The sequence below is a fragment of the Tachypleus tridentatus genome, chromosome 12, assembly GCF_004210375.1.
Source record: "Tachypleus tridentatus isolate NWPU-2018 chromosome 12, ASM421037v1, whole genome shotgun sequence".
Classification (NCBI taxonomy): Eukaryota; Metazoa; Arthropoda; class Merostomata; order Xiphosura; family Limulidae; genus Tachypleus; species Tachypleus tridentatus.
Genome location: NC_134836.1, coordinates 54,144,872 through 54,208,504, shown reverse-complemented (window position 1 = coordinate 54,208,504; position 63,633 = coordinate 54,144,872). Strand labels below are relative to the sequence as shown.

Genomic DNA, 63,633 nt, shown 5'->3' with positions numbered 1-63,633 from the left:
AAATGACTGTATGTATTTTTAAACCGAGACTTAAGGTTAAAACTGGGGTTCAAACAATGTGTTTTACACGGCCTACAGTTTTATTGTTATTGTGAATTATATTAATCCAAGAAGACCTAATCATTACTAAAACTAATTTCTGAAAGATAAAGAAAACACATTATAATCTGAGTTTAATCTTAGACACTCTAGAATATGATCTTTGTTTCTTTTGTCCATTTGTGTTTTTTTAATTTCGCGCAAAGCTACACAAAGGCTGTTAGCGCTAGCCGTCCCTAATTTAGCGGTGTAAGACTAGAGGGAAGGCAGCTACTCATCACCACCCACCGCCAACTCTTGGGCTACTCTTTTACCAACGAATAATGGGATTGACCGTCACGTTATAACGCCCCCACGGCTGAAAGGGCGATCATGTTTGGTGTGACGGGGGATTCGAATCCGCGACCCTCAGATTACGAGTCGAACGCCTTAACCCACCTGGCCATTATTTGATAGTAATAACGAATCTCAGATAAGCCAGTACGGATTTCTTTTTTATAGATACGGTTTGTTATCTTCCTTAGATATTTCTAATCATAACTAAATATATTTTTGTGATACAGTCAGGCTCATTAATAAGTAGACACATAATTTCCATTAAACAACTTTTAATGATAATTTAACAGGATACAAATTAATTATAATATTCGTAAGACTTGTTATTTGGCCTTTTATGTTTTTAACGCTACGTTCAATTTTCAAGAGGCGAAGAACATAGATCACTATGTAATAATAATTTTTTACTTTTTCTTGTTCCTGGACAGAAAGTGTTATTTCATAATTACTTATGCCTAAAGTAAATAGAAAAGACTTATTTTTGTCTTCAGACTTTGATTTTCTGACCTGGGAGCGTATAACGAAAACATGATGGGAGACTATATTTGAGGGCTGATACGTGAAAGTGATTTACATTACAGTCGCAAATCTCGAAAAACTACTCAGTTCTACACATTTCTGTATAACTTTAGTATAAATACATGTAAATATTGATTCATATGTTTTTTATTCAGACCTTGTGTAAATGAAAATGTGCAAATTTGCCCGTTTTTACATAGAAAATAGGTTAATTTCTAAATTTCATTATCCAGGTCACAAACGCAAAGTTTGAATGGAATAATGGTTATTTTCTGTACTTTTATAACTTAAGTAATTAAGAAATAACACATACTATCCGGGAACACAATTTGTGTTATATAGTGTTATAAATAGTATTTCAACCACGTTATCCAAGATATCCAACAATGGAGGATACTGTGGTTGAAATACCATTACACTTTCGTCTTCTTGAAAACAGTCAAGAACGTAACGTTAAAACTGTATTAGTCATAACATTATTGTTATTAGTCCTAACACTATTGTTATTAGTCATAATGCTATTGTCTTATGATAAGTTTAATCAATCGTAACCACGCTTCGCCAGTTTAGAAAAGGTACTCACACCGGAACGTTAACTTAAACCAGATATGATTAGTATTATAATCCCCCTTTGCTGCCAATAGATTCGCAGAGGAACAACGTTTATTCATGATGAAGTTCTAACAACACATTCATCGTCCACCACATAACATTACATAATTTTTTAAATAAAAGTGTGTTTTTTCGTCAGTTCCACTGTGCAGCTTTAACAAAACACTTACAGTCCACAACGTATTTTTTTTATGAAAATAATCTTTTTGTCAGTTCCACTATGCAGATTTAACAACACATTTACATTCCACAACATGGCATAATTTTTAAATAAAACAATGTGTTTTCATCAGTTCCACTGTGGAGGTTTAACAACACACTTGCAGTCTACAACATGACATCTTTTTTTATGAAAACAATATGCTTTTCGTCATTTCTACTCAGATGACAATACATGGTCCACAACACACTATTTTTAGAAAAACAATGTGATTTTCTTCAGTTCCGCTTTTCAGCTTTAACAACACGCCTATACTAATTGATAACCTAACATCTAACTGAAAATCCACCTACAATTCCGTTCCTCTTTATACTCTCGTCCCAAAAGTTCAACGTTATGTACCAAACTCTCCATTTGATGACGACCTAAGAAGTTCGAAACACTGTTCTCTGCTTTATTTTGGCAAAAGTATTAATACCGACACCAGCCGTCTGGATTATAAGTGTTAGATGTATGCGTATCTTCCTTTGATGTTTAGATATGTTGTAAGATGGATAATTGTAGTACAAGTGTTAGATGTATGCGTATCTTCCTTTGATGTTTAGATATGTTGTAAGATGGATAACTGTAGTACAAGTGTTAGATGTATGTGTATATTTATATGTTGTTAGATTTGTAGTAAGTTGGGTAACTTATGTACAAGTGTGAGATGTATGTGTATATTCTATGATGTTAGATCTATAGTAAGTTGGATAACTGATGAACAAGTGTTAGATGTATGTGTATATTCCTATTTTGTTAGATCTATAGTAAGTTGGGTAACTTATGTACAAGTGTTAGAAGTATGTGTATATTCTATGATGTTAGATCTATAGTAAGTTGGATAACTGATGAACAAGTGTTAGATGTATGTGTATATTCCTATTTTGTTAGATCTATAGTAAGTTGGGTAACTGATGTACAAGTGTTAGATGTATGTGTATATTCTATGATGTTCTATCTGTACTAAAGGTATACAAACTATTCTACTTCACTATTAATGTACAATATTTTGAAAATACAAAAAGTGAACAAAGAAAATCTACGAGAAGTTTTCCTCTAGTGACCTCTGGAAGAGTTTCTTGATTCTCTAGTTCACGTAGCTCATCAACAAAATGTTATGTACTCTAGTTCACGTAGCTCATCACCAGCAGAATGTTATGTACTCTAGTTCACGTAGCTCATCAACAAAATGTTATGTACTCTAGTTCACGTAGCTCATCACCAGCAGAATGTTATGTACTCTAGTTCACGTAGCTCATCAACAAAATGTTATGTACTCTAGTTCACGTAGCTCATCACCAGCAGAATGTTATGTACTCTAGTTCACGTAGCTCATCAACAAAATGTTATGTACTCTAGTTCACGTAGCTCATCACCAGCAGAATGTTATGTACTCTAGTTCACGTAGCTCATCAACAAAATGTTATGTACTCTAGTTCACGTAGCTCATCACCAGCAGAATGTTATGTACTCTAGTTCACGTAGCTCATCAACAAAATGTTATGTACTCTAGTTCACGTAGCTCATCAACAAAATGTTATGTACTCTAGTTCACGTAGCTCATCAACAAAATGTTATGTACTCTAGTTCACGTAGCTCATCACCAGCAGAATGTTATGTACTCTAGTTCACGTAGCTCATCAACAAAATGTTATGTACTCTAGTTCACGTAGCTCATCACCAGCAGAATGTTATGTACTCTAGTTCACGTAGCTCATCAACAAAATGTTATGTACTCTAGTTCACGTAGCTCATCAACAAAATGTTATGTACTCTAGTTCACGTAGCTCATCAACAAAATGTTATGTACTATAGTGCACCTTGCTCATACCAGCAGAATGTTATGTACTATAGTGCACCTTGCTCATACCAGCAGAATGTTATTTACTCTAGTGTACGTTTCTCATGACCAGAATGTTATTTACTCTAGTGTACGTTTCTCAGGACCAGAATATTTATACCCTCGTGTGCATTTCTCATGACCAGAATGTCATTTACTCTAGTGTACGTTTCTCAGGACCAGAATATTTATACCCTCGTGTGCGTTTCTCATGATCAAAACGTTATTTTATCTACTTTAAGTTGGTCATCACTAGAATGTTATTTACTCTACTTTAAGTTGCTCATCACTAGAATGTTATATACTCTACTTTAAGTTGCTCATCACTAGAATGTTATTTACTCTACTTTAAGTTGCTCATCACTAGAATGTTATTTACTCTACTTTAAGTTGCTCATCATTAGAATGTTATTTACTCTACTTTACGTTGCTCATCACTAGAATGTTATTTACTCTACTTTAAGTTGCTCATCACTAGAATGTTATATACTCTACTTTAAGTTGCTCATCACTAGAATGTTATTTACTCTACTTTAAGTTGGTCATCACTAGAATGTTATTTACTCTACTTTAAGTTGCTCATCACTAGAATGTTATTTACTCTACTTTAAGTTGCTCATCATTAGAATGTTATTTACTCTACTTTAAGTTGCTCATCACTAGAATGTCATTTACTATACTTTAAGTTGCTCATCACTAGAATGTCATTTACTATACTTTAAGTTGCTCATCACTAGAATGTTATTTACTCTACTTTAAGTTGCTCATCACTAGAATGTTATATACTCTACTTTAAGTTGCTCATCACTAGAATGTTATATACTCTACTTTAAGTTGCTCATCACTAGAATGTTATTTACTCTACTTTAAGTTGCTCATCACTAGAATGTTATATACTCTACTTTAAGTTGCTCATCACTAGAATGTTATTTACTCTACTTTAAGTTGCTCATCATTAGAATGTGATTTACTCTACTTTACGTTGCTCATCAGCAGAATGTTATTTACTCTACTTTAAGTTGCTCATCACTAGAATGTCATTTACTCTACTTTAAGTTGCTCATCATTAGAATGTTATTTCCTCTACTTTACGATGCTCATCACTAGAATGTTATATACTCTACTTTAAGTTGCTCATCAGTAGAATGTTATTTACTCTACTTTAAGTTGCTCATCACTAGAATGTTATTTACTCTACTTTAAGTTGCTCATCACTAGAATGTTATTTACTCTGCTTTAAGTTGCTCATCAGTAGAATGTTATTTACTCTACTTTAAGTTGCTCATCACTAGAATGTTATTTACTCTACTTTAAGTTGCTCATCACTAGAATGTTATTTACTCTGCTTTAAGTTGCTGATCACTAGAATGTCATTTACTCTACTTAAAGTTGCTCATCATTAGAATGTTATTTACTCTGCTTTAAGTTGCTCATCATTAGAATGTTATTTACTCCACTTTAAGTTGCTCATCAGCAGAATGTTATTTACTCCACTTTAAGTTGCTCATCACTAGAATGTCATTTACTCTACTTTAAGTTGCTCATCATTAGAATGTTATTTACTCTACTTTAAGTTGCTCATCACTAGAATGTTATTTACTCTACTTTAAGTTGCTCATCATTAGAATGTTATTTACTCCACTTTAAGTTGCTCATCAGCAGAATGTTATTTACTCCACTTTAAGTTGCTCATCACTAGAATGTCATTTACTCTACTTTAAGTTGCTCATCATTAGAATGTTATTTACTCTACTTTAAGTTGCTCATCACTAGAATGTTATTTACTCTACTTTAAGTTGCTCATCATTAGAATGTTATTTACTCTGCTTTAAGTTGCTCATCATTAGAATGTTATTTACTCCACTTTAAGTTGCTCATCACTAGAATGTCATTTACTCTACTTTAAGTTGCTCATCACTAGAATGTTATTTACTCTACTTTAAGTTGCTCATCATTAGAATGTTATTTACTCTACTTTAAGTTGCTCATCACTAGAATGTTATTTACTCTACTTTAAGTTGCTCATCAGCAGAATGTTATTTCCTCTACTTTACGATGCTCATCACTAGAATGTTATATACTCTACTTTAAGTTGCTCATCAGTAGAATGTTATTTACTCTACTTTAAGTTGCTCATCACTAGAATGTTATTTACTCTACTTTAAGTTGCTCATCACTAGAATGTTATTTACTCTGCTTTAAGTTGCTCATCAGTAGAATGTTATTTACTCTACTTTAAGTTGCTCATCACTAGAATGTTATTTACTCTACTTTAAGTTGCTCATCATTAGAATGTTATATACTCTACTTTAAGTTGCTCATCATTAGAATGTTATTTACTCTACTTTAAGTTGCTCATCACTAGAATGTTATTTACTCTACTTTAAGTTGCTCATCACTAGAATGTTATTTACTCTACTTTAAGTTGCTCATCATTAGAATGTGATTTACTCTACTTTACGTTGCTCATCAGCAGAATGTTATTTACTATACTTTAAGTTGCTCATCACTAGAATGTCATTTACTCTACTTTAAGTTGCTCATCACTAGAATGTCATTTACTATATTTTAAGTTGCTCATCACTAGAATGTTATTTACTCTGCTTTAAGTTGCTCATCATTAGAATGTTATTTACTCTGCTTTAAGTTGCTCATCATTAGAATGTTATTTAGTCTTCAGTGATGTCAAGAAAACTCACTTTTTGTGAAAAATATATGTAAAAACGGCTCGTTTGGGTTGAGAAAATTGTTTTTTCTACAGGAGTGAACAACGTTTCGACCTTCTTCGGTCATCGTCAGGTTCACAAAGAAAGGAAGAGGTAAAACCGTTTGAAAGTGGGTTGTATAACTGATGTCGGAATGTAGAGGGCGTGCTTAGATGTTTGAATATATAATTTTATATTATTTATTTTATTATTGTTATTATTTATATTATTTTCAATATAAATAATAAATTTTTTATATAATATGGTTTATTTTGGGCTTGAGTTGTTGTATAAGTAAGGCTACTTTAATTTTGTATTTGTTTGTATTTGTTTCTTTATTTAGTATTTGAGTGTTTTCTATGGTTATGTTGTGTTTATTTTACTTGCAGTGTTCGAAAACGTGTGAAGGTGACTTTTTTATGTTTTTTTAATCTGGTTTCCGTTTTCTACTTGTTTCTTCAATATAGAAGTCGTGGCAGTTGTCACATTGTATTTTATAAATAATGTTGGTGTGGTGTTTGTCAGTGTAGTTTTTGCATAGTATAGACCTCAGTTTTGTGCCTGTTTTTTGAATAAATTTGGTATTAACTGGAATGTCATATTTTGTTACTAGTTTTTGCCAAATGTTGGTTATTGGTTTGCTGATGTCAGGAATATATGGTATGCAGCAGCATATGATTTCGTGATTTTTTTATTCGTGAGATATATTTACTTTTGTTAGTTGAGTTTGCTTTCTGTCTAGGTGTGTGTGTATAATGTTTCCCACGGTTTGTGGAGGAAACTTATTGATGTTGATGAAGTATTGTTTTATTTTGTCTAATTCATCGTTAATTATATCTGGTGAGCATAGTTTTATGGCTGTGTTTATTTGGTTTCTTAGTATGTTGAGTTTTTGTTTTGTTTCATGTGCTGAGTCCCAAGGAATGTATAATCCAGTAAGGGTGATTTTTCGGTGGATTTCTGTTTTAAATTGTGTGTCAGTTCTTGTAATTTTGAGTTAAGAAATGATATTTGATTGCTTTCTTCCTGTTCACATGTGAAATTAATGTTGGGATGTATAGAGTTAATGTGATTGAAAAAATTAAGTGTGTGTTCTGTAGATGTGAATCCCTCAATCATGTCGTCTACACATCTGTACCAGTATAGTGGTGGATGTAATGCTGTGTTAATTGCTTGTGTTTCAACTTGTGCCATAAAAATATAGGCTAGAAGTGGTGATACTGGGTTGCCCATGTTTAGGTCACTTGTTTGTATATAGTTGTGGTTGTTGAACATGAAATTTGTCTTCATCGTGGTGAATTCTATGAGGGTTGCTAATTGGTCAGTTACCTCTTCCTTTCTTTGTGAACCTAACGATGGCCGAAGAAGGTCGAAACGTTGTTCGCTCCTCCACGTAAAAAATGTTCTCAACCCAAACGAGCCGTTTTTACATATACGTTATTTACTCTAGTGTACGTTTCTCATGACAAGAATGTTATTTACTCTACGTTTCTCATGACAAGAATGATATTTACTGTAGTGTACGTTTCTCACGACCAGAATGATATTTACTCTAAGGTACGTTGCTCATGACCAGAATGTTACTTATTAGATTGAGGAATAATTCGTGAGCGTTTTTAAATAATTTCATTCAAGCATTACATGCAAGACTATACAATACTTCAATGCATGAACACATTACACCCAAAACATTTATTATGATACTTTATTTCATGTAATACCTAGGTATATAGTATGCATTGTTTGAAACGAAATTGCAAGAAATTAAATGCGAAAAGCAGATGGTGTCGAAAATGCTCGATTTTGTCCACTTGACATTCCATTTAATGAGCTGAAAATGAAAGTAAAAACTAAAGACATATGAAAATCAAACACACCATCTATTAGAGCAAAAAATTATCTACCAAATGACATGAAATATTTTGCGAAAGCGTTTCATTTATGAATATATTTTTTTAACTTGAAGAAACGCTCACGAATTATTCCTCAACCCAATACTCTAGTGTACGTTTCTCACGACCAGAATGTTATTTACTCTAGTGTACGTTTCTCACGACCAGAATGTTATTTACTCTAGTGTACGTTTCTCACGACCAGAATGTTATTTACTCTAGTGTACGTTTTTCACGACCAAAATGTTATTTACTCTAGTGTACGTTTCTCATGACCAAAATGTTATTTACTCTAGTGTACGTTTCTCATGACCAAAATGTTATTTACTCTAGTGTACGTTTCTCATGACCAAAATGTTATTTACTCTAGTGTACGTTTCTCATGACCAAAATGTTATTTACTCTAGTGTACGTTTCTCATGACCAAAATGTTATTTACTCTAGTGTACGTTTCTCGTGACCAAAATGTTATTTACTCTAGTGTACGTTTCTCATGACCAAAATGTTATTTACTCTAGTGTACGTTTCTCATGACCAAAATGTTATTTACTCTAGTGTACGTTTCTCATGACCAAAATGTTATTTACTCTCGTGTACGTTTCTCATGACCAAAATGTTATTTACTCTAGTGTACGTTTCTCATGACCAAAATGTTATTTACTCTAGTGTACGTTGCTTATTACCAGAATATTATTTTCTCTATTGTACGTTGCTCACCATGAGAATGTTATTTACTGTAGTGTACGTTGCTCACCATGAGAATGTTATTTACTCTAGTGTACGTTGCTCACCATGAGAATGTTATTTTCTCTATTGTACGTTGCTCATCTGAAACATGTTATTTAATCTAGTGTGTGTTTCTCATACTAGAATGTTATTCACTCTTTATTTATACAGTTACAGGATAATAAAAAGTGAAAAATGTCTTGAAAAGCTATCATAAAGAGAATGTAAGTATAATGGAACTTGTTATAAGCGGTTCTTGTATTAGGGGCAGTAGATGGTGTCACCCATTGTCCCAAAACTATCCCCCTATTTGTTCCGTGTTTTATCCCCCTACAAGTCTATACACAGTGTACTAAAAAAGTTATACCGTGATGCCAATTTTAAGGGGCCGGGGGGCGGCATTACTGTCAGTGAATAAAAATGCTCCCCGACTCGCGCATCACAACCAGCACCATAACCCATAGCGCCAGCCACTGCTTTGCATGCTGTTCGCGTGGACTGGTGATTAGATGTGTGGAGGAATACGTGTTTGACGCGTGCGGCCTCGTGTTACGTATAGACGTGTTGGCAAATAATGCGGCGTTCTCTTCTCTAATGTGACGCCGTAACTGCTTTCAGTTGATCATCGCTACCTCATTGTTCATTGCCTTACGTTTTAAAGTTCCTAAAGACCTCATCTAGGTAGTAAAAACTATAAATTTGAATCTCAAATTTCTACCTGACTTTTTTGCTCAGCTGATCGGATAAACAGAAGAGTAGAATGGAATTGAAGTGAATTTTTTTCTTGTCTAAAAGTAAATAATTCAAGCTTATTCTAAAACTACATAACTTTATGAAGTTCACGTTAGCTCTGTCGCCCTCGTCCAGTCTAACGAATATTGTTAACGTCCAACACTCCTCACGAAGTCGTCAACAGCATACAGCTGACGCCAAAGACTGTCAAACGTAGTAGGCTTAACTAGTTGTTCACCTAACTCGTTTTTTCCTCTTGGTAGCTTCTGTCAACGAAGAACCAGATTGATAATCGGCGGACAGAAGAGCCGTTCCGGCAGTCCATATTCAACATCACCGCTGTCTTTCACTCTGATCTCCGTCATTCCATTCAAAAGGCAGCCATCTCGAACATCCACAACGCCCGACGGTCAGCCAGTAGTCACGAGGGACTACTTCGCCAATCAACGTCTACTCACTGACCTTTATCATATTTCATGAAAACCTTTTCTTCGTGACATTTCATTGTAGTATCTAGTGACCAGTTGAACTGCGGTCAACGATGGACAGTGTAAACGTGCACTCTTTCCTCCCGTTACTTTGGGCCAGTAAGTTCGGACCTGGTCAACCTTGCCCGCCTCCTGTCACTTTCAACTTGTCAAAGATGCCTCCAGGTAAAGTCTCATTATTAATTTGTACTGGGTGATATCTAACTAGCTATCTTAAATAATTATGTGGTGCAGTTTAGTAAGTGTTATTACGAACTGTGTTTAAAAAAGTTGCTCTTACGTTAAAGTCTTACACAAACACACACAGACATCTGCTAGTTTGTAAAGTCAGACGCTTATTTTATCGATTTCTCACCACTACGATATCCCCGCTGATTTGCGATCGGTTCTTTTCTATATGCACCCAAAACAATTTAAGAACTAGCCGGAGGGTGACCCATCTTCTCGTGGGATTTGGAGGCTAAGCCGATCGATGAAACTGCGATTAGTCTTCAAATGCCATTAGAAAGGAAGGTATTTAAGATGACCATTGTCCAGCAGGTTTCTTAGCAATTAAAGGAAGTACGGGGCTTTGATATAGTTCGGGTGAAACATAAATGAACAACAATATTGGAAGATGGAAAGCCGAGAATAAACTCGGATATTTTATGGTTTTAACAAGGAGAAATGTGGTTATCAAAAAACGTATTTTGTATCCCAGGTTAATGAAGGAAGATAACAATTCTCTTGATTACTTTAGGTTTGTGAATGTAGACATCGTGATGCAATGTGAGCTATGAAATTTCGTACTTAAAATTGCATTTCTTGACGTCATGATACAGGAAAGCATCTTCTCTCTCCGTTTTGATAATAAGAAACAGTGGGGAAAGATAACACCAGCCTGCATCTGGAAACCTTTTTCCCGCTGATTTTGTTTTAAGACCTGGTTACAGTTAATTCGATGGCCCTGAATTCGGAAATGACATCCTTTTAACTCTATCAGGTCTGAATATTTCACAAATTACATTTAAAAAATTTACTAGTGTAATAAATTTCCATCGTAGCATGATGACTGATTACCTCTGCCACAAACCGGTTAGAATATATGAATTAAATATGATGAAATAGAGGTGCATATTCCTAAATGAAACTATGTACAAGGAAACATATTGACAGTATATAGAATTCTATATGATTATACCTGTACTTTCTACGATACAGTATACTTATTACAATTAAATTTCAAAATTCAATCTGAAAAACAGAACAAAACAAACTAGTTATTACTAAAAGTATAATTAATATGAAAGTATAACAGTTATTAAAATATAATTAATTTATTGAAAATATGAATATAGTATAATTAATTATAAAAAAAATAAATGAAATTTGTAATTCCGTCTTCCTGCTTTTGTGGGAAAAACCTGACCTAATACTAAAAAACTAGTAATTTTTGGATTCAGCGTACTTTTTTCCTTCCCCGTCACACCAAACATGCTCGTCCTTTCAGCCGTGGGGGGCGTTATAATGTGACTATCAATCCCACTATTCGTTGGTAAAAGAGTAGCCCAAGTGTTGGCGGTGGGTGGTGATGACTAGATGTCTTCTCTCTAGTCTTACACTGCTAAATTATGGACGGTTAGCGCAGATAGCCCTCGAGTAGCTTTGTGCGAAATTCAACCCAAATCAAACTTTTTTCCTATGTAAACAACTGTTACTTTCAAGTTAACAAAAACTATGCAGGCGGTGTAATAGTTTATTATTGTTGTTTCGTTGAATGCAAGGAAGACACCAGTGATTTGTGTTTACTTGAAATTTGAGTGAGAAGATAGAATATACGTTTCTTTGAAGTTCGGGCTGGGAAAAGATAATATATATATTTATATATATTTGTAGTGGACGTTGGGAATGGAAGAAAAACCAGTTATTTCTTATTTTGTGCATCTGTAAGAGTAGCTTTGAGCGAAATGTGGTTTCCGTTTATAATTTATGTATGCGACATATTTACTGAGCAATATTGCCACAGACTTTGCAGTTTTGGTATAGCTCTTCCTGATTTTGAACTAGCAATCAAAATGAAGGAAACTTATTATAAGCACGCATAATTTAGTAATCTTAATCGAATACCCGGATTGAATGTCCCCTTTATAAAATGTTCCCACATGGAGCAGCGGTGAATTTACAGACTTATAACCGTAAAATCCAAGGTTTGTATCCCGGCAGTGACTGTGCATTTGCTCTAAAACAAACAAACCTTTTATAACACCTACGTCTGCTTATATTGATGTCTCGAACCGTGGACCTTACATCCACAACTTCTGTCTCGTAAGATAATGATACTAGAAAAGCACGCCACACTAAGTTTAATTTTTGTTTCACGGTGCTTACGTGTATATCTGAAAGTTTACAATAGAGAAACCATATAAGGAAATATTTATAAAAGAACCACCTATTACACTCGAAACTAACTTCACACTCGCGAAGTTACAAACAGTATCTATTCGCTCTCTTCAGTATATTAATTTTATAACCAATTTAATAATATATGGTGTACACATTCAACGTATAGAAAAGAAAAAGTGCCCCTTTGAGGGATATAGAGGTCAGATCTAATCGCAGACCCCTCTAGGTCACTCCAAGAGGGGTCTAATGGTATGTGCAAGGTTTAGGATAACAATCGGTAGAGTTGTTCGCTATTTGTAAACCGACAGACAGCCAATTTTCTCAAACAATGATTCGTAAATTGATGTGTGGCACATTTTACTATTTTGTTTAACTTGAAATATTAATAGTTGAAATGGCTTGATGAAATATAACAATTTTGTTCGATGTTGAGATTAAATACAAGTAACTACGACGAACATATCAATTCCATACACGTTTTTTGAATAGTTGTTCAAGGTTAGAATTTCTTCCGAATAATTTTTCAAAGTGTACTTGAATTTTTTTTTAACTTTCGTAAGACTTTGGAATATTTATTATTCTTGTTTTGATTCCAAAAGTATGTATTACTTATAAAGAAAAAAAATACGGTAAAAAACAACTAAGCATTTAGCTTTTGTTTTGGTTTGAATTTCGCGCAAAGCTACACGAAGGCTATCCGCATTTGTCGTCCCTAATTTAGCAGTGTAAGAGTAGATGGAAGGCAAATAAACCTCACCACCAACTCTTGAGCTACTATGTTACCAACGAATTGTGGGACTGACCGTCACATAAAACGCCCCCACGGCTGAAAGGGCGAGCATGTTTGGTGCGACTGGGATTCGAACCCGCGACTCTCAGATTACGAATCGAACGCCTTAACCCACCTGGCCATGCCGGGCCACCACTGGTATCAAAACCTGCTTTCTAGCATCGTTAGCCCACAGGCATAGAGCTGTGCCACTGGGGTAATTGATGATATAAAAACTACAATTTCGAATTGATTATGTATCAATTCTCAGTGACATGGCTTGAGGCCTGGCATGGCCGAGCGCGTAAGGCGTGCGACTCGTAATCCGAGGGTTGCGGGTACGCGCCCACGTCGCGCTAAACATGCTCGCCCTCCCAGCCGTGGGGGGCGTTATAATGTGACGGTCAATCCCACTATTTGTCGAGTGGCCCAAGAGTTGGTGGTGGGTGGTGATGACTAGCTGCCTTCCCTCTAGTCTTACACTGCTAAATTAGGAACGGCTAGCTCAGATAGCCCTCGAGTAGCTTTGTGTGAAATTCCAAAAACAAAAAAAAACAAACAGACATAGCTTGCGTCTGGGTTAATACAGGTTTGTTATACCTAATGCAAGTAAACGTTTTATAGTACAAGGTAGAATAATGAACAATGAAAATGACGAGGTCAGAGGAAAGATATCTTTAATCACTCTTTTTTACAATATAAACACGCAAGAGTGGATATTGAAACAAACATTTTGTATAAGCTGACAAGTTTGGCATATATTTCAAATCAATAATTTGTGATAAGAAAGAGAATTAATTTTTAAACTTGTAACTTAGTCCATATTTAACTAAAAGGGAATTCTTAATAGCCGCGTATACCCGATTCGATTATATTATTCATCAGAATCTCTTATAACCTAAGCTCAGATTGAAATTATTTTAGGCAGGATTAGAGTAACATAATCTGAGGCTTTAGACGTGGTCAAATGCATTAATCGAAAGTGTTTGAAACTTTAATTAGATCCCAAATCAGTCAAGAGATGGCGGAGTTACGCGTTAAAAGTATGTCGTGGTTTGGTTTCGTTTGAATTTCGCGCAAAGCTACATGAGGGCTACCTGCTCTAGCCGTCCTTAATTTAGTAGTTTAAGACTAAAGGGAAAGCAGCTAGTCATCACTACCCACCGCCAACTCTTGAGCTACTCTTTTACCAACGAATAGTGGGATTAACCGTAACGTTATAACACCTGAAAGGGTGAGCATATTTGGTGTGACTGGGATTCGAACCCGCGACCCTCGGATTAGGAGTCGAGTGCCTTGACCACCTGGCCATGCCGGACTTAAAGTATGTACTTGACAAAAAAAGACAGTTCCGTTTATGAGACACTATGCCGCGACTAAAATCTTCAAAGTGTAATTTACTATTAATCCTGACATGAGAAAATATGGATTTAGAAAAAAATAATAATGATAAAAAAGTTGAAATCCTTTGTTATATGAATATTATCAGATTATTCATACAGATACATTAAAAGTAAATCTTGTACTTACTAATACACACTTTTACTGTCGTTTTTAAAAAGTCAGTTTCTTTGTTTTGAATATCACGCAAAGCTACTCGAGTGCTGTCTGCGCTAGCCGTTCCTAATTTAGCAGTGTAAGACCAGAGGGAAGGCAGCTAGTCATCACCACCCACCGCCAACTCTTGGGCTACTCTTTTAGCAACGAATAGTGGGACTGAAGATCACATTATGACACCCCCACGCCTGAAAGGGCGAGCATGTTTGGTGCGACCCTCAGATTACGAGTCGAACGCCTTAACCCACCTGGCCATGCCAGGCCTTATAAAGACAGTTCAGTGTTTAATTCTCTCATACTTGTAAAAGACATACTTTTATAGCGTATTTGCATCTTTACTTCGATGTTCCGTGAAGAATCAGTGATGCTGAAATAACAGCACATTTTTAGCTGCTTCCGATGGATCAGCGGTAAGTCTGATGGTTTATAATGCTAAAATTTGAGTTTCGATATTGGTGGTGGGGATAGCACAGATATTTCACTGTGTAAGTTTATGTTTAACAAGAAATACAAGAAGAAAATAATATTTTTAGCTGTAGAATTGAACCATTTTGTCTGTTAAACGAGTATTTTTGTACATATTTCATTATGATAAATGCTTATTATAAGTTATATTATATTAAGTTAAATATTTCATTATTTAACTTAAATGCTTCAAATTGAGTAAACCTACGAGAATGCGCAGTTTTTGTAAAACAAAAATGCACATTAGTGTAAATGATATGGATAAACACCGTACTTAGTGCAAAATTAGTGTGCACCCATTAAGAGTTTCTAACTGTTGGAATATATATAAAACAATTAGAATACTGATACATTGTGAAAATATATGTGGTTATTATAATATGATTTTACATCTTTTAATTGTTTGTTTTCCTAAACTATACTGCATGCATTTTTATGTCAATGTATATGCATGTGAATGTTTACTGGGGACACCTTGTCACCTAAAAAGATCGGTTTTCTCTACAAGGAGTTTTTTTTTATATATATATATATATATTTCCTTCCCCCAAAGAGTTTTTGCTCATCCAGCAGAAATGCCAAACCATCACATTTATTTCCCGGATTAGGTTCACATTTTGCAATTCATACAGGTTGGTGTGGAAAATAGAAGCAGTGAGGGCTTCATTGCTGTTCAGTCGCTTCTAGTTTGCAGCCTTTAAATCTGCAATGCATTAAGTATATACCAGCGGATGCGTTGAATGAGGCAGCCAGCTTGGATACTACCATGTTCAACAGTATTATTGAGGCGTCTCAGACAAGCTTTGGACACTAACGAGGTGTTTGGTTGAGTCTCTTTGCATTTTTCCTGCAGCTGTTTTGTTCTTCCTGATATTTTGGTGGCATATATACATCTTAATGCCTGTCATGTACAGGAGAGAGCTCAACTTTATACAATTTATAAAGGTTTCATCTGAAACTCGTCAATCAGGTCATTTATCTATTTGTCTGCCTAACCAAAAGTCGGTCTTCTAGTTTATTTATTTATTCGCCTATCATACATTTTACTTTTATCACTTCACTGGATAGATACTCGTAGTTTGGTTAAAAAGAAATTCCGAATGCTTTAGCTTGTTTACGAAATTTGCACTCGAGGGTGGGGAATATATTTTTTTTAAACCAGAATTTGAAAAGTAGACAGGTGATTGCGCATGCGTGTGCAATATTAATGTTGATTTTTAAGTAGTTAAAAATGTTATACTGTGTAAAAGTATTAAATGTTTAAATATACAATAATATTATATGAAGGTTATTTGCCAACCAGGGGAGTTTTCACGTGGAAAAGTATTTTTACGCTGATTTTTGTTTCGGTTTAAAGTGTTTTTAGCTGTTGACGTCACATGCTTTAGTTTTCCTTATATAGAACTGTAATATTATTTTTGAATTAATCAAAACTTTTACTTTTGACCAAAACTAGATAACATCAGTTTATTATATAATGTAACTGAAATGTTTCGTCTAATTGAACGTACAGCCAAAGATACGGTAACCACGCAGTTTCTCTCTGTCAACTAGTCAAATGCACGCGACAGCATTATAAGTCTCCAACATAAGTATATATATCTACATTAATGCTGAAGATCGCGATGACCACATAACCAACCTGCTGCGAAAGGTCAAAGCGGTGGTAGAACTAATATGAAAGTAAAATTATTAGAAGTAAAATTATTACAGTGTGATGTACGCACAATGCGATTACCGTACACTTCCTTATACGTTCAAAATTATATTCAGTACGATCGTAAAAAATGACGATTTCCTGTATTGGAATTGGTAGAAAAATGACTATTTCCTGTGCTGGGATCATAAAAAGTGATAATTTCCTGTATTGGAATCGTTAAAAAATGACTGTTTTCTGTGTGGGATCGTAAAAAAAATGACGATTTCCTGTATTGGAATTGGTAGAAAAATGACTATTTCCTGTGCTGGGATCATAAAAAATGATAATTTCCTGTATTGGAATCGTTAAAAAATGACTGTTTTCTGTGTGAGATCGTAAAAAAAATGACGATTTCCTGTATTGGAATTGGTAGAAAAATGACTATTTCCTGTGCTGGGATCATAAAAAGTGATACTTTCCTGTATTGGAATCGTTAAAAAATGACTGTTTTCTATGTGAGATCGTAAAAAAAATGACGATTTCCTGTATTGGAATTGGTAGAAAAATGACTATTTCCCATGCTGGGATCGTGAAAAAAATAACTATTTTCTGTGTTGGGATTGTAAGAAAAAAAAAAGACCGTATTTTATTTTGCAAGTATAACAATTCCTTTGAATACCTGATATAATCTATTTATAATCTCAATACGATAAGTAGAAGAAAATACTGAGAAACTTCTGAAAATACAGTGGAACTGTATGTGAAACTTGTTTGTCTGTGAACTCGCTAATTGGAATCAGGTTTTTATTTTTATTTTAAGACGTTATAAGTAAGGAAAATGAGGCATCACAACTTGCCCAGATGATCATAACACGTCTTGGTTAATACATTTTGAAATTGGTGGTTGTTGATGGTGATGTAAATAGCGCGTCATAGCACGTGAAGTTTTGTATACACCTATAACACCGTATAATGACTGCGAAAAAAACAAACAAATTCTAATACTATTCAATTGAATTCGCTTGTTTTCTGTTAATTGGAATAAATGTATGATTGAAAAATAATTTGAAAATCTATCACCCAATTAAATTATGAAAATTATCATAAATTCTAAGAAGGCCCAGCATGGCCAGGTGGTTTAGGCACTCGGCTCGTAATCTGAGGTTCAAGGGTTTGAATCTCTGTCACACCAAACATGCACGCCCTTTCAACCGCGAGGGTGTTATAATGTTACGCTCAATCCCACTATTCGTTGGTAAAAGAGTAGCTCAAGAGTTGGCGGTGGGTGGTGATGACTAGCTGCCTTCCCTCTAGCCTTACACTGCTAAATTAGGGACGACTAGCGCAGATAGCTCTCGTGTAGCTTTTCGCAAAATTCAAAAGCAAAACAAACACAATTTTAAGAAAATGAACTAAATACTACTTTTGTCGTATTGTTCAATGTGGTTCAGCATAGCTAATTAAGGCTGATGTTCGATAAATGGTATTCTGATCTAAGGCCCTTCAGTGGAGTCAGCAGATAGCTCGATGTAACTTTGCTATAAGAACACACACACACACTGATCTAATGTGAATTGCCAATACAATTATCAATATATTTAATATATATAAGCAAAGATTTCGAATATTAACGTATAGTAACAAGCACAACGGTATGGCTATGGAATTACAACGCTAGAAACCGGGTTTCGATACCCGTGGTAGACAGCGCAAGTTAGCGTTTTGTATAGCATTGTCTTTAACTTCAAGAAAAGTAAAGAAATTTTATAGTAACACAATATATAATATTTATTTAATACTTCCTTACCATTATTTAAAGTTCAAACTTTTTGACAAATTTTAATCTAAGATATAAAAGTTATATCAAATTTTAATGTATTCTAAATTTAAATAACAAACAGCGTTAACGATTAAATATTTGTACGCTGAAATTCAGATAGCAAACACTTAAAATAATCAAAAGTTTAGCAAACCTTGAACCACTCTAAGAAAAATTTCATGTTAAATAACGTATCGTCGAAACAGAGTATCTCCTAAACAATATCCCCAAAATAGAGAATTTCCTTCAATTATTCTCGAACTAGAACCGCACAACTATTAATACAGTTGAAGAGATTAGTGTTCCTTTCAATCCAGTTAATCGTATTCTGGGTCACCCAACTGTAGCTGTCTGTTGTTGCCCTATAAATAACAACTAATTAGAATAATCCTACTTAAAAGTTCTTGATTGCAGTTACTGTATAAGATTGGTTTATCAAAGCCCAGTCAATATATAGTCCTTATTAAGAGGCTGTTGTAAACTAGTCACTTGTAACCGGAAGAGACTCCTTCAGTCATACAGTTCTTTGCTCGTGTTTTTTGTCTTAGTGTTTGAGTTACATATTTTTATGCATTGTGTGCGTGACGAAAAAATTAACTTAGAACGAAATAAGTACCTTCAAGCACATACTGTTTTGTCATAACTTCGATGCCTGCAAGTTTTACTCTCAATGTTATCGTATAGCTGTTACACTCAATTTCAGATTAAGACAACATTTGTGTACGTTTAAACAACGCTTTGATGATGACGCAGTTACACGTCACAACACGTAAACTGTCCCCAGTCTCCCGGTACTTCATATTTATACATTGATAAAACTTGTTTTTTGTATTTGTAGCCTGGGAACAGTCTCGTTTTGAATATTTATTGTGTATCGTTAAACGTTTTCTAAACGTCTGTGTTACCAGACTCGAGTCCTAACAATCAAGTACCCGTTAGATATATACGTGTATTTAATCTGAATTTAAGTATGGGCGAGTTATGTTCGAGTTTTCACTGATGGAGGGGAGGGGAGGGTAGTATTAAGTGTACAAGACTGTGCTAATAAGAAGAAACCAAATATATTACAGAAAAAAAAAGTGTGTTGAATATATGGCTGGAAATGTTTGATCAACTGCTGCACGCTCAATTTTTTTAATATAAAATATTTTGTGACCATCTACATTAAAAATCGTGTTTGTTTTTCTCGTAATATGTATAGTATTTAGTTAATTGCTTGAACAGTTTATAATTGCCACGTATAACGTACAATGCCTATTAGAAATCCAAGTCTTAAGAGCGATAACTAATGCAATATTTTAAATAGATCGAGCGCCTATTGCTAAGTTTTTCCTTTCGCCGTAACTGTACATGTGAATATCTATCTCTCCATATGTATGGTATCAAAAACTACACTATTTTCAAGCACTACAATCTGTGGAACTGACAATCAAGTCCACTCACTATTAATCGTTTCCTTAATTTCCTCTTACCTGATGTATGACGACATTCCTAGGCATTTGAAATTTCTTTCTCTAATTAACTTAGCGACTGGACAGTCGCTTTTCGTTCTCTTCCCAAATTTATTTTGACTTTGGAGAAACACAAAGCGTAAGGTAGATAAAAACCCAACTACGTATAACTTCTAGAGATATTCCTCGTTCTGTCAAACAACCCAATGTACTCTTTAAACAAGTTTTTTTTATGTATTTATCTTACTCTTCATGAGTTTGTTCGTTAGTTAACTTTCATTAAACGTTGTGTTAGGGCTAAGCAACAATGGTATTTTTAGCTGTAACATCTACCCCCTCTCTCCTCATTTATTTAAAAAAAACAAATTTGGCTTTTATAGTTCTGACTCTTTTGTATAATTCAGATGTTTCATAATTTATTATTTCAAATCTCTCATAATAATTTATTATATAATTCTTACTGCTGTAAGGCATTTTAACAAATGAAACATGCTATTTCACATACATAAACGTTCCTGTCGGCCATCCCTTGCGTTAAACCTGCAACAAAATTATTTGTGGTTTTAACCATTAAGCTGTGTCATTTAGTGTTAACAGTATTTAATTTTCTGAATACGTGGAGTTTCACACTTTTTTTATAATTCTTGTTTTGTTTTTGTAATTCTTGTATTTTTTATTAGCTACTGTTATAGAACAAGAGGAAATTGAAGAGACTTGTATAACAGAAGTTTGTAGGTCTAACCATCTGATGACAGGCCTTCCAAAACTGTATAGTTATTTTGTGAGGTTTTGTGCTGAGAAACCTCGGAAATTATTGCCCCGATGTATAATTTTTTACGCGTTTAAATCGTATTTCTTTTTTACTGCGAAACTAAAAAAATTAAGAATTTGTTAGAGACAGTCTAGTGTACTAAACTTAAAATAGCTTAATAAAATTAATTAATAATATATATATTTACTTAATAAATCTAATAACTATCGATAGTCGGAGATTTTCCAAGAAAAGCCCAATTCTTAATTATTTGCAATAAACTTTGAAATAAGTTAGATTTTCTGAAACAATACGAACATTAGAATGTTTAATATTTTAGGAGGTAATTAGAATTTGAAAGAGATCTTCCCCTAGAAAATTCTAATTCTGGAAATTTGTGTACCTTTAAAAACTCAATATGGACTTGCACGTGCATTCCACTGCTCTTCTTCTCAGAAATTTATCTATGTACGTGAAATAAAAGATTAGCATATTTATTTGTAGTTGACTACCATCATTTATAAGTTGTTATAAAGATAATGTCGTAGCTTACAGTACTTACATTTACAGATGTAAATGCTTGTTTTGATTGACAACTAAACATTAAATCATTGTCTTTGAACTCATAATAAGTTTTTCTTGTTTCATTGGCTACAGTTTTTTGTGCTATTGGTAATTTCGCTTTTGGACATGGCAGAGGGTAATTACTTTTTGCTTTAAGGTTTGGCAAGCATCCTTCAGAAATACATCTTTCCAAGTTTAATAATAAAAAAAATTCACTTTGAGATGTTGTTTTTCTTATACGTTTCAGAAAATTCTGAGAAATTGAACAATGTATTGCTCTGCTTTGAGCCAATATAACTTCAGTATTGATTGGTTATTGTATTGATTCAGTTTATGATGTTCCATTTTCTACTGTCTAGATTGATGGAGGTATTACGTAGTTCAATTTAATATTTTAGTTGTATTTCTCAGTCAAACAAACTTCTTGTCAATGCTGGTAAATATGATTTTTGTGTTATATGTTATAAGATTTTCCAATTTAATATGCCAAAATTACGTATTAATGCTTAAGTCCGCTAAAACAACAATTTTGAAAATCCAAATATCGTATCTTCCTAGGAATAGCGCGCCATCTATTGTTAGTAAAGCTAGTCATACTGCGCTGGTTTAAGTGTTAGAAATTTTAGGTTTAATTACATTGTTTATAGTTTCATAAACGATGAAAGTACATTTTATGGACAAAATGATCAAGAAGAAAGTATATTGCGCCTAGTTTCATAAAGGTAACAAACTTAAAGTATTTGAACTGTGGTCAGTAGGTTAGATACCGAGCGTAACGTATTTGGAACAAATTATACGATCTACCATAAGTAATGATTATTACATATTTTATGGAATAAGCAACCTATAGAAATATATGAATAACCGTCAGTCTTTCATTACATATTGACTAGCTTGTGCCCAGTTGTGTAATAATTTGTAGGTTTCATTATTCCATATTGCAATGTAGTTAACATACTCGTATTACTTTGGCGTTTCTGGTGCACCCAGCAAGTAAAGAATTATATATGTTAATAGGCCCGGCATGGTCAGGTGAATAACGCATTCGACTCGTAATCTGAAGGTCGCGGGATCGAATTCCCGTAACACCAAACTTGCTCGCCCTATCACTCGTGGGGGCGCTATAATGTGATGGTCAATTCTGCTATTTGTTGGTAAAAGAGTAGCCCAAGAGTTGGCGGTGGGTAGTGATGACTAGCTGCCTTTCATCTAGTCTTAAACTGCAAACCTAGAGACGGCTAGCGTCGATATCCCTCGTGTAGCTTTCCGCGAAATTCAAACAAATAAACTGTATGTACCAGTAACGGAAGGATAATAAGGTGTGTTCTAACAATACGAAAACAAACGTATTTATTAATATATCGATTTGGTTTGTTTTGAATTTCGCGCAAAGCTACACGAGTGATATCTGTGCTACCCGTCCCTAATTTAGCAGTGTAAGACTAGAGGGAAGGCAGCTAGTCATCACCACCCTCCGCCAACTCTTGGCTGCTCTTTTACCAACGAATAGTGGGATTGACTGTCACATTATAACGCCCCCACGGCTAAAATGGTGAGCATTTTTGGTGTGACGGGAATTCGAACACACGACCCTTACATTACAACTCGAACGCCTTAACCCTCATGGCCATGCTGGGCTTAGGACATACAGTACGTACAGAATTGTTATATATTATTAATAAATACTTTTGGTTTCGTATTGTTAGAACACACATATTGTTGTTGTTTTTTTACTTTACCTTTGCAACACAGAAATTTATTCAGTTTTTTTAATCTTCTAACAATTCGTAATTGTGGCAAGTGAGTAGATTTTATAAGACAGCAATATTCCTGCGTTAGAAGTTAATGGAGTTTTGTGCAAATAACGTTATGTAACATTAATTAAACAAATATGTTGAATCCACGTGTAACAGAAATATAAAAAATTCAAGCGAACAAAATACTTTAAAATATGCCACTTTTTTCACCACGTGCTATTCAGGATGTGACGCTGGTGTCTCAGTTTACCGTTTTTCGTTTGTTTTTTTTTTTTCGTGGTTAATTTTATCTTTGTAGATTCATCACATGTGTTGTACCAGATTTGAAGAGGAAATCATTTGGTGGAGACTAGCTAGTTCTCATAACAGGGCACGTCCTGATGAGCTTGTGCCACAAAGAATCGATACTTGTGCCGATTTCCTTCTTGCCAACTTGAACGGCGAGATTATCTCGACTTTTCAAGTAGTTCGAAAAGAATGGTTGTTGCTATCAGCGATACCCAGGTTGGTTGTGATCTTGAGACAGCGAAAGCTCTAGAGGCTGAAAGATGGAAAATGGTCAGTTTATGACCAGCAGTATTTTATGAAGCCTGCCAGTACAGTCATCCATATGTAGGGTATTAAGAAAAGAGTGGACGGGGGATTATGGCCAACTGTAATCTCTCTCCTCTTCTCATGCAGGAGTAAATTATTGATGATTCAGTACCTGGACGTGTCCAGACAAACAGTAAGTTTTGGCAGATCCTGGATTTAGCATTCCAGTAACAGCCAATTGTCTGTGAAGAAACTTTAGTGCAATTTCTTCTGGTCCTATCCACAGCGAATTTTATAACCTAAATCTGTAGAGTAACGGTAGAAATCTGGTTGGTAATTTGTTTTACTCAACACACACTATTCTATTAAACACATTGTTTCAGACCAATGAATACTAAACGTCTGTTGTTGAAAACCGCAAAGCTGCGGATCATGCAATCTGTACTGTGCCTATAAGGCATATCAAACACCGAGTTCTAACGTTATAAACCATCCAACGTAACGCCTAGTTCATGAGGAAGGTGTTTAGTAAATAACATTTGTAGATCTCAATGTAAAATAAAACAGAGATCACAATGTTACGATTAAAAACTATATTCAGTGAGCATCATATTAATGAACTTTGTTAAATGAGCCCCGGCCTGGCCACGTGGTTAAGGAACTCGACTCGTAATCCGAGGGTCGCGAGTTCTCAGCCGTGGGGGCGTTATAATGTGACGGTCAATCCCACTATTCGTTGGTAAAAGAGTAGCCCAAGAGTTGGCGATGGGTGGTGATAACTAGCTGCCTTCCCTCTAGTCTTACACTGCTAAATTAGGGACGGCTAGCGCAGATAGCCCTCGATTAGCTTTGTGTGAAATTCCAAAACAAACAAACAAACATTCTCTTATTTTTCAATTTGAGAGCAAGTTGCAATATATGGAAGTAATTATTTGAGCGGAAGTTTTCATGTTTCAATGTTCAAGCAGAAGGACTTCCTTTTCTTTCCTTAAGTAACTATTGCTTCTTAAAATTAGCCAATCTGAGATAAGTCTTGTCTACGTACTTGAAGGGCTATTCTCAGCTTTCCACGTACGTGATTGTTCTTTCTGTCTTCTACTACCATGTAAGGCTTGTCACGCAGCAAAACGACCTGTCTGAACCCTGGGATATTACAATATACGTTTCGTGGTACCTCCTTCCTTTAGAGCTTTCTGTCTTATCCAAAAATATATATATACTGCTGAAACTGTATTGTTCAAATTCTCCTTGGTAGGCTTATTTTTCCTTTAATTATGTCTCTAATAACTGTTAGATGACAGATTTTGTAAGATTGAGGCCAGTGTAGACGTAAAAAGCAGAAACACAAAGGCAAATAACATCCAAATTTAATATTCAGTTATACTATTTTTACGTCATTGCTAGCTACTAGTTAGTTATCAGTTATGTTTAAATTAACTTAAATATTTAACTTTGTTATGAAAGCACTAAACCATTCAGAAATTTCATAATTTCCATTACATAAGGCCCGGCATGGCCAGGTGGGTTAAGGCGTTCGACTCGTAATCTGAGGGTCGCGGGTTCGAATCCCCATCGCACCAAACATGCTCACCCTTTCAGCCGTGGGGCGTTATAATGTTACGGTGAATCCCACTATTCGATGGTAAAAGAGTAGGCGAAGAGTTGGCGGTGAGTGGTAATGACTAGCTGCCTTCCCTCTAGTCTTACACTGCTAAATTAAGGAAGGCTAGTGCAGATAGCCCTCGTGTAGCTTTGCGGGAAATTCAAAAACAACCAAACCATTACATATATTTCTAAAGAAGCGCACGTGTTCTTTTCAGCGTTGTTAAACACGACAACTAAACCAGCAGACATGTATAATGACAATTCCTTTAGTTATGATATAAATGTTCAAAAACCTGTCACCTAGGTTGTCCAATTAACTTATGAACTTAATAACCGTCTAAAAATCGTGAAAACAAATTTATAACCGTTTTAATCATTTTTATATGACATAGTGTTTGATGTTAGGTGCAAAGCTGCGTAATGGGCTCTCTGTACTGTATCCAGAACAGGTATCGAAACCCGATATTTATGCTTATAAGCCTACAGACTTCCTCCTGATCCACTGGGGGACACATAAAATGGAGACCTACCAAAGTAACATGTTCTAAAGTTTTCTTACAATATATGTTCAATATATTGCCTTTAGATCAGTTATAAATGTAAGCATGTTCATACCCACACACCAAATAACTCAGTTAACACAACATGTAACACCATTTTTTCAATATCTTTCAGTCAATGCATAGTTGAATATAAAAGTGTCATATCATAGAGATATGGCAGTATATTGTAGTAGTTTATGTTTAATATATATATATACCAGAAAATGGCAGGTTCTAAAAGGAAAATATGATTTTATTTCTTACAAGCCAGCTAAATTAAGTTATAGCCAAAAATATACACCAATGATATTTGGGATGTAGGCAACCAGACATGACTTCTCAGCAAAACACGAGTACAATGAACTTCATGGAACCAGCTTAGCCACATTAGCAATCAATATGACAAATCAAATTAATAGCCGTTGCTGTAGAAACATGAATTTCCAAAATATGTTGTCCACATATACTATTCCTGAGAAACAAACATTTGGAAATCACAGAATAGTTTCTCCAAATGTTGTCCACATAGACTGTTCCTGATAAACAAACATTTGGAAATCACAGAATAGTTCCTGCAAGATGTTGTCCACATATACTATTCCTGAGAAACAAACATTTGGAAATCACAGAATAGTTTCTGCAAAATGTTGTCCACATAGACTGTTCCTGATAAACAAACATTTGGAAATCACAGAATAATTCCTGCAAGATGTTGTCCACATAGACTGTTCCTGAGAAACAAACATTTGGAAATCACAGAATAGTTCCTGCAAGATGTTGTCCACATAGACTGTTCCTGAGAAACAAACATTTGGAAATTACAGAATAGTTCCTGCAAGATGTTATCTACATAGACTGTACCTGAGAAACAAACATTTGGAAATCACAGAATAGTTCCTGCAAGATGTTGTCCACATATACTATTCCTGAGAAACAAACATTTGGAAATCACAGAATAGTTTCTGCAAAATGTTGTCCACATAGACTGTTCCTGAGAAACAAACATTTGGAAATCACAGAATAGTTCCTGCAAGATGTTGTCCACATAGACTGTTCCTGAGAAACAAACATTTGGAAATCACAGAATAGTTCCTGCAAGATGTTGTCCACATAGACTGTTCCTGAGAAACAAACATTTGGAAATCACAGAATAGTTCCTGCAAGATGTTGTCCATATAGACTGTTCCTGAGAAACAAACATTTGGAAATCACAGAATAGTTCTTGCAAGATGTTGTCCACATAGACTGTTCCTGAGAAACAAGCATTTGGAAATCACAGAATAGTTCCTGCAAGATGTTGTCCATATAGACTGTTCCTGAGAAACAAGCATTTGGAAATCACAGAATAGTTCTTGCAAGATGTTGTCCACATAGACAGTTCCTGAGAAACAAACATTTGGAAATCACAGAATAGTTCCTGCAAGATGTTGTCCACATAGACTGTTCCTGAGAAACAAACATTTGGAAATCACAGAATAGTTCCTGCAAGATGTTGTCCATATAGACTGTTCCTGAGAAACAAGCATTTGGAAATCACAGAATAGTTCTTGCAAGATGTTGTCCACATAGACAGTTCCTGAGAAACAAGCATTTGGAAATCACAGAATAGTTCTTGCAAGATGTTGTCCACATAGACAGTTCCTGAGAAACAAACATTTGGAAATCACAGAATAGTTCCTGCAAGATGTTGTCCACATAGACTGTTCCTGAGAAACAAACATTTGGAAATCACAGAATAGTTCCTGCAAGATGTTGTCCATATAGACTGTTCCTGAGAAACAAGCATTTGGAAATCACAGAATAGTTCTTGCAAGATGTTGTCCACATAGACAGTTCCTGAGAAACAAACATTTGGAAATCACAGAATAGTTCCTGCAAGATGTTGTCCACATAGACTGTTCCTGAGAAACAAACATTTGGAAATCACAGAATAGTTCCTGCAAGATGTTGTCCACATAGACTGTTCCTGAGAAACAAACATTTGGAAATCACAGAATAGTTCCTGCAAGATGTTGTTCACTTAGACTGTTCCTGAGAGACAAACATTTGGAAATCACAGAATAGTTCTTGCAAGATGTTGTCCACATAGACTGTTCCTGAGAAACAAGCATTTGGAAATCACAGAATAGTTCCTGCAAGATGTTGTCTACATAGACTATTCCTGAGAAACAAACATTTGGAAATCACAGAATAGTTCCTGCAAGATGTTGTCCATATAGACTGTTCCTGAGAGACAAACATTTGGAAATCACAGAATAGTTCCTGCAAGATGTTGTCCACATAGACTGTTCCTGAGAAACAAACATTTGGAAATCACAGAATAGTTCCTGTAAGATGTTGTCCACATAGACTGTTCCTGAGAAACAAGCATTTGGAAATCACAGAATAGTTCCTGCAAGATGTTGTCTACATAGACTATTCCTGAGAAACAAACATTTGGAAATCACAGAATAGTTCCTGCAAGATGTTGTCCACATAGACAGTTCCTGAGAAACAAACATTTGGAAATCACAGAATAGTTCCTGCAAGATGTTGTCCACTTAGACTGTTCCTGAGAAACAAACATTTGGAAATCACAGAATAGTTCCTGCAAGATGTTGTCCACATAGACTGTTCCTGAGAAACAAACATTTGGAAATCACAGAATAGTTCTTGCAAGATGTTGTCCACATAGACAGTTCCTGAGAAACAAACATTTGGAAATCACAGAATAGTTCTTGCAAGATGTTGTCCACATAGACAGTTCCTGAGAAACAAACATTTGGAAATCACAGAATAGTTCCTGTAAGATGTTGTCCACATAGACTGTTCCTGAGAAACAAACATTTGGAAATCACAGAATAGTTCCTGCTAGAGATATGTTTGGAATGAAGAACTTAACTGTGATGTAGTCTTCTTTTCTATAAAATGTGTTTAACTAAAAGAAAGAATAAATGAATGATGTGAAAGATTAGTTAATCTATCCTTAGATTCGCTACTACATCTGCAGTAGACCAATTTCACCGAATTCACGACTCATCTCTTATTACTGCTCGAGAGAGCAAACAGAATACGTACATTAAGCCTCTTCTATGATGAAACGAAACAGTTTTCGAGGTTTAATTTAAAGACTTCTATTAATCACTAGTAACCTGAAATACTTTAGGTACTTGAATAACATGTTATTATGATGTCATAGTTCATAGTTATTTAATGGGCAAGATGATTACGTAATTGAAAATTAGCGGACCGGCATGGCCATATAGTTAGGGCCCTCGACTCGCAATTTGAGGGTCGCGGGTTCAAATCTCCCTCAGATTAAACATGCTCGCCCTTCCATTCGTAAGGACATTATAATATTACGGTCAATCCTATTGTTCGTTGGTAAAAGAGTAGCCCAAGAGGTGGCAGTGGGTGGTGATGACTAGCTACCTTCTCTGTCTTACACAACTAAATTAGGGACGGCTAACGCAGATAGCCCTCGTGTAGCTTTGCGCGAAATTAAAAACAAACAAACAGTTGGATATCATATTTCTCTTCATTGAGACGCGTAATTTCAGTGGACAAAAGAAAGGCCTCATCTATTGTTCGCTTCGTCTACACCTTCTGCAGTAGAATGGTTTCGCCAAATTCAGGGCTCAACAATTTTGATTACTGAGTATAAAATTCACGAGCGTAGGTACGAAATTAAATTAGGGTTAACTAACTTCTTAACACTTGAAACATCTCTTCTCATGATAAATTATACTTCAGATAACTATAAGCTCGGATAAGCCAAATATTCTTGAATAGATGTCCGATTTAATTGAATTTTAAAAAATAGCATGTATTAATATTTCTTTAAAATGTACTTATAAAACTACGGTTCGAATCCAGATTCCACACCCAAACGAAAACAGAAGATTGAGTCTGACAGATGCACTTTTTGCTCGTAGTAATGAATTAAAAAAAAAACATTAGTTGTTAATAGTTATAACGAAATTCTATTTCAAAGCAATGGAAACGAACACAAAGAAAAGAATTTCGTTATAACTATTAACAACTAATGTTGTTTTTTTTAATTCATTACTACGAGCAAAAAGTGCATCTGTCAGACTCAATGTTCTGTTTTCTAAATCTCATTTTAAGGCTTAGATGTTGTTGTTGAAAAGCTCTCTCTTACATTTTCATCAGCAGACAAAATGTACTCTCCCTCTCTTCATCCTACCGTCCCACTTACCTCAAGCTGTCTAGCCTATAGTGCACGTTATGGTTAACGTCAACAGACATACAGGAGTGTCTCGTGGCTAAACTCAATATAACATTGCCGGCAGTAGTTTTTTGGAACTCTTTGTAAGCAGATCATGAATTCGATTATACAGTAAGGAGCTGCTATAGCAACGCCGTTACCTGAGCTCTTAGCCAGTATTAGTCTTAAAGTCGGACCCTAATGGCCGCCGAATCCTCTGTCTTATGCCATGTATTTTTTACCTTCTCCTGCGTAGGAACAAAAGTTGCAGCTGGATTAAGGATTAACTTTATTAAAAAAGAAAGACGCACTATGTGTGTGTTCTCTGTTGTTTTTTTCGATTCGTTTGTTTGTTTCTTTTGTACTTTTTTTTTTTAGCAGAGTGCGCATTTTCTTACATTTCTGGACGTCATCTTAAGTTTAGGAAGGGATATGCTGTCATACCAATTACCTCAGATGTTGGACGGTAGTGAGTTAATTTGATGTTTTCAGAGTATTTCAACATTACGAACATTCTATTCACGTTTCTTTTGTTTGATATTGCTTCACTTCAGTTGTAGTTACCGCACCAGAGGCCCCGGCATGGCCAGGTGGGCTAAGGCGTTCGACTCGTAATCTAAGGGTCACGGCTTTGAATCCCCGTCGCATCAAACATGTTTACCCTTTCAACCGTGGGGGCGTTATAATATGGCGACCAACCTCACTATTAGTTGGTAAAAGAGTAGCCCAAGAGTTGGCGGTGGGTGGTGATGACTATCTGCCTTCCTTCTAGTCTTACACTGCTAAATTAGGGACAGCTAGCGCAGATAGCCCCATGAGTAGCTTTGCGCGAAATTCAAAACAAACAAGCAAACAAGCCGCACCAGACCTAACTGTCCACAACAATATAATGCTTCTATAAAACTGTCTAAAAATTAATATTTTGTTTATTTGGAAGATAAGTGTTGTATATTGTTTGCACACTTTTATATGAGCATTTGTACATGATGATAGGAAAAGCATTATTAGAGAAAAGTATACATGAGTGTAAGTGTTTATTTCTTAAAATATATTGTTATTTTGTAAAAATATTGTTGGAAATTGCTTTTGTTCATAAAATGATATAAAGCTCGAATATTCATTTCCTTTGACATATATATATGTATATATATTTGAATTTATATACTGTCGAAACTTTGTCTGTTTAGAGCACAGCACAGTTTAAGACACTAAAATAAATTATCGAAGTAAAGAGTGGTATTAGTTTACAGTACGAGGACTACAATGCTCAATTGTAAAATATATTGAAGAATAAATTTAAATTATGTGTATTACTTAGGATAGTTACGAATGTTTTTAAAAAATTAGTTGAATTTCCTGTTTTTGGGTATTTTGCCATGTTGAATTTCACTTTCTTAGATATATCATTCGCTTTTCTGTCTCTTGTAAAACATACAAATAATTGAATATTTTCCTTTAGAAGTTTCTGTTTTTTGTTTGTTCGATTTCTTGTATGTTTCTGACATTTCCGTGAAATATGTACATGGACACAAAAATACTCGTTGTTAACAGGCTGATGTAAGTGTAGGTGTCTTCTTCGTTGTATTTGTGACAGTTTTGTTGTTTGTTTTTTTTTGTGTCGACTGTACTTTAAACTAACAAAAAATTAAGTTATTTCTGTGGTGAATGTTTGTGCCGTTTTTCATTGGATGCCGATGAATAAATTCTCAAACTGGTGTGTCCCTGATTATCAGTAATCGATGGAAACATTAATTTTGTGATTACAAGTTTGTTTGTTTGTTTGTTTTGAATTACGCGCGAAGCTACTCGAGAGCTATCTGCGCTAGCCGTCCCTAATTTAACAGTATAAGACTAGAGGGAAGGCAGCTAGTCATCACCACCCACCGTCAACTCTTGGGCTACTTTTTTAGCAATGAATAGTGGGGTTGACCGCCACATTATAACGCCCTCACGGCTGGGAGGGCGAGCATGTTTGGTGCGACCGGGATTCGAACCCGCGACCCTCGGATTGTGAATCGAACGCCTTAACACGCTTGGACATGCTGGGCTCTTCATGAGTAGAAATCAAACGTTTTCGTTTGGTATACTTTCAACAATGAGATTCTTTGATGACAACCTGTACTCATGTGACCTAGCTATCACGTGGAAAACCCGATCACCGTTTTCAGCAGTACAAATGATAAATGTGTCTAGTTACTAGAATTTGAAGAGCATCGCTTTCTATGGCACTGTCCTGACCTCTGTCCTGACTTCATTCTCAACTTCATTCACATTTTTTATTGTATATTTGCGGTTTCAAACAAGATTAATGACCAGGGCACTTTTTGGACTTTGTGCATGAACGTGGCACATCTATCACAGTTTACTGTAGCACAGATTAAAAATTTGGTCACCTGACAAAATATTCAACAGTCTTTTTGGAAAGCACAAATTGCAATGATTGCGTCTGCTCAAATAATGGTCCTTAGCCATTTGAAGCTAGTTTTTAGTTAAAAAGATCCATTATTTAAATGTAATTGGACCTAATTTACCATTCTTCAGGATTTGGTCTAAAGCTCACCATCGATCTTTATGACATCAAAGATCATTGCCACAGCTTTTGTTATTGGAAAAGGTTTTTAACGTCTGGTAAATTTCAATGAAAATATACATGATAAGATTACACAGACGTTTAATTCGACAGTCTGAAAGATTGGTGACGTTCAGACACAAAATTCGTCGAACCATTAAATTTTCATTTTTGAAACTATCTTCAGATGGTCGCTGCCTTTCTGGTCTTGAATCACTTTTCAAAGTCAACACGACAGCTAGGCAATTCGTTGGTACATTACTTAATTGTTTCGTCTTTAGGTATTAATAAACTGGCACACAAAGTATGTATAATATTTTCTATTTATGAGCTGCTTATCCATCATCATCTGTCATAGTCCCCTTGCTAAGTGTTACTGGATGAGGCAGGCAGTGCGTGCCTCGAATGATCTAATACTAGTAACAGTACTAAGAATGTATAGTGTTCGTTTTACACAATATAATTTACTCTTAGATTCGCGAGTACTTTAGGGGAGCTTGTTCCAAGATATCGCTCCCTTTCAGTTCTAGGAATGGGTCAGACATTTTCCGAGGTAATAGGTTTAGTCAGTTCCTGGAGACATCTCAACTGTTCGAGAGATCACGGATTAAGACTTGTAGTATGTACTTTAACACAAAAACTAGGCTCGTCACCAGTTTGTTGTGAAATACACCATCTACATAAAAAACACGATTGTGTGCTCCATATAGGATTTAAACCGTAAGACATTGATATTATTATAAATTTTACAGGTTTTTAAAAAACGAGTTTAAATACTCATGGTATTATTTGGTTGCGCCATCTGTCAACTGCTTTGGTAAATAATGTATTTTATCTTTATTGAATCAGTAATTGTAAAAAAAATACCAAGAAAATAGTTCAATTTCACACACTTTCTCCACGAATTTAAAGATTTATAAGAACTGATTACATAATATTTCAAATATTTTTCTTCAAGTACCTAAACGTTTAATTATTTCTTACTCCCTACTTATTACTTTTAGTTCGTTCTCAGTTGCATGGCCAAGCGTGTTAAGGCGTTCAACTCGTAATTCGAGGGTCGCGGGTTCGAATCCCCGTCGCACCAAACATGCCCTCCCAGCCGTGGGGGCGTTATAATGTGATGGTCAATCCCACTATTCGTTGGTAAAAGAGTAGCCCAAGAGTTGGCGGTGGGTGGTGATGACTAGCTGCCTTCCCTCTAGTCTTACACTTCTCAATTAAAGAAGGCTAGCACAGATAGCCCTCGAGTAGCTTTGCGCGAAATTCAACAAAATAAAACAATCGTTTTCAGTTGCGTGTATTTATAAAATAACCATGTATGGTTATGCTTCAAGAACAATGAGGAGTTAGCTTGCGACATGAGAAGATTAGTTTGGTTTGTTTTGAATTTAGCAATGTAAGGCTGAAGGGAATAAGGCAGCTAGTCATCACCACCCACCGCCAACTTTTGGGCTACTCTTTTACCAACGAATAGTGGGATTGACCGTTACATTATAACGCCCCCACAACTGAAAGTGGCGAGCATGTTTGGTGTGACGGAGATAAACAATACTGAACAGAATACAAATGCTCATCTTTCTGTGTCTTAAACTTTTGACAATAAACGATGATGATACACGATACTGGTTAAATAAAAGCAGCTCTTATGATAAAATGTTTGGCATTTAATGTACTTAAAACAAAACCCTTGGTTATTAATTTTTTCTACGACATGATAACCTCGTTTATTTTCACCGCGTTGAGGTTCCACGAATGACGCTAAAAGTCTAAAATTTGGTTTGTTTTGAATTTCGCGAAAAGCTACACGAGGTCTATCTGTGCTAGCCGTCCCTAATTTAGCAGTGTAAGACTAGAGGGAAAGCAGCTAGTAATCACCACCCACCGCCAGCTGTTGAACTACTTTTTACTAATGAATAGTGGGATTGACCTTCACATTATAATGCCCTCACGGCTGAAAGAGCGAGCACATGTTTGGTGTGACAGGGATTCAAATCCGCGACCCTCGGATTACGAGTCCAACGTATAGGCACATGTAAGGGATTGGTGGTTGTCATTTTGTCACAGATGTTTATACTATAAATGTAAAATAAAAATCTGAAATCGGCTGAATCACAAAAATGTTAATTATGTTAAATATAATAAATTCCTGATATATAAAGGTACTTATGAAAGTGTCTATGTCTAGAGACCATGTTATCTTCATTTCACTTGGGAAAAACAATGATGTGAGTCGCGCCTGCGCATTGAGAAGGATAGTGGTAGTATTTTCATGCACACAATATGACATTCTTTCTTTCTGGAATAAAATATCTCCAGAATAAAATAGATATTGAAACCTCTCTTTCTGTCGACGTAATCTGAGGGTTGCGGGTTCGAATCCCCATCGCACCAAACATGCTCGCCATTTCAGCCATGGGGGTGTTATAATGTAACAGTCAATCCCACTATTCAATTGTAAAAGAGTAGCCCAAGAGTTAGAGATGGGTGGTGATGACTAGCTGTCTTCCATCTAGTCTTAAACTGCTAAATTAGGGACAGTTAGCGCAGATAGCTTTCATGTAGCTTTGCGCGAAATTCAAAAACAAACAAACAATACACAAAATAAAATAGTAAGAAGTGTTGGTGCCACGACTCCAGGATTTGTTATTTTTGTGTTTTTTTTCAAAGAGACGACGTCCTCTCTGACATAACACATTGTTCTTTCTCAACAAAGAATTGTTCAGGTTTTAGTGGAAAATTCCTTGTCTAATTAGATATTTCTTGTATTTATGTGTCTGAGACGCGAACACTGCCGCAATAATTCAGTTGCTGGTATTTGTGGATGTTTAGGACAGTGAGTATACTATACTTTGTAATATGATATTAAACCTGTGTTGATGTGTACTGTAGAAACAGCACGAATATTAATCCTGGCCGATTCAGTGTTAGCTGAAAAATATTAGCTTGCCTGAATTCATCCAGTGACGAAATTAGTTGAAAGGGCGAGTAGAATATATGGCTCCTAGATGGCAGCACATGACGGTAAGGCAGATATCAATACATAACTAGTAGTTACTGTGAGTGTGGTACACGAGCTTAAAGCATTGTACCACTACAAATGTGTATCATAATACGTGATGTTTATATGTATGCACAAGGATGATATACAAGTCTATATGAACGCATGTTTTAATACTAGCTTTACTTCCTGGTCAACTATTGACAAATACAAGTCTATATGAACGCATGTTTTAATACCAACTTTACTTCCTGGTGAACTACTGACAAATACAAGTCTATATGAACACATGTTTCAATACCAACTTTACTTCCTGGTGAACTACTGACAAATACAAGTCTATATGAACGCATGTTTTAATACTAACTTTACTTCCTGGTGAACTACTGACAAATACAAGTCTGTATGAACACATGTTTTAATACTAACTTTACTTCCTGGTGAACTACTGACAAATACAAGTCTATATGAACGCATGTTTTAATACTAACTTTACTTCCTGGTGAACTACTGACAAATACAAGTCTATATGAACACATGTTTTAATACTAACTTTACTTCCTGGTGAACTACTGACAAATACAAGTCTATATGAACACATGTTTTAATACCAACTTTACTTCCTGGTGAACTACTGACAAATACAAGTCTATATGAACACATGTTTTAATACTAACTTTACTTCCTGGTGAACTACTGACAAATACAAGTCTATATGAACACATGTTTTAATACTAACTTTACTTCCTGGTGAACTACTGACAAATACAAGTCTATATGAACGCATGTTTTAATACTAACTTTACTTCCTGGTGAACTACTGACAAATACAAGTCTATATGAACACATGTTTTAATACCAACTTTACTTCCTGGTGAACTACTGACAAATACAAGTCTATATGAACACATGTTTTAATACCAACTTTACTTCCTGGTGAACTACTGACAAATACAAGTCTATATGAACGCATGCTTTAATACTAACTTTACTTCCTGGTGAACTACTGACAAATACAAGTCTATATGAACGCATGTTTTAATACTAACTTTACTTCCTGGTGAACTACTGACAAATACAAGTCTATATGAACACATGTTTTAATACTAACTTTACTTCCTGGTGAACTATTGACAAATACAAGTCTATATGAACACATGTTTTAATACAAATTCTTCATTCGTTTGGCTATCTTGTCTTTTACCAGACTCTCTCAAAGTTTTGCTCATTGGGGAATACTGCACTTTGTTCAGAAACAAAAGTCCCAAAAATACTCAGTATCTAGGAAGCTAGCAGTGGCTCCTTTGATCATAAGCATGTCATATGAACTTCTTCATACCCTAAGACACTCCACTGCTACTATCTCAGGACGAAAGTTCTCTGTTGTTCAACCCACATTACTGGCACTACCAATTTGGATCTTCCAAACTGGGAATATCCCTTGTAGTTAATGGTATTGGAAAATATAGTAATATGGTCAGTGCCAAAAGCCATTCAATTAATCTGAGCAACAATATGCAACATAATTAAGAAGAATCTACTTGTGGATAAAACAACACAAGTCATGTATACAAGCACTACTTCCATAATGAATCTGTTGAACCATAGCATACCTGAAGCAGTTAAAAAATTAAATTGGTATTGATACTATTTCATACAGCAATTTTCAAAATATACCAGTTACATGTGCTTTTAGAGCACTCACTCATCATATATAGGAAATCTACATTGTGCAGTTCTGAGTGCTAGCTACACATGGTCAAGGCACATGTTCCAGTTGGATATTTGTTCTATTCTTGTCATTAATGTCTCCAGCTACATATCTGTACCTAAGTTTATAAATGTCTGGAAGATACTCACTTTCATCACGGTCAGCTAAAAATGTGAGTGACGTATGAACACTGAGATGGAAAATAACTGATATTTTTTTGTACATGATAATATAGAAATCTAGAACAAAACAACCCATTCAGGATAAAAAAAAAAACAAGTAAAACCTCTTTCTGCCAGCAAGAAACATTGTCACATATTTTTATATAAAAGTTTTTGTTGTTGTTTTTTTTACTTTGTTTCAATGTTGTGCTACTTAAACTCAGTTACTGTGGGAGAATACAACTAACTCCTTAATATATTCCTGACATTCCTCTGGTTATTGTGGTTGCTAATCTTACTCTTAAGGTTATCAATGCACATGAAAATGTAATACATGGATATTCTTGTTTTATTATTTATTACTATGAATCATCATACTCTTCTTTTAATTCAAGTACTATCCAAATGTATGTGTTTCTCATTTCCTCAGATGTAGGTATGAATGGTGATCTGTCCAATGACACTCAAGACAGTGTTACTAGTCATGATTCTGGTGACATACCGCTAGATGGCGATGCTGACTCAGACAGAGCACTCAATCTTGTAAGTTGAATAACAACAATTGTTGTTTTAAGTGGAATGTAGCTGCAGGTGTTACTAGGTTACAGATGCTACATTGTTAACAAAATTAATACATATTTATGTTAATATACATGTAAGCATATAACGTACATCTAAATGTATTTACAAAAAACATATGGATATGACTTAGTATTATGAAAGACCTTATATAAATCTAATGTCTGGAAGTGACAGCATAGAAAAGAACATTTCTTTAAGTTTATAAATTAAAATAATTTTATATCTTATAATGAATAGGTTTTCTAGTTGTTTAAGCCAACAGGATCTAAACTTGGTGACCAAGGCTCCAGTCCTAAATACATCTATACAAAGCAAATATTGAAATAATTTCTGAAAATTTACAGAAGAAATTGGAGCAAGCAATACAAAAAACAGCACCACTGGTGCACAATGCATCATTCGACTTCTATGAGTGTTTCATATATCTTATGGTGTACGAATGTAAATTATTTATAAAGCATTTTTATACATACAAAGATGTATATATATATATATATATAATACTTATTAATTACTGTAGTTTACAATTTCAATATGTTCCCCCCAGTGGCACAGCAGTACATCTTCAGACTTACAACATTAAAAACCATGTTTCGATACTCATGGTGGGCAGAGCACAGATAACCCAATATGTGGTTAACTACAAACAAATTATATCAATATCTTTTTAAAACCTGCATAACATAATGATTGTTGTGAACATTCAAATGGTTTTCTGTGAGGTTGTTAGATGACAGCATTTAAACAAAATCCACTATTTGTACTGTAAAGAAGTTGTGTAAATCACAGGTGAATCTAGTAGCATTTTAATATCTTAATATTTAAAGAGCTCTAGGCTTTTTATACTTTATAATACTATAGTATTGATAAAATACAAGGATACATTTCTGCTGTCTTTATTCAGGCTATGGATGATGAACCAATTGATGCTACAAGTCAAGCAAACAAATATAAACACATGTTCAATGGTCAGTTGCATAAACCAGAAGTGTCAGCTTCTCACACTAAACCATCCGCTCATGTGTCCGTAGGAACATCCTCATCTACTTCAGTGGTGAGCACCACAAGAGCTGGCACTTTGGCAGCTACAGGACACCTGTCACTAAACCAGGTAACAATGCACACATTAAGTCTTCCATTCAATAAATATGTGTGTGGCATTTCAGTATGATATTCATCATGGTTTTCTCTTCTGGTTTATAATGAGGAATCTACTAGGGATTTGAGGTACTGCTGGACAGAAGTGGGCCTCAAGCCATGTGTACTAATGCTCATGTAGCTGTGGACCATATTACCATAAAATTAAGTTTAATATTTTTAACAAAATGTATCATTGTGTACTGGAACTTGTTTTTACATAATTATTGTCACAACACTATTCTGTAGATTATGTTTTAATTGTGTAACATATGTATTGGTAATAATATATCTTAATATTACAAATTTACATTTTTTATTACTTTTTCCATCAAAATCTAATAAATTAAAACAACTTTAATTAATGAGACACTAACTAGTGGTATAACTAGACCTCATTAGGCCTGTGTAGCAACATTACACAGAGACTATTACCACTGGTGTTAACAGTGTTAACTATTGTAGAATTCCAAGAGATTAAAAATTAACAGAGATAAAATTATGACATTATTATATGGATTTCATTTCTTTGTAACCAGCATATAATTTTCTATCTCTGTGCAGTTAATGGCTACCCCTAGTCAAGAGTCAATGTTAATACAAGGACTGGCACAGCAGTTTCTGATGGGAAAGGTCAGTTGAGCACGTGTCTAGTGTGTTCTCATATATGCACGTTTTATGTTTAGTTATTTTAATATCATAGTTAGTATTGTTCTTAAGAACATAAAATTAAGATATTTCAAGTTAACTAATATTAATATTAAATACAATTACAACACAACTTAGCAGAGTAACAATGGATATGTTACTGTCCTTGGGAATTTGTGGTTCAGTTGTTCCTAAATGCTAAGAGCACTACACAGTGTCTCAGCAAAGAACGAACACATTAAAGGGGAATTGGTAAAGGTGCAGGTGAATGAGATACCATCAAAGTAATGAAACTAGTTATTCAATTTAATATATATTTGTTATGAGATCTTCTCCTGTCTTTTCGTAATCCAACAGTAAAACGATTAAGCTGTCTACTTTTTGTGAAACAGCAAAGAGATAATTTTAAAATCAGATAAACATAAAATACTGGAGACAAAAAGGCTTTATGGGATATATTATATCAGACTATGACAGTTTTAGCGTCAAACAGTGGTTCAGAGATCATAGTTCTGCAACAGTAAATAAAGATAATATTTTATTGTAAGACATTACTCTGATTATAAAACAGTGTCTCATGTGAACCTTTTATCAAGCATAAAAAATATAATAAATGTTTAATGGGCTCAAAGGCCAAAAGTGCAGCAGGATTTTCTCATGAAACAGATAACATTTTATCTTCTTACTGTAGCTTCCAGCATCCTCTGGCTTACCTGGTCTACAGCTCAGTCCACAAAACATTCAAGAATTCCAGCAACAGCTCCAACACAGTCTACACAACATGAGTCAGTTTGTGTACCTCCAACCCAGTCACTTGTCTGCCAACATTCAAGCTCAGTTATTTCTTCAAAACCAAGTATGCAAATTGAGATATTTATGTTTTCACTGAAAAATGTACTTGCGTGTCACAATTTCTTTCCTAGTTATAGTACGTTACAGCAGGTTGTTTATAAATAGTTGTTTAATGTAATGTAGAAATGTTATGTATTGCATTTTAAAGTCTCATGGAATAAAGTATTCATTCACAAGGATAGTTTATATAACTTTCATTCAGAATTATTCAACATATAGAGAATAGGTAGTACAGCCACACATCCAAACACATATGCATATATACACTAAATGGCCAAAAGTATGTCAACACCACTTCTAATTAGTGGGTTTGGCTATTTCAGCCACATCCATTGCTAATAGGTGTGTAAAATCAAGCACACAGCCATGCAATCTCCATAGACAAACATTGGCAGTGGAACTGGTTCTACTGAAGAGCTCAGTGACTTTCAACATGGCACTGTCATAGGATGACACTTTTCCAACAAGTCAATTCGTCAAATTTCTTCCCTACTAAAGCTGCCCTGGTCAACTGTAAGTGTTGTTATTGTGAAGTGGAAACATCTAGAAGCAACAACAGCTCAGCCACAAAGCGGTAGGCCACACAAGCTCACTAGGACCACTGAGTGTTGAAGTGTGTAGTGCTTAAAAATCTTCTGTCCGCAGTTGCAACACTCACTATTGAGTTCCAAACTGCCTCTGGAAGCAACATTAGCCTTTTCACCCAACCTCACTAATGCTCTTGCAGCTGAATAGGAGCAAATCTCTGCAGTCATGTTCCAAACTGTAGTGAAAATCCTTCCCAGAAGCGTGGAGGGGGAACCAACTCCATATTAATGTCCACGGTTTTGGAATGAGATATTCAACAAACATATACGGGTGTGATGGTCGGGTGTCCACAAACTTTTGGCCGTATACTGTGTGTATAAACATAATATTGAAAATAATTATGGAAAACATAAAAAAAAAATTGCATAAAAACGAAACATTACAAGATAGCATCACTTCTTCTATAGAAAGACCACCAACTGCACTAGTGTACAATCATGAGATGATATCTTACACTGTGATTGGCTATCATTCATCCAATCAGATAGCACCACACCAGCATAAGACTTATAATGATACAAGCAGTCATACTATTTCCATAAATAGTATGGTGTTGCGCTCAAGGCTACCGGAACAGATCTACCACATTACTAACATGGCTAACAGAGGTTACTCCCCATTGAAGATTGAAATTAGTATGAATTGTATAGAAACTGAAGTTTCTCAAATCTTATTATTTGTAAGAGATAACCATATAAAAACTGAAATAAGCATCACAGTTGAAACAATGAGATGAGCAAAATTATAGAAGTATGCTCTTTGAAGATGAATCCAAATTTAAATTGACAAACAAATGGCAGAAAGGAGAATGGTACTGCTGTCAATGTACAGTATCTACAATGAAATATGCTGCACATGGTACTGCTGTCAAAGTACAGTATCTACAATGAAACATGCTGCAAATGGTACTGCTGTCAATGTACAGTATCAACAATGAAACATGCTGCAAATGGTACTGCTGTCAATGTACAGTATCTACAATGAAACATGCTGCACATGGTACTGCTGTCAATGTACAGTATCTACAATGAAGCATGCTGCACATGGTACTGCTGTCAATGTACAGTATCTACAATGAAGCATGCTGCACATGGTACTGCTGTCAATGTACAGTATCTACAATGAAACATGCTGCACATGGTACTGCTGTCAATGTACAGTATCTACAATGAAGCATGCTGCAAGTGGTACTGCTGTCAATGTACAGTATCTACAATGAAGCATGCTGCAAGTGGTACTGCTGTCAATGTACAGTATCTACAATGAAGCATGCTGCAAGTGGTACTGCTGTCAATGTACAGTATCAACAATGAAGCATGCTGCAAGTGGTACTGCTGTCAATGTACAGTATCTACAATGAAACATGCTGCAAATGGTACTGCTGTCAATGTACAGTATCTACAATGAAGCATGCTGCAAGTGGTACTGCTGTCAATGTACAGTATCAACAATGAAACATGCTGCAAATGGTACTGCTGTCAATGTACAGTATCTACAATGAAACATGCTGCAAATGGTACTGCTGTCAATGTACAGTATCTACAATGAAGCATGCTGCACATGGTACTGCTGTCAAAGTACAGTATCTACAATGAAGCATGCTGCACATGGTACTGCTGTCAATGTACAGTATCTACAATGAAGCATGCTGCACATGGTACTGCTGTCAATGTACAGTATCTACAATGAAACATGCTGCACATGGTACTGCTGTCAATGTACAGTATCTACAATGAAACATGCTGCACATGGTACTACTGTCAATGTACAGTATCTACAATGAAACATGCTGCACATGGTACTGCTGTCAAAGTACAGTATCTACAATGAAACATGCTGCAAATGGTACTGCTGTCAATGTACAGTATCAACAATGAAGCATGCTGCACATGGTACTACTGTCAATGTACAGTATCTACAATGAAGCATGCTGCACATGGTACTGCTGTCAATGTACAGTATCTACAATGAAACATGCTGCAAATGGTACTGCTGTCAATGTACAGTATCTACAATGAAGCATGCTGCACATGGTACTGCTGTCAAAGTACAGTATCTACAATGAAACATGCTGCAAATGGTACTGCTGTCAATGTACAGTATCTACAATGAAGCATGCTGCACATGGTACTGCTGTCAATGTACAGTATCTACAATGAAACATGCTGCAAATGGTACTGCTGTCAATGTACAGTATCTACAATGAAGCATGCTGGGTGACCAATTGGCTGTAACTCAGTTAATTATGACGCCTTACAAAATATAATCCTAGACACTCATGTAGTTGTCTCATGAACAATAACTATTGGGTAGTGGTTCATCTTTCAGCAACATGGTAGTTCCAATCACACCACAAACATGGTGAGGTGACACCTGGAGAAAAGGTCTGGGTTAATAAAACACTCAGAACCATCCTTTACAAAATCTTTAAGGCTCTACAAGCTTATGTGGAACAATTAAAAGTTTGAATTGCAACCAATTATCTTAGCTGAACTATGAGGGGTGATATGGGACATCTGGAAAACTATTTCACAATCATACGTTGATAAATTTATGGTATCATTAAAATCGACGTGTACCACTCTATTTAAAGTTAACTTAAAATACAAGTGGAATTTACAACTTATTCACTACTGTTTCGAATCTTTTGTAATAACGTATTACACTAGTGATAAATTAACACTTGTAATTAATTATTGTTTCTGACTCCTGTATGTGCTCCACATTTCCATAATCATTTACAATGCTGTATGCATGTGTATATATATATAAAATATTTTAATTTTTGTTTAACAGTAGTTAAGCATATGGTAGACATTAACTTAGCAAGCTGTTACAGAATCATTTTCACTTTATCACGATTCATTTATTAACAATACAGCTTCAAGAAAAATTGGAACTGGAATAAAACCACAGAAAGATTCAGTTTATAAGTATGTTACAGTTTCTTTTAATACCTCCTTCACAGGGACTTCTGATGCAGCAGTCTTTACAGAACTTACAGCTACAAGCTGCTGCTATTTCCCTTCCTCAACAGGTATTAACATCACAAATACCAACACCTGCTGCACCCCAACAACAGCATCAGTCTCAATTCTCCAAACCAGAGCAAGAACTACAAGGTCTCTCATCCCTCTCTCTGCCCCAACCTAAGGTTTGTGTTAGTCTTTTAAACAGGTGGTTTACAATATGAACAACTTATGACCTTTCAGAGAGATCCAGCAATCAAATTTTGACAAATAACCAGTTTTGTATTTTGTTTAAGTTATTGTCATCCATGTGGCTATTATTATTAGTGTGATTTAAAAGATTTTGCACAGTTAGATCACATATTGAATTTTTCTCTGTAGTATCACTCTCATAATATGGATAATTCAAAAACTCTTAAGGTTGGCTGTATTAAATGTGATTTAAAAGTGAATAAATAAAAAAAATCATGATAAAATTATTCACACATTAGCTAACTTTGAAGTAATTTCATGTTTTGTAACAGCTGAAGGGGTAAGTTGTCATGTTGTACTCATATTACAGTACATTATGCAGTTCATATTAATTAATATACTGCATGAAATCTGAGCTTGTAATTATTAATATAAAGGTAAAATAGCCTTGTATAAAAATCAGGAAAATTTATTTCAATACCATTAATCTGATAGTTTAAAACATCCAGGTGCTCTTAGCTTCTTGTTAGTTTCAAAACTTTATGTTTCAAACTTAATGCAGAAAATGGTTTCAATTGACCTTAACTTGTTTATTTTCTGAATCAAATGTTTATTATTAAGTGACAGTTAAAGAAAATCCTCGTCATAAGAGCAGTATTATAACTTTCTTCTAATAATTTATCTTCTTCAACAGGTTCATTTGGACTATTCTATAAAAATGAGAAAGCAAAGTTCAATTCATTTAATGACAATCAAAGTGTTTTATTTCTTGAATTTCAAGTTAAATGTTTAGTGTGACCATTATTTATTGTGATGATGTATTTGTAAAGTGAGAACTATATCTAACAGAACTTCCATTCCACTTATTCATTTCATACCTATATTTCTTCATCAGAACACACACACACACAATATTTACAGCACTGAACTGACTAACTTGCTGAAGTAATAGATATACTAACTAATTCATGCACTGGTTACTTAACTGACCAACAATCTTAATAACTCACTTTAACAGATTGTAACCTGGAGTGTAATTGCTTGCAACTTAAAATCTAATGAATCTCTGTAAAATGGTATCAAATCGCCAAAACAACTTAGATCTGCAAGATGTAAAATATTACACATGCTGGATAGATTAACAGGTCATCAAGCACGGATAACACTTTACCACATTCTGTTACTAGAGGGAGGAAACAGGATACAGTTTCTTCGTTTTTCAAACAGGACTGATCAGCATATGGTTCTATGCCAGGGAGGTTTTTAACATGTATTTGTATACTCTATTGATTAGTGTATGCCCACTTAAAAAATAGTGGCATCATTCAGATGGACAACTACTTTGACTAACTGGCTTTTACTAGTCTGCCTTCTTGAGGCAGACAGGTAAGGAACAGGAATTCTGATCAACAAGTAGTTTACTTATTGCCCATAAACACTGATATATATATATTAAAAGAGAGTAGTGGGTACCTGTGAGTACAATGGACCTCGTATGACCAGCAACTGGAGGAGAACAGGTAATCAATTTCCTAAATACAGGACATGAAATGAAAGCAAGTCTACAACAAGACCAGTCTCACAAGTACTTTATTCTTTCTTACATATTACAATTTCAAATAGCCTGAAATTAAGTTAAATTACAATTCAGATTCATGGATTAAATAAACGTCAATATTTATCCAATTCATGATACTTGCCAACAAGATTATTATACAAAGTTTCTTTCTTTTTTTAGTAGAAATATATTCTAGTACACAAACAATAATACAATTTAAAATAATGATTATTACAAATAATAATCTGTGTACAAAAGTTTTACAAACTTACAAACAGTATTGAGTCTTCTTTCTGGTTTGGGCTTTTATTGATGTGTTATTGAATGTTCACAAGGAGCGAGTTATTTTCAAGTTAGTGTAGGTACAATTTAGTTACGCTTGTAATTGTTAATCCAAAGGAAATATAACCTTGCATTATTAAGTCTTCACTGATCACATATCTAATATTTTACCTCTGAAAATGTCTTCATAGAAATACTAATATCCAACATGAATCTACTGAAGTTAAATGGTTTGTAATGTTTAAAATTTATAAATGTTCCTAGTCAAATATCTGAAGTTCCTGATTACTAAATGTTATTCACAGCTATAGTATACTAACTGTAGCAAACCAATAATATGGACTGTGTCTTGGCTCATTATATTGGTTATATTTATAGGAGTGAGGTGAGTTTCTAGAAAGTTAAGCAAGCACAACAATATAGACAATACACCAGTGTTTATGTACACACATATATTGTTGATTCTTACACTTGAAACTTTTCTACAAGTTTAGTGAATAAGCAAGAGTTTTGAAGTACAGGTTTAACAATATAAATTAAGTACACTTCTAAATATAACTTAAATTCCGTATTAAACCACATATACAACAGCAAATCAGTCACATCTTGCACTTACACATGTTTACAGCTGGCACAGGAACCATAAACAATGATGGTACTTGATGGTACCCTGTTAACCCTATTAAACACAGATGAAAAAAGAGATTCTCAAAATGAGGCCTTCATATTCAGATACATTAACTATTTATGACCACAGTGATATCCAAGAGAAACTCAGCAGTCCATATCCAAACTTCAATCACATGTAGATATGAAAGTTGTCTTGAGATTAGATAAGATACATAGAGCTCCAGGATCAGTTGGTTCACAAATTTCTAATTTTAAAAAGCTTACAGATGACACCACCTCAAGGTTATTGTTGGACTACCAACACAGCTAGACAATGGCTAGTATCTCTGAAATATGGACTTATGTATTTATCAAATCCTAACTCTTTCTTGCCTTACAAATCATCTAATTATCATATTGTAAAAGATCTTTGTCAAGACCCCAGAGAAGATTGTAGACAAGAGATTTACCTATGATATAGAACCACTATCACCATCACCATTAAGTAGTTATTGCAGTGGAATAGAAACCTGGATCAATGCTGAAAAATTCACAGCTGATACATAAAATGGCTTAGTATCTGGTCAGGAACACATTGACAGTGGCATTAGACCTAAAAAATATTTAAAACAGAGTTCATCTACCCATTATACTGACAAAATTCTCAGAATACACATCAGTGTAGCTTGTTAAAATGGTTCATAACTGCACTAAATACCAGAAGATGCATCACGAAGCAAGAAAACTGGTAATGAAGATCAATCACTATCAATACTAGTCTATCTGAAGGTTATTCACTCTAGTCAGTCCTCACAGTATATCTAACATACATTCACCTGATGTGTTCTGAACTTTGCTGTCAATATTCTGATGTACAGCTGTTAACCTATCAAAGTTGAAATTTAAAGCAAGATGCAGTCATTTGCAGGGCAAGCAAATGGTGCAACAGAATATGAACAGTCATCAATCCTGCTAAAGCCACATTCATGTTCTGGATACTCAAAATTAGTCATGCTGATGAGAACAGACCACTAACATCTTTAACAGGCACTGCAGACCAGTCCTCTGGAAGAAACATTGTAGTATCTTAGGGTTGTATTTGACAAGAAACTTAACTTCACTCGTCCAATTAACACCACGGAAACCAGGGCTACCAAAGGTATCAATGGATTGAAAATTGCTGAAGAATTTTATCTTCTTATACTCTACCAAAGTCTTATACACTCCATAGATAATGTAATACCAGTGATCAGAATGAATGCTATGCTGCTAGTTAAGGTTTTAAAAAATACAAAAGACCTGCTTCAGACTAGTCGCAGGATGTACTTCAACTACACCTATGATGTCTTATTACACCTCACAAGCTATAGTAACATCGCAAAATGACACAAGAGTACTTAAAGCAGAATTCTCACTGGAACCTTGCAGTATACTATTACTGACCTGCTGCTCTTTTCATTCCAGCTTCACAACAATCTTATTGTTATCAACCAAGTAATAGAATATCTAAAAATGTGCCTCCTATCTGACTACTACCCTCCTATCTGACTACTACTCTATCTTAAACACCTAATTTGGATCAAAAGGGATATGTGGAAATGAACCTATGCAAGATTTTAAAGATGATAAAAGACTTGTTACCTCCTATTTAAACATCATGGTGGACAACTACAGATAGTTCCTGCATGAAGGAGTGAGACAGCTGATTGGGTATTATCTTCTTATGGAACAATAATGTTTTCTGTAAGACTCGTGTAGTAAAGCTGTAAATCAAGCTCTCTTCCCTATATCTGGCACAATTCTACTAGCATAATGTTGGCCTCCTTTGATCGTGGCAACCATGAAATACCTTCATTAACATTCAGGTGGAATAAGACAGCTGCAAAACAATGTGCTGTATATTTAGTTAGGAAAAGAAAAACAGGGGGAATCAATAGTATAATATACAGCCAGAAGACCACAAGTAACATAATAACATTCTTCAACATTTCATCGGGCAGCTGACTCCATGTACGGTTCAGCATCTGTCCAAGCAACATCTGCTATTGTTACCTAGTGTCCACCTTATCTCTGACACACTAAATAATATAATCTATTCTAATTGACTTTTGATATATGACTCAAGTTGTTTTTAACATTTTCAAGAAGGTTCTAGCCAGGAAGACCACTTTCATCAAGTTATGTTAAATGTTTTTCTGAATGAACAGTACATATTTCTAGAAATGTATAGATTAAAAACATAGCACATAACAATACATTTTTCCATCTAACTTAAGATTTTATAAAAAACAGAATCTGCAAGCAATACACAAACTTTTATAATAACATTTCAGTTATAGGTGTTGTGACATTAATTAACAACTGTAACTCAATACAATACATTTCAGGTGAGGATATTCTGATTAACTCAAGAACTCATTAGTTAATCATTATACTCTCTCTCTCTCCAATGAAGAATTGTTCATCACGAGTCTTAGATGATGTTTTCACTAGAAGTATTTTGCCTTTAAATCAGAGGAATATTGTAATCTGCATCTGGTGTCAAACTGCATCTTAACTGACCATTAGGAAACTTTATACACACTAAGTATACAAAGGATATGTATGGCTATTTGAAATTGAGTAGAAAACTTAGTGTAATGGCATTCTTTGTCTCAATGAGAACCATCTATAACTTCATCTTGCTTAATTACATTTTGCTATGAAAAAAAGAATCTTTGTTTCAACCATTTCTTTGTTAGCTGTTGATCTATGTTCTTGAATTTTGTTATTGTCTTTTTACAAAATACTCATAACTCCTGGTATTTTTGTAACTAGAATGTAAATGTTACCTCACAAATCAAATCCCGAGTGAATGAGCCCAGGTCTGAAGAGAATATGGATTTGGAAGAATTGGAGCAGTTTGCCAAGAGTTTCAAGCAAAAGAGAATAAAGATGGGTGAGAAGACATTACTAGTATTTAATGTTTAAACAAATAACTGAGTAAACGGTAAGATGATAGACTGAAACATTTGACTAATATTTAGTGAACCTTATACAATGAAAAATTATTTTCTTAGTAAAGTAGTTAAAGTTTAGAAGACAGACATATTTTCATTGATACTGTCACAAAACTAAAACTTCCTTTTTCATATCTAGGATTCACTCAAGGAGACGTGGGTCTAGCTATGGGTAAACTATATGGAAATGACTTTAGTCAAACCACAATATCCCGGTTTGAGGCACTTAACCTCAGCTTCAAAAATATGTGCAAACTTAAACCACTTTTACAGCGTTGGTTGGAAGATGCCAATGCTTCCCATAATAATCCAGCTTTACACACACATATCAATAATACACCTGATGCCATTGGAAGAAAACGGAAGAAAAGAACTAGCATTGAAACCAATGTGCGAGTAATGCTAGAAAGAGCCTTTAAACAGATGCCGAAACCAACATCAGATGAAATTACCATGCTTGCAAAGTCGCTAGCTATGGATAAAGAAGTAGTTCGTGTGTGGTTTTGCAATCGTCGCCAGAAACAGAAACGAATAAACCCAGCAACTTCAGTTCTTGAGTCCTTTTCAACTTCACCTGTGAACCCTACAAGTATTTCGTTGGCTGCTACATCTTTTGGCATTTCATCAGAGTCAAGCTCTCCTGGCTCCTCCCATGATGTGACATCAACAGCATCATCCATGAGTGGTGTTTTTCCTGCCCTAATACCCATAAGTTCTGCTCAAAATGCTACCTCAATAACCATGACCCCTTCGAGTGCTTGAAACACGTAACATTGCAAAGTCTACTGCCAGAATGACACCCCATCAGTAAAAGTGAACAGCATGTTTTCTTGTTGGAATTATTTTTGAACTGTCAATACCATGACACAGAATGAGAGCAAGCAATTGTAAATAATTGTTTTCTTGAATATTTGCCATATTATAGTTCCTAAAGGAAAGTGGTCATTAAGATTCTGGCAAAGTTTCACAGTTAAAGATATTCAACTTCGACTTATTTTAAACGGGTACTTTAAAATGTATACTTATACACACATATACATCAGAGAAAAGAGCAGCAGTCATTCTGGTGGTGTCGGATACCATTGAAAACCAAGATACCTCTAAACAACTTGTACGTGATACTAACTCATAACTACATACCTCAGTGCTAAACTGTGCAAATATAGTTAATAGTGATTGTGCTAGAAAAATATGTGAATTCTGCTGTGACTCAGGGAATACCATATTTTATTCTGTCATTTGTTTCAAGCTGAAATGTTAGTGCACAACCAACATTTTTTACTGCAGAAATCTATAGCTACATAAGACAAAGGCTGAACCACTTCATCCGAGATTTTCAAAATAAACAGTGTTTTCATGCTCTTTTTAGTTTATTCACATATGGAAACTCCAAAATAGCTTCTGTTCGTCAGAATTTATGATAAACTATAGTTTTTATGGAAAATTTTCTACTAGAACTTCATAATTTCCAGGTTTATATTGATTTTTTTAACTTTCTTTTTGTGTATGTGGATAGACTGGGACTATATAATAGTTGAAACAGTATATCTGAATGTTTAAAATAATTGTGCATTACCTGACAATATACTTTGTAACTGTGGTGTGATATTATCAAATATTTTGTTTTCTTATTGTTAAACTGTTAGTAAATTATGCTTAAGCTAGGTTTCAGAGAGTTACATTGTGACATTGAAATATACCTATTAAGAAGGATGAGGTTCTCCTTTGAGGTACAAGAACACAGATACAATATCTTGTTCTCATATTGTCACAATTGTTATTTCCTTACAGCTTAAGTAATGTAATGTTTTTGTCACTGTTTGTATATAGGCATTAACAAAACATGCTTTCAGTTGGTTTATGGGTTCATGTGGTAATGATTTTTATACAGGCAAAATTCCCGAGTGGACAGACCCAGTTCTAACTCCTTTTATTTAGGGAGGCAGTAGAGTTTTTATTACTCTTCTAAGCAATTAAAAAAAAATCAGTACAATTGCTTTTTTAAACCTCTAGGAAGAAGGGACTTGAGTGGGCCAAAGTGAAATTTGGGAGTACATTGCCAACTCAGCGTCCTCTAATGCTGGCCCTGCATGTAAATAAAAGAAAGATGTAGCCAATATTTGTCTTGTACACTGAATCAAATCAGCTAATCACTTACTCTTTCTTGTATTTTTTAATCTGTCTGCATCTAAGAGATTGTTGCTGGTAAGCAGTGAAGAGAGAGAAACAAGGAATCAAATCCTTTAGTTGTCGAATACTTGGAATTATTTTGTAAAGGGAAATTGATTTGTAATACATTTGCTTCTACATATCTCTATCAAATTATGTTGCTTATTAATAATTATCTGCTAGATAATTATGCTTATGGTAGAATACATCATATGTGTACAAGTTCTCAGTTTTAACACTTCAGGGTCTGAATATTGGAAACTTGCATTGTAGAACCCGTTGTTCATCAGAGCTGATAACAGTAAAATTGTTGGTTCTAATGCTTTATTTGATGTAATGCTATACCAATTCCAAAAGCCCAGAGTTTAGTTAGTTTTAGGAAACTAGAAAAGCTGATAAATATGATATACACCTCCATGAACTTCAGTCAGATGTTCTCAAATTTTAATATAGTATGGCTGATTGTGATGTTTTATATTCTGATTTCTTACCATCTGTCCTTTGGTTTATAATAGTTGTCTTCATATGGCATCTTCTCCTCATTTAAAATACCTCATTAAAGAAAAAAATCAGTTTTGATTTAAAACTATTAATACTTTAACCAATGTTTTTAAAAGAACAGAAGTAAAATAATAAATTGTGGTCTACACTGTAGACAACTGTGCAACTAAATAACAGTTTTTATTTTCAACAAGTGAATGACATACTTGGTAAAAGATCCTTTTCTGGAAATCTTTTGTGGTGTTACAATAAAAATTTGGTTACCTTAATTACATAACTGTTTTTTTCGCTTATCCTTTATTAGAAAGGAAAGCTGTTAACATGATTTTACCTAGATGGAGTGACAATATCAGGGGTTTTGAAGTGTCTTAAAGCCTTTCTTGTGGTACTTGGTTGTGGTTCCTAAATAATTTAATATTTTATGGTTCAAATGCCAGGTCAAAATCTTAGAATATGTGGACATAAGAAATACTCTATTTTGGCAAAAAAAAAAAAAAAAGTTTAATCCCACACTGAAGTGTAATTAACATCTGGCTTATTCTGATTGTGATGAAATTATTCACAGCATTGAAACATACATATAAAAATGTTATAACAAACATCAGTAATCGATGATTGAACTAAAATAAGTGCTTTTCCTTGTATAGACATGATTTGCTGGTACTCTTTAACATAGAGATGAATAGTTAGGTATTGAATGGTGTTTCAAATGAACAATCTAAATTACTGGGAAATTTATTCTAAAGTCTACCTCAAGCATTAACAAATCAAAATAAATGTGCTTTCCCTGCTTTTTTCTTTAATGATTATAATTACTGAAATGTTTATATAATATACAGAGCAAGTTGAAATAATGATTTTAGGGAAAAGATCTGCTTTTGTTTGTGTACATGCCTGTTGTTCAAGCTATATATCAAACCATTTGTGAGGGTCTATAGGGCTGGCTCATACCTGATGGTTGTGTTCTTGTAAGAAATGTCTTTTTCTACCAATTAAAGCAAAGAACAGCTCTTTTAAAGGTATTTGAAATTGTGCAAGTTGTCTAGTAGTAAATACAAGTTATTTCATATTGTAAATCATTTATACATGTATATATATATGTATTCAAACCCATGTGTATAAAATTAAACTAGCCTGCATGCTCTTCAATTTCTGTAGATCAGAATTGTCCATCCAAAAGTTGAAAGGTTTAAATGTGATTTCAATTTCTTGCAATAGGTTCGTCATACGTACAAACACTATTCAGGTTGAAAACTATTACTTCGTGTTATCTTATTTCAAATCCATGCTACACCATGTTATAAAATGCAAATTTCTTCTTCTGTAGCCCTCAATTCAAGCATACAATGCAGTTTTTCTTTTCTAGAGTTAAGAGCCAGATATTGATATTATAACAGAAGGCATCTTCTTGACATCCCTCTGTCTTTATCAGTTGTCTCAAGAACATGTATATTTTTCTTATGCATGTAATCTGTTTGTGGGATTTTAGAAGAAAGAAAAGTGTAAGAAGAAAATTAAAATTATGTTTGAAAATTCGTTTTTCTATGGATAATGGCAAAAACAATACCTTGGCATCTACCTGCCCACCAAGATCCACAAATGTTGTTTATGTACGGTGATCTTAAAACAGCTTTTTTTACAAGGATTATGGGTACCTCCACTATGAGATAGGTATATCAGTGCCTGCAACTTCAAGAACAGTACATTTATTTTTATCTTAGATACAAGTAATATTTGTCAGTTTTTTGGGTGTGTTAACTTTATCACTAGAAGTTGATGCTTATAGCTTTACAGATTATATAAGAGATGATATGTAAACCCAGATGATTTAAAATTAACAAAAATTATAATAGATGAAAATGGCTTCTAACATTTGTTTTGTCACCTAGTCAGTGCAGGGAAATTTTATAAGAAAAAATGTTTTTTTTTTGTTTTCATATTTTCTGTATGATTTTAGAAAGTTGACTTCACTGGGGATAGATAATGTGCTAATTTAGGTTTGAAAACATTCCAAATGTTAAATTAGAATCCTCTTGTTCATGCATATAAGTACTTTTACTTGGCTTAAGTTTTATTATTTAAATTACTGTGGGAACAACCACTGAGGGAAAACAAGGTTTTATACAGTAAGTGTTGTTTCCTTCTATTCTGTCATGTTTCTTTATTGTTTATTAGCATCACCAAAACAGATAAGATAAGTCTGTATATGGCTATCATTGTCAGTTTGTTATGTTAAACTTCTATGTACAGATATTGAAGGTAATAAAGTTGAAGGCAGATTTTCACAGTTTCTTTGGTAGCATTCTATGATTGATGTTTCTATTTATTTCTGTTATTATTTTAGACATGTACATTCAGTATTACTGATTCCAATACTGACATCTGTGTATTTTTATGTTTTATCCATTCTATCTTTTTTAGAAACTTTGTAACTCATATTCTCCATGATTATCTACATACAACGAGTTTGTGTACTATGTAACTTAAATTAGTCACTGTAACAAAACTGATAACTTTATTAAACACAGTTGGTTGAAATATCGATAATACTGTAAAAAAGTAAAACAGTTCTTTGTATTTATTATATTACACAAAAGCATATAAACATACCTACTCATTAACGTTAAAAATAACATATTCATTCAAAATACATGTAGAAAGTTTATCAAATTATTTAAAGGTAACAAGTATTTCCTAAACTTCTGTAAGAATGGAGGTTACCATTACATTGTTCCTTCCATGCTTTCCATGTTCACCTGCCTCGAGGAAAGTGAATTTCCAAACTCACTCTTCAGTTTTCCAGAGATTCCCTCAAGAACTCTTTTAAAACACCTGCCAACAACTCACTCCATAAAACGATCACACCGTTAGAAAAATAAAATTGTATAATAATTACAGCTTAGTATAACCTGTCTTTTATAAATACGTAAATCTTAAACTTGGGTCATAGATTTTGTTACGTTGTCATCAAAATTAAGGACAAAGAAATCGCAGGCATTTAACTTCCCAATTCCCAGAATAATATTGTAAACTTCAAAACGATTGTCTTAACTTTTTTCTCAAAAGAAACCAAACGATATTAGAAGGTAAATCGCCCATTCCCAGAAACATTATAATAGTCCTCTGTACCATTTCCAAAAATTCTTAGATAAAATGATTAACTAATATACAGGGTGGCTCGTAAGTCCCTACCCATCCATATATCTTATGTATCCAGAGTATCTGGGTCCTGGCCCTCATTCTCGCTGCATAATATTATGCGACGCCATGCTCTGTGAGACTGATTGATTTGATTGATTGATTTAGTGTTTTATGGCACAAAACAGCGAGGCTATCTGCTCTGTGAGACATTTTCCTCAATATAGCAGGGGTTATTGTTCCAAATGCCGCGGTAACAGCTGCCTTCAACTCATCATTGGTATTATTGAATATAACATAATACATATGGATGGGTAGAGACTTACGAGCCACCCTGTACAATAACATTCCAAATGAAGTCTACCTAATGGTTCGTAAAGAGCGATAATTACTTGTGATTTACAATCAGTATGTTTATACACGCCTCCTAGCAGCTCAAATATACGTCTGAAGTTTTATAGTGCTAAAATTTAGTTTTGATACTTGCAGTAGGTAAAGTGCATATAACTCATTCTGTTTATAGATACACCTTAGTGTAATTCCACTGACGTTGTTAGATATTTAAGCTTCAAGGTCTGTAATTTCTTACTTTTAGTTACTAACTTTCATTTCTTTTAACCCTCTTTTCCATCTGCGTATGTCAAGGTTGGCTGGTGATCACTTATGGGATTCAAATTTTTAACAACCGGTTCTATCTCGCTTTACACACACCCATTTTTTTGCAATGAAAACAATAACAAAAATATCTTACTGAAATAATTTATTTAGTATGCTTTAAATATTTCCAAATCGCCAATTGATTATCATCAAAATCTTTATTCCTTCCACGTTTGACCCTGTTGTCATGAGTTGTGTTTTTTTTTCTTAGCCACGATTGAACTAAAGAAGTGGGTTTCCATGAATCCAATGGGAGGCCAATCAATTTAATTGTCAACAGACCTGCCACATTTCGAAGTATAAGGCGGCTTCTTTTATCTGAATATATGATATTCATTCTTGAAATCCTCTTTCTGCCTCTGTGGAACTAAGAGCAATAGTATTGTCGATATTTTTAGCCTTTTGTACAGTTCTTGAAATCTCATGATTATAGCGATTTTGTAGGACATTTTCCACATAGCCATGAAAATCATTAATGCTGATTTCGTGATGAAAGAGCTTACCGAATTCATACACTTTTTCTTCAGCGGCTTTCTAAAGAACAACAACTATATCAATATTCGAAGAACCTGGATCAAGTGTTTACCAGTTCATGAATTTTTTGTAATTTTCTTGTGCACTATTTTTATTTTAAATGACAGCAATCAATCAATCTAGCTTTCATATTTTTTATTATTGCTTTTAGTCGTTTTTGACGAGGAAGGCCTACATATCTTTGGTTTTCAATAAACTCAATATTCCTAAAGGCGGAAGAAATAATGGTTTCATCAATTTTCTTTTCAAGGGTTCCCCCACTTTCTTTGAGCATTTCAAATGCCTTAATAGCCCTTTTTATTAGTTTTTCAGCTCTTGCTAAATTTAAGTTTTTAGCTTGAAGGGCATTAGAAAGTACAGAAATATCTTGTAGTATATCTATCATTATTGCTAAATCCTCCAGGAAGAATTTGTTGCGAAGATGGTTAGCCATTCCTGAATATTTTTTCTCAGTAGACAAAATATTTATATAACGCTGGATAACCACGTCATACAGCAAGTGTTGATCTTAGGCTGTAAGCAGTCCATCTTGGTCCAAAAACTCTGCCAATTAGTAGAATTTCTAGTTCAATTTCTTACGAAATGTTAAAAACTCCTTTTGGTTTTTGTTTGATTGGTGAAAGATCGTATATATTTTATCTATGAACACTTTGAAATTATTCACTTGTTTTATATCAGTGATAGAATCATCTAAAAGCCAGTTGCAAGTGATAATTTCAGCAATGCCAAATTATGATGTCAGAAATAGTATTATTAAGATTAGTGCTGACCCCTGATGTTGCAGCCCAGAATTACTCTTGCACCATCTGAGCAGAATACGATCAAATTATTTTTCCAAATATTCACTATCAAATCCTGCATCATACAAACGTTTTAATAGAGATTTCAGCATCCTGTTCTTTCAACTTAACCAAATCAAGAAAAAATATTGGCAACAAATCACAATCTTCAACCTTTACAAAAATTATGATCATTGGTTTGCTACATATGGTTGAAGCTTCATCAGTGATGACATAAAGTTTTAAAATTTCTTCAATTGTTTTAGTAAATATTTCATTTTTAATTTCATTTACAATGTGATTACCTATTTTAACAGCAGTTTTCTGAGAATGGTGTCCTACTCCTTTGTCCAACCCACTTTTACTCGTAGCTCAATCTCATCTTCAAGGTCAAAATGGCCTGTTTCGTTTTGATACACTGTAGATTGTATTAAAAACTTTACATTTAGAACTGATATATTTTTGTTTTATTTTATCTAGGCATTTGCATCATCTACACGATCTTTCACTTGCATTGCACATTTATTGTGTGGCATCGATGAAAAACGTTCATTCATATTTTTTTCTGAGAGATGCTTGCTGGACGGTTTATTCCTTCCTGATACTTCAACACTTTAACCTCTCTATTCCATCGATACGTGAAATCCATTCATGTTTATGGAATCACATTTGGCACAGTGATCACAACCAAATTTCTTGCTGTTAACAACCAAACCATCATATTTTCACTTGAACTCTTCGACCTGCTTTATACTCCAGCAATCTGGAAGAGCAGTTGCTGGATCTTCATCATCTCCAGTTTGCGCAGTATCAGAAGCGGAAGTTTAATCGCTCCTTGAAATTTCCGGTGTAAGATGTTCAATTGGATCTTGCTTTGAAGCATCATTTCTTGGGGTTTTTCTTACAAACTCCAGTATATCGCGTTACCGCTTTATTTTAAGGGCTGAAGCCTGAAATGCCAAAATTCCTTTATTCAAAAATAAACGTATTAATATAACTTCTTATTAAACTTTCACCACAAGGGCTAAAAATATAGAATTATTTTCTAATTATTTCATAAATTTTTATTTGAAAACTATTTTTTATAATCATCTTTAATTTTTTTCGCGAATTATAAACAAAGAAAATTAATTTAACGTTTAACTGTTTTTGCAAATATATTATTTAGGCGACTCTGTTCCGCTTACATAATGAATTGGAAATAATAAGTATATATTAAAAAAGCACAAATACAGTGAAATATAGTTTCACCAAGCCATACAATTATAACAGAAATGAAGTACTCTGGTTCTACGGTTCATGTTTATTTCAATTATAGGAATAGTTTTTCTACGTGAATACTAGCCTACTAAGCCTGGTATACAAATTTCATATCCTGTCAGTATGAAAATACAAGCAAAGAGAGATTCAGTATCCCGAGCATAAACATGAGACCTACTTTATTCCCTTAGACGACCAGACACCATTACGTACAAGGTTTAACATTTTTGGTGGTATGCATATTAAAAGAACTTGTCCGTGTCTAAATAAATTACATGTTTAACCGAATTTGGCTTTAAAAAGGTGAGGGGCAGCAATATTAAAAAAATTGACAACGAAAACGTCAATCCAGGCTAAGTCTCAAATCCATGAACTTTTAATTTTGTTCTAGAATAGTAAAACCTGCAAAATAGTTTTAAGCCTAACAAATTAACGTTAATAGCGTAGAAGTCTACACAGACTACATCGATTTTGAAACTCACCTTCTTTTCTTTGTTTGCTCCAACTATGATAGATGACTGATACCACATGTTCACACAGGAAAATGTAGGCCTACATTAGTCTACAGCAATGCTCTTTTTCCTTCGTCTAAGATGGCTGATCTGTCACTTGTACAGGCCCGTATAAATCCAGCCTCAAACGTTATCGTACTAATTTACAATTGTGTTATTGCGCGTAACTTTAGGTAGCATGAATTCCATAGTGACAGTCGATACATTGTACATCTAGCATCAGAAGGCTAAGAGCCGGTAAGAATCGGTTCGCGATTCCTCGCGAAATTTTAAGAACAGATTCTTACGAACCAGTACGAACAGACTGAATCCCACCACTGGTGGTGGTGGTTATTTTGCTAAACACAATTTCCCTGATAAAATCAAAGTCGACCTTCAAATACTTAAAAGTAAGCCTGCAAGTGAAGCTTCCATCTGTAATAGCTCTTGAAATTACTCTCTTTTACCACACTTTGCTACACCTCTCTATTCAGATTATTTATCATTTGCTTGGATTTTTTGTGATTATTATTGTAATTATAAAAAAAAATTTCTGATATGCATTTCAGACACAGAATTATTTGTTTTGAAAATATATCAGGCCCCCGCTAGTGCAGCGGTATGTCTCCGGCTTTACACCCTAAAATCAGCGGTTCGATTCCTCTCGCTGGGCTGAGACATTATCCTCCAGGTTGGGGGCTGGACAGTAGACTAACAACCTCCTCACTTTAAAAAATTAGTCAGTTTAAGTAACCGCAGCAATTGCGGCCCTATGTACCTTAAGGAATTTGGGTGACATTTGATTTAATTTGAAGGCGTATTAGAAACATACCAAAAAATATATTGCATACCACTTTTAGTCCGATAGCAGTAATTTAAGGACTGTTAATGCTGAAATCATGGATTCGCTTCCTCACAGTGCACACAACAAATAGTTACATCTTTGTTCTAAAACAAACAGCGAAACATGATAGTTCCTTTTTTCTACGGATATAAAAAAATACTGAAAAAAGTTGAAAATGTTTGGAAAATAGATAAACTTCTAATTATGTAATAAGATTAATAGAATCAATTGTTAAAAGTTGTAGCCTAACGCACTTGTAGTAAGTTAGGTCTGCATCTTGATATTTAAAACATCTTCGATTTTATTTGGCGCCAACTTGCAAGGATTGTTTGTTTGTTTTGAATTTCGCACAAAGCTACTTGAGAGCTATCTGTGCTAGCGGTCCCTAATTTAGCAGTGTAAGACTAGAGGGAAGGCAGCTAGTCATCACCACCCACCGCCAACTCTTGGGCTACTCTTTTACAAACGAATAGTGGGATTGACCGTCACTTTATAACGCCCCCACGGCTGAAAGGGCGAGCACGTTTGGCGCGACGGAGATGCGAACCCGCGACCCTCAGAAGCCTTAACACGCTTGGCCATGCCGGGCCCAACTTGCAAGGAAGCTTTATCATTTAAAATAAATCGAATAATTCACAATGTGCTCTAACTTGATACCATTCTGTAAAAATGGCACAAAATAATAGCACTATGGTACTGGTTTGTTTCTTTCAGAGTTTTTGTGAACGTGATTGAGTTGTTTTTGAACTGATAGACTATAGGGAGGGCAGTTAATGAACAATGCCTGCCAAGTAACAGCCTTGGGTGGAATATCAGATGGTACTAACGGGATAGTACCTTAACTGATTTAGTGGAGCACGCAAGTTAATTATATTTATTGATAATATCAATTAAGGTTTGGGTTGTTGCTGTTGTGAGAATAATGCTGCTCTTTACAAATAGGCCCCGGCATGGCCAGGTGGTTAAGGAACTCGACACGTAGTACGAGGGTCGCCGGTTTGAATCCACGTCGCGCCAAACATGCTCGCCCTTTCAGCCGTGGGGCCTTATAGACTATTCGTTGTTAAAAGAGTAGCCCAAGAGTTAGCGGTAGGTATTGCTAATTACGTGCCTTCCCTCTACTCTTACACTGCTAAATTAGGGATGGCTAACGCAGACAGCCCTCGTGCAGCTTTGCGCAAAATTCAAAAACAAACATTACAGTGGACTGACAGTATTTATTTTTGTTGTTGTTATTCTCTGTGTATGATTCTACATAATTTTCGCCTTAATAAAATTTTCAATTCATTGGTAAGTTAGAGAGCTGCTAATTTTAAGAAAACTCCTTTTCTATACTTTTATCAACATTTTGGCACTCTTATTTTGTTTTACTTTCCAGATCATTTTTATCACAGTAGCACTTTTTTTGTTGTTAATTATATCCTAACTTTTGTTAGATTACGTACTTCAAAATAATTTAAAACACCATATTGTCACAAGCATACAACAGAGTGTTTAGGCTGGTTTATTTAATAATGTATTTGAACTTATGTAATTTGCTCTCCATGAATTTAACAAAATCAATATATATATATACTACCTCTTTAAATAGCAAAGGAGGAAGCTCAGGGTCTTATAATACTAAAATCTGGGACTAAATACCTGCCTTGGGCAGAATATAGATAGTCCATTGTCAAGCTTTGTGGTTATAACACACACACACACACACACACACTATATATATATATAGATATATTCAGATGTTTACATTACCCAACTGAGAAGGACACAGTCTTTTCTTTCACTCTCACAGAGAAAAACGTAATTTAAGAAAAAGGTATATACCTATATATATATATACGTAGTTCAAATCAAATTTTACAAACAAATTACAGTAGTCCAATTAAAGTCTTTAGAGAAAAAACAACAACTAACTTTTTCTTAGTTAAATTTATAAATACAATAAAGATACTAACATCAGTATTGTGTAGCAAAAAACATTTCGTACACTGCTACGGGTATTGAAAAGTTGTGACATATATCTTTCAATAAAAAATGCATTGTGAAAGTCCTAATAAATATTATTTAATTTCTCTTGTTTTACCGACATCTATGAGAAGACAGAATGACTTACGTGTATTCACTGCATATCTAATATGCAGTGTAAATATTTATGATTCATTCATACTTGTCAGTTGAATTGATCGTAAAATTAGTTTAGGGTTAGAAACAAAAAGTGTTTCTTTCTTTAAAATAACTTTCGATTATTTCTGTTTGCATAAATTGAAATGGCAGGGTGTTTAGATAATATTCACATTAACAGACCAGAGTGGCTGGAATTAGGGGAAAAGAGAAATGCTGTGGCTTCTATTGGAGCTGGAACAATGGTAAGCAAATGTACTTAAAACTGTTGACGTTGAGTTTCAAAGATGCGTTTTAAATTGTAATGGGGCCATATTATTGAATCTTAATTTACTGGAGACTTAAGTTAGTTTAGATTAGGTTAGTTACAACATTTGAAATCAGTCATTACGCAGAGTGACAGACTATTATTAATAGTGTGATGACTAATTTCTATTGATGCTCCCTAATGTAAAAAATAATATTCTAAACAACAACAATTAGAAATAAAGTAGCCTTTTTTGGAGGTTTTAAAAAATAGTTCTGCTACTAGTATAATGTTACTGTTATAACAATATTCATCCAGTTCAACATGCTAGACTTAAACTGTTCAACTTCTTTTGCTAACTATTGTAACTAACCTGATGAATTTTATTATTATTCTTACATTCTGTAGTTCAAATCAAATTTTATAAAAAATTTGCAGTAATCTATTCAAAGTCTGTAGAAGAAAACAACAACTATTAATGAAATATTAATAGTAATGGTTAAAGTTTTCATGCAATATATATTTATATTATAGATTATGTGTACTTTTTTATTATGAGAATTATTTTGCTTTATTACCTTGTTGTGTTACACTTGCATTACTTCCAATTCATTCAAGTTCAGTCCCAATTTTGTATTTATAGATTTTGTGCATTTTAAGATTTAGCTCATCAATGTATTTTTTTTATAATTATTTAAAGTAATGGTGGAAACTTTATATAACTTCATCAAGGTTAATATAGCTACACTAAGATAATGATGAAATATAATACAACAACAAAAATCAGATATAAAAGCTTAACTAACTAACACACTCTGATTATCTTGTCATCGAGACAACAGCAAAATGAAGAAGCACCAGCTAGGGCTGGTTTAGACCTGCATCTGATGTTGAAGATTTT

General features: G+C 34.5%; 1 protein-coding gene across 1 annotated transcript; it reads left to right on the top strand.

The window, feature by feature from the left end:
* The first annotated feature begins 9,869 nt into the window (after positions 1 to 9,869).
* Positions 9,870 to 52,933, top strand: LOC143233354 (POU domain, class 2, transcription factor 1-like). Its single transcript, XM_076469527.1, has 8 exons — positions 9,870 to 10,256; positions 38,006 to 38,118; positions 39,062 to 39,268; positions 39,859 to 39,927; positions 40,634 to 40,798; positions 44,351 to 44,536; positions 49,810 to 49,930; positions 50,131 to 52,933. Exons 1-8 carry the CDS (start codon positions 10,145 to 10,147, stop codon positions 50,751 to 50,753), a joined length of 1,596 nt encoding a protein of 531 aa, XP_076325642.1. The 5' UTR covers positions 9,870 to 10,144; the 3' UTR covers positions 50,754 to 52,933.
* The last annotated feature ends 10,700 nt before the right edge of the window (positions 52,934 to 63,633 follow it).

Excerpts from the sequence above, each read along its gene's own strand:
- LOC143233354 (XM_076469527.1), top strand. The coding sequence starts at position 10,145 with ATGGACAGTGTAAACGTGCACTCTTTCCTCCCGTTACTTTGGGCCAGT. Across the intron at positions 38,119-39,061 it reads CAGACAGAGCACTCAATCTT|GCTATGGATGATGAACCAAT; the intron begins GTAAGTTGAATA and ends GTCTTTATTCAG. Across the intron at positions 49,931-50,130 it reads GCAAAAGAGAATAAAGATGG|GATTCACTCAAGGAGACGTG; the intron begins GTGAGAAGACAT and ends TTTCATATCTAG.